Below are 72,089 nucleotides of genomic sequence, written 5' to 3' on the forward strand. Positions count from 1 at the left end.
TCCAAGCATCCTGGCTTGGGGAGAGAGAGATCATACATTGGTGGCTGGTTTCAGAGCATATAGTATACCTTGTAGGAAAGCATCATAGGCTCTCAAACTGTTGTCTGTAAGCTAGCGTCATAACATTCTTTAATAAGACATTTCACTGACTTAAAAGCCACATGCTTCAGGGAGATAGTCTATATGGTAGGTTGCAGATAATAGTTAGAGGCTCACAAACACATTTCCTATCTTCCTGGAGACAAACTTAGATTACATTTCTCAGTATCCTTTGCTCTTAAGTGGAATAATTTGAATGAGTTCCTGTCAATAGAGTATGGGTTAAATTTAATGATAATCACCTCCAAACCTGGGTCATTGACAGCCTACTCCCTCCATGAAATCCTCTGAGAAGCCCTTCGGTAGCTTCATCTCCTCAGCTGAGTGCAGAAAACAAATTGAGGGAGGGAGGCCTGGGATCTCTGAATGACTGTGGACAGAGCCTTTCACTCTGCCCACTATTACACTGTGAAAATGGAAATCGAATTTTTAAAAATTATCTATGTGTTCTGTCATATTAATTATATTAAACCCTTTAATTTGGGGTTGTTATAGTAATTATCCTATCCAGGCTAATACATGGAACAATAACTAAATTCCATATATGTGAAACCATTGCCTTATTTATTTTATTACAAAATGACTTTTGGGGATATGAAGCAATGTTCTGTGGCATAACATGGTATTGGGTAACACATTCAATACATTTACAAATGGATCGTATTGCTGGCAAATTCATTTCAGAGTAAGTGTCATTCTAGTAAGAATGAATTGATCCCTTTCTGTAATGGGAGCGAAGTGGCTGGCTATTCCAAGTCCATATCACAAGGTCAGTCAGCACTGGACTCTGCTGTGGGAAGGTGGGCACTCAGCAGCAGTGCTAGCCAGACCAACCTTGCTGAGAAGTCCATACCATTTGAGCCCATGTAAACCTCTCCCTGGTAAATAATACAAATAATACTTGTGTTACTTTCCTGTGGCTGCTATAACAAATTACCACAAAATTAGTGGCTTAAAACAATAGAAATTTATTCTCTTACAGTTCTGGAGACCAGAAGTCCAAAATGAAGATGTTGGCTGGGCTGTGCTCCCTTTGAAGGGTCTAGAGGAGAAACAACTCCTTGCCTCTTCCAGCTTCTGGTGGCTGCCAGCCTTCCCGACTGCATCACCCCAGTCTCTGCCTGTGCCTTCACATCACCATCTCCTCTTTGCAGGTATAGCATTTCCCTCTTTTTTTTTTTTTTTTTTTTTTTTTTTGAGATGGAGTTTCACTCATGTTGCCCAGACTGGAGTGCAGTGGTGTGATCTCAGCTCACAGCAACCTCCGCCTCCCGGCTTCAAGCGATTCTCCTACCTCAGCCTCTGGAGTAGCTGGGATTACAGGCATGTGCCATCATGCCCAGCTAATTTTGTATTTTTAGTAGAGATGGGATTTCTCCATGTTGGTCAGGCTGGTCTCAAACTCCCAACCTCAGGTAATCCGCTCACCTTGGCCTCCCAAAGTGCTGGGGCATTTCCCTCTTATAAGAACACTTGGAATGGCATTTATGGTCCACCCAGAGAACCCAGAGTTATCTTCTCTTCTTAAGGTCCTTAACTTAATCACATCTATAAAGACTCCGCTTTTCAAATAGGGTGACATTTATAAGTCCCAGAGCCACCATTAAGCACACTACACTGTACTTTGTCCATTTTGTTTATAAACCCAGTGAGCAAACATGGGGTGGCTAGGGAAACTAAGGAAGGAAGCTAATATCCACAGAACAGATTATCCCGTCCCTCTGTTTATTAACAGCCTCTTCTGCAGTAGGTGCCTTTGGTGAGCATTTACATGGAACACACACAAAAAGTCCCACTCAGAACTGTTTATCACCAATCCTCAATTTTATTCCTTCCAAATCCTTGAGCATCTAGCCAAATCATTATCCGTTACCCAAAAAACTGATGTAAATGCACAACCCTGGGAAGTTTTCGTTCTAGGAAAAGGGAGCAATCAGATGTACTGCCCAAAGTTCTTTCATAAGGAGGATTTTCCTCCCACGCACATTTCAGGGCAACTCCTAAGTGCTGTAATGCTACCACAGTCCATTTCCAGCTGGTGTTTTCATACTATGTGGAATAATTTGTAAACCAGGCTCAATTACTTTCTTTTACAGTTTCTCAATAAGGGTCCCATCATAAATTAGACTTTGTCCCAGATGGTTTAAATACAGAGCCTTTAATGAAAGGATTGCGTGTAGAGATATAGGCAGGCATAAAGAAATAAACAAGGGATGGGGAGGTGCAAGAAAACTAGCAAGAGTGTGAGCTGTTATTATTCTCTGGAGGGGCAAGGAAAGAAACAAAGCTCAGTGAGAATTAGACCTATGGAGAAGCTGCTTCCAAGCAGGGGCTGTGGTTGTGGAGGAAGGTATGTAGGGTCAGAGATGCAACACTAAAGTATGAAGAGGGCATGGAAGTGTTCTTCACACTCTGGAAACTTTTGATCTCCCATTGGCACTTGCTGTTGATTGAATCCAACTGGAAGACAGCTGGCAAGGGAGCCAAGATGATGTAATCCATATGGTTCAGCATTTCAGGGCACAAAACAGATCAAAATGGATTGGAGGTGTGCAAACACAACCAGCTAACATTTCATAGGAACTTCCATGTGGTCAAATATGTGGGCTGAGGGAGAAATGGCAATGCAGCAAGAGCAGGTGCGATGGTCACCTGAGGCATTGCTCATGCCTCTTACCTGTGTCTTTATGACTTTCTACTTGATGAAGGAGTGCTGCTGTGCATGTCCTAGTTTATGAAATAACACCCAGACCATGATGGGCAGTTGTTTACATGATCATTTTATATTCTGTGGTCAGATACACAAGTCTCTGCCATGACCCAAAAGCAATCCAAGATCTGTTTCTTAACATTTATTTGGAGACTAGGTCAAGGTTTTGCTCTAAACCCTGAAAGGATTGCACTGTAATTCTAAATCAAGGTTTGACAGGGGTCTCCTACAGGATTGCTTTCTGCCAAACACTCCAAGCACCATTTAATCTGTTGGATCTTAAATCTCAAATAGCAGAGTAGCATGCACAACAGTTCATAGTTACAAATCATTTTCTTACTCTGGATCCCATTCAGAACTAGCAATCTTATGGAATACTTGATAAATAGGTCCAAGTAGCACATTTAAAGGTGTGTACGTTGTTTCAGAAGTCCAGTGAGATGGTAACAATCATTGGGTCTTTTTAATAGTGTGCAATTTTAATAGCGATTTTCTTTCACCCACTATTAAAGAGACACAATGATTGTTACCATCTCACTCGATTTTTTCTTTTTTTCTTTTCTTTTCTTTTTTTTTTTTTTTTTTGAGACGGAGTCTCGCTCTGCCGCCCAGGCTGGAGTGCAGTGGTGCGATCTCGGCTCACTGCAAGCTCCGTCTCCCGGGCTCACGCCATTCTCCTGCCTCAGCCTCCCGAGTAGCTGGGACTACAGGCGCCTGCCAGCACGCCTGGCTTTTTTTTTTTTTTTTTTTTTTTGGTATGTTTTTAGTAGAGACGGGGTTTCACTGTGTTAGCCAGGATGATCTCGAACTCCTGATCTTGTGATCCACCCACCTCGGCCTCCCAAAGTGCTGGGATTACAGGCGTGAGCCACTGCGCCCGGCCTCACTGGATTTTTGAAACAACATATATACAGCTTTGTATATGGAGGAGGAAATATCTCAACTTGCTATAAACTAATGGACTGCCATAAACTTTATTGATGTCATGGCCTTTGAATTTACATGATTTGTTTTTTCCTCCCACCTTCTGGCACACGCGTTCCTTACCAAGGAATCTATGATGGTTGCCACTTCCTACTCACCACAGCCAACCAGCATGATGCTAACCATGTAGTGGAACGAAGTGATGTCCTCTGGCATGATGAGACAGACAAAGTTCCTGTGGACTAGATTATTACAGAAAACTGGATAGCTGAGGTAAGATGGCAAAGACATACAGCTTACCCTACCAGGTGAAATGACTTCTGTCATCTCTTTGTTAGAAGGGAGAAAACCACTTTTAACAGATTCATAGCAACACGTCAGCTCTGAACATTTTATTTGCTTCAGTTAACTACATCTGAAACAGCCATTGAATTTGGAGTTACATGGTTAATAATAATACACTCTCTCCAAGACTCCCCAGTTTCTGCTTGGGTCAAACAGGAGTGTTAAATGGGGGTACGACAAAAAATCATCACCCCTGAATTTTTCAGACCTTGGATGATGACATGGACCTCTGACATTCACCCAGAAATGTGGCAATACTTTTGGTCTACTGTTTCAATAAGAAGGGGACATTTTAGAAGCTTCAACTTGGTCCTTCATACCATAATGGCCTTCATTCCATGGGACAGGGAGCTAATGTGGGAGTTCAGCTGGAGGTTGAATATATCTAATCCAACTATACGTGCAGGAACTGGGAAGGGTATGTTTGAGGACCCACTGAATCACTGTGAGATGAACTCAGATCAAAATTATATTTATCACCTGGCCTCTATAAGCATCCATTTTGACTGGTGAGCACAGTAGCAATTGGGGATGCCCAATGAGCAGCATCTGCTCAGAGTCAGTGTCCCAGTAATCCTCCCAAAGTGTGCTTATTTTCTTTCCCTTTTGGTGAAAGCTAGAAAGAGGACTGATAGTATATCCTGTGACATCACCACAGAATATTTCAAGGGAATCCGATGTTCCCTCCATTTAAAAAACTCTGGGTCTGTGTACTGGAACAAGAATGGGAATTGGTGAGGGGCTGTGTCTCTCATTGTAATGACCCAAGTCGGGCCAGTGTTTATCAGATTAGTCAGTTATACTAGTCAAGAAGGACCTTAGTCTATCTATTTCAGTCCTCAGGACATCAAAATAAATTGGCCACCACCATAGATGCCCACAGGCCAAGCTATTCTAATAATAACTCTGGCTCTTTTGCCCATGACTATAATCATGTCTATTTTGTCTCTGGCATTTAAATACTGCCATTTGGCCTCTGCCAGTCTGATACTGTAATTCCCACTGAAATTGAAATTAAGGGACTCATTTTAGGGACAGCTTCCTCCCTCCGTCATGATCCCAATCTATAGAAAGTAACCACTACAGAATTTTCCAAGGATGCTGGTGGAACTTACCAACAGATATCTCAAACATAGAGAGGGGCTAGTCAAGTGGGTCACACATGGTAGATCTTCTCCAACACTCCTAACTCCATTAAGTCTCTGGAGTCTCCCCTCCACATTATTCCAAAGAGTTTCTAACATATATCTGAGTTTAATATAGGCTGCCACTGAGTCCCTGTTTCAGTTGAACAACTGAAAAACCAGTAAAGCTGCTCCTCACTGTTTAGCTATGTCCTCAAAATAAGAATTTTTGGTAATATATAAGAACTATATCAATAATTTCAGTTCATTCTAAAGAAATGTTTCTCCCTGCCTTAACACCCTGAGAACCTATTCCTACACATTCCTGCAAATGAAAATTAGCCAAATCCTATCATTCTAACTGCCTCCTCCCAGGATAGATTTTGTATTTGTTCTCCTGGGGCATGCTGCGATCTAATTCTCTTTGCAGATCTGATGGCACTGAAAGGGGAGAAGGCAGGCATAAAGGGGATCAGCATCCCCTTGGAAGGTAACTACCTTGGTTGAGGTCATTATAGTATCTCAAGCAACAAAGGACTAATGTCATCTGATAGGGAAGACAGACTGCTTTTATGAACAGGCATATTCAAAGCAATTTAAAGATTCATGTTCTCAGGTTCATCCAAATCTACCCAAATATCCCCATTCTGTTTCTTTAGGTCCCATCCTTTCATGATCAATGCCACAAATTTCACACAGGAAACCACTGAGGCTGTGAAATCAAGTTGTAATTCTGCAATCCAAAGGAGCAAACTTTAAATCTTGTTTTAAGGCATTTTAAGTCTGCAGCTATGATATATAAAAGGGTCTCTTGGGTGGGGGTCAGGGCGGGTCATAGAAGCTGTCTGCAACTTTTTCCTTGCCCTAAGCCAAGAATTTAAAATCAGAGCGAATACTCTTTCTGTAAGCTCTTCAGTGCAATAGGAAGCAATCCTTCCACTCAAGTTTTCTCTGTTTCTTATTTGCACCACAATAGTGCGATGCAGCAGCCAGTCTGCCAAAGGCTTGTCTTCAATAGCTATTCCATCCTATGTGGCCATAGGTGATCATTTAGCTATTTGCTTCACGGAAAACAGTATCCCATTTCCCGGTGGTCATGAAGTTATCACTGCCTATAAACTCAACTAAGTCAGATAACCAATGTCATATTGTATTTAAAAGTCAATTTCTTGATCAAATTTTGGTACTGAATACTGAGCTAGGTAAGGTTCATCACATATAATAGATACCACTCAAGGTATTCAAGCAGAAAATCTTTAATTCAAAAGAGTAGATGTTTATAAAATTATTGGTAACTTGGAGGAATAAAAGTCAGGAGGCTATCCTTAATCTTTAGTTTCAAATTCATACAACCACATCTGTCATAAGTGCCATCACCATTAGCACTGTCTGTATTCATAAAATTGATGCCAAGATAGTGGAACATGTTATCCAACTGTTTCCAACACTTTTGTCTGTAGGAGCCCACTTACATAATTGTGCTACTACGGAAAGGTGACACCCACCTCCTTCAGCCTTTGTAAAATTTCACGAGTGCCTCACATTGACAAAACCTAAATTTACGAGGGGATCACATGGTAATCTGAGAAATGTAATTTTTAGTTCCCCAAACTCTGTAATACTGAAGGAGGGGAGAATGAGAACACATCAAAGGGAAAGGAATGGATTCGTAGTGCCCATAAACAGCTACTACACTAACCTAAAGATGACGCCTGATTTCTGAAGTAGTTAATATTTGGGGTAGACTTCAGGATGTAAGCTCCAAATCTCAACTTTAACGATAAATTAGAAATTTGTTACCCAAATTCATCTGGCTGCTTTTTTTCCTCATGAGTTCCCATATTACTTTTATTTCTGGAGGAAAGATTAGGTACCACTTTACAAGGGCTGGCAGTAATAATTCAAGCATAACAAAAACAAATGTTGAATAAATATAGCTTTGAAAAGCAGCTTTTCTTTTGTGATTATGTCTTTATGACATTTTTACTGAGATCTGAAATCACAATATATTGGAAACCTAACTGTATCATGTACAACTGACAAACCCTAACTATATAATATGCTTATAAAAATTGTAAATGTATTTGATCCCCAGATTTATTAATTAGAACACAAGCCACACTCTCAGGTGAGGTGTGACTGTTGCTAACATAATGCTATCTATCGTACAAGACTCATAATCTACCCACCCTCTAATTACCAAATAGCAAGCTAATCATTATTCTTGCAAGACTGGTTCCTAGGACAGCTTCCTCACAGGGAGGAGAAACTCAGTTGAAATATAATGCATCATGAATGACAAAGAAGGGATTTCAACTGGATGCTTTCTTTTTTCTCCATGGCAAATTCAATGAAAATAAAATTTAACTGAGAAAAGGAGCAATCTGACAGGCTTCTCTAAAATTGTAGAAAAGGGATTCAGGAATACCTAAAGACTGACAGAGTACATGGAATATGTACATGGACTGGTGAAATATTCTTTATAACAATCTTGTATTTAAATTGAGAAATAATAATTTCAAGATCCTATGTTTTTAGAAATAGCCATATTATTTAAACCTTTCAAGATTTTTTTGTATTTAGGATGGCTTTTAATTTGGACATATTCTGTATAGATGTTCAAAAGCAATATGACCTTCTGATAGCTGCATTATAATTAGATATTAAGTGATGTGTTTCAGCGTGCACTTTTTCTCTCTCAAAGGAGATACTACTTTATTAACACATTCCCTGGGATAACCTCATGTATGAGAATGGAAAAAAAAAAAATCAAAATCTAAATTGAGTTTCTATTTAAGACCAGATGGGTCTCCAAGGAAGAAATGAACAAAAATTTGCTCATGTGTATTGATGTGTAAACATGCTTTGTGTGGTAAATTGAAAAAGACAAGAAAAAAAAGGAAAAGGAAAAAAACAACACCCTAATTAAAAGAAAAAGATAGAAGAACGTTTAATTTCTCAAAGGAAACAGCAAAACCGACATTTCTAAGTCTGAAAGAACACCAAGGGGTGACTGATTCATAGCATTCCCATTAATCATCTAAAGACAGCTCTGGATCCCCTTCTGGCTAAGTCACAAGGCTCTTCCAGTGATACATTCTAAAATCTTACAATCTTCATGTGGCAGTGGTTCTATATATCAATTATTTTAAATTTAGGTTTTTAAATCTCCTCCAGGATTCACAGCCTCCTATGAAAACAAATTGAAAAGGATCTTTGCCTTTCAATTCACAGCTGTGCCTTCCCCTCTGTAATTTATAGGAAAACTAACTTCTAACACTTAAATGATTTGTAGTATTTTGAAACAAAAATATTAGGTTGGTGCAAAAATACAACAAAAAAGGAATCCATTTCTACTTCTCTTCCTTTTCACAAATATTCTTGTCATTCAGAAGTTATCTGCCTAAAATACAAAAGACTAAGCATGGATTCTAAATTACACCACTAATAAGGACTTGCTTTCTAAGGTCACTTGCCAAAATTACTTGCACGCTGCGTGGCAGGTGACCAATTTCCTTCAGCAGGTTTTATGATTACTGCTCAGATGTTGTGTGTTGTGTGCCTGTGTACACAGCTTAGTATCAGTCTCTCACCTCTGCTGCCCTATTTACCATCCGGCAGGATGCTGAAATCTGCCACCCAGGTCCATGCTGAGCAGGCCAGCCAGCACACATCCTGGTTAGCTGTAGCTGTTTTTTTCTTAGTAAGCACGGTGTTATGAGTACAGCTGGCTGAGATTATGGCTATAACAAGGAAAGAACTGGGAGAGTGTGAACTCTTCAGTGTGGTGTCTCATTCTGAAGGTGAGAGAGATTCAAAAGTTCTGCTCCAATAGTCAATATATAGTATCTGACTTGTATTGTCAAATAGATAATACAACAAAAATCACTTATACCTCTATGTTCTCTTTCCCATTTACAGGGTAGCTGAGTTGCATATATGAAACAAGCCTGTATATTAAAATATTCCTAATAAACTAAAAGCACTGCTAGATTCCATGTTCTAAAGTACAAACATAATAATCCATGTTAAAATATTTTTGAATACCTTGAGAGCATGCACAACAAGAGAAAGAGAATGAATTAATAATGTTAAAACTAAAACTAGTCATTTGTTAGTTTCCATCAGCAAAACAGTCAAAAGTAACAGACTTGGGAGGCCAAGGCAGGAGGATTGCTTAAGGTGAGGAGTTCAAGACCAGCCTGGGCAACATAATGAAATCTCATTTCTACCAAAAAATGAAGAAGTAACAAAGGAAAGAGAAAGACGTATGGCCATCTATTATAGAGGAAAACTCACATGTCTCAGGTATTTCTAGTTATTGTAAGTATTTAACAAATTCCTTGTCTTCTATGTAAGAAAATGTTACTTCAGTTAGTGACAAAGTTTTACCAAGTAGGAGACACAATCTTTATTCATCAGTTTCTAGATATAAGGCATGCAACATATCTGTGATAATAGAGAAATTATGAAAGCTACTGGAAAAGGCTGTATTTATGACATCTTATAATCATCTTCTATAAAGAAACTTATAGTAAGGACTGAATGATTTAAATGAAAGAATACAAGAACTTCCCCATTTATGTTAAGAATAATTTAGAAGAAAATGGTATGTTTTATGTCTGAATGAAAAGCTCTTCCAAAAGCAACTAATTTTTAAAGTAAAAATATGCTACTATAGAAAATAAGCTTTTTACCAGAAATGGTAGATACCCAAGTTCTAGTCTGATTTTTTCTATATAAGAAATTAGCAGCAGAAAACAATTTAGAATTAACTAAATCAAATAAACATCTAGCAGACAGTTTACATTATAATAAACTGATTAACAAAAAAAAATCATTTTTTCCCACAGCAGAAGTATATTTATTGTGCTGAAATCAGGTAGCAGGGAATGAATAGCTCTTGGGAACCAGTACAGAATGTTCACAAAGATTTACAAATCTCAGTCATTACACACTGAGCAACAAAACAAAGGTGTTGAATCCTCTTAGATCAAACTACTTTATATGTTGCAAATTTTCTGTAATTCTCATGACTGCATGCCTTTGGGGAAAAAGTATTTCATTTTAATGCACAATAAATATGTTATAGCTTACAAAATATTCTGAAATAGTTTGTACAAACAGCATACATCCTACACATGCAGCTTTGACATGTTGTTGAGATACTTAAGAAATATTCATGCTTTTTTTGGGTCACATTTTGTCTTTCTCTAGTAATCCCTTTGCAACATCCCTTAAAAAATTAACCTATGTAGTAAAACATGATACAAGTTCTTTCCTACTTTATTTCCAGTTGTTCACTTATATTACATGAAATACTTCATTTGTAAATAGCAAATTGAATGTTATAGTTCTGACTACTCTCACTTTTATTCATTTTGTGTTTTAACAACACCTTGTAACATCAAGCATTGAATTTAACAATCTTTAGCACCAAGGAGTCAAGAATATTGCACCAAAATGGGTTTATACTTCATACCTAGTTAATAAATAAGATCTTGCAACTTAGTCACAAGGAAAACGTTACTCCAAAATTAAACACATTGAAAGAGAAGGATAGTTTCACAGAAATGTTTGGTGTATGCTATTTGTCATAAAAGCAAAAAAAAAATACTAGTGGATTTGAAAGTTAACACTAAAATTTACATTAGAAGACTCCTTGATTTTTTAATTAAAATTTATTTAATTTTAAATGTTCTTTCCAACGGAAGAGGTAGGTATATTTCCACATATGAAAAATCAGGAACAGCCATAAATCAAAACAAGGAAAGCCTGATAAAAATCAACATATTCTAACAGCACATAAATGTAACTATCTTATGATGTTACTAATAAAGACATGAGTTGTTTCATGTTTCAATCAGACAATAATCTTAATTTTCATAATATATTTCTGCTACTAACAGGAGTATTCAAATGCTGCCTTTTCATCACAAAAAATTGTTTCCCCACAGTGATTTGTGCCTCGAGTCATGGTGATCTCTGGGTCACCAGACAAGACTTTACTGCAATTCTTTCTTATTTTCACCAACACCATCATCATCAAGCCTCTAAGATTCTACAGAGATCAGTAGATTTTAAAAATTTAATTAAAACCAAAATTATACTCTGACTAGAGGTGGAGAGATTTGACCATTCCGGTCAGCAAATGAATTCAAATGTGCAAGTTTAAGTGTATACACATTTTCAGCTTTGGACAAGAAAATGTAACACCACTGATTTCAGTCAGTAGATAAGATAATTAGTAATTTATCAAAATAATTCATAAAGACCGTTTCTGTGATCGTCTAAAATTCAGACCGAAGAATGAGTGACTATAAGATACATGAAAAATCTCATCCTTTAGACAACTGGATGTGAACAGGGGGAGAATCCCCAAAGTCACTTAATGATTGCTTTGGTCTGGAAAATATCAAGGCTAATTTTTTAAAAAAATGTTTAAAATAAAAACTTCATAAATAAAACATCTGGGTATGGTATTAACACTTTACCCAGTCTAAGAGTTACTAGGACATAGAGCACATTTGTCTCTTCTCCCCACCCCCAAGCTCTCCTTTGCTTCTGTTTTCCCTGAAATTTTATATGATATGGGAGTTTTTCCTCACTGTCAACAACAGTTAAGGTCCAGTTCAATTTAATCTCCTTTTGCTTTTCCATTTTTCTGCTTTTTTCCATTTTCTATCACGAGTTGTTTTTCTGATTTGCTCACACCATTTGCTGAAATACCATTCATGGCTGTTTTTCCAGCTTTTGGTTTCTTAGGCTCTTTGTATGTCCGAATGTAGAAGTTAAGAAAGAGAAATATGAAGCTGATTGCATAGGCAATTAGAGCCCAGTGCATCCATTTGGGGAAGGGGCAGTCAGTGTAAAGAGACAGTGCCGTGTGCCCAATGGTCACATGGAATTGAATCTGAAAAACAGAAATGACAGCACAAAATATTTAATCTGAATAGTAAACAACTTTTAACAACATCAGCATCTTCTACATAGCTATCACAGGCCCAAATTTTGCCACACTGTGCAAAATTTATTGTTTTCTGGCTCCCATGGCTAGCTCCTCATTCACAGCTCAAATGCCATCTCCTCAGTAAGGACTCTCTGACAAGACTTCAATTTCAATTGGCCCTCCCAATCCCATTAACCAAAGAGCTTTTTGCATTTTTTTAAGGAGAATTATAACTATTTGAAATTGTCTTCTGTATTTGTTATTTCTTTATTGCCTATCTTTCCACTAGAAAATGACTCCAGAAGGCAGGGCTTTGTCTTGCCCATCGGTGATTCTTGAGTCCTCAGCACAGCGTCAGGATCAATGAATATGTGTTGAATAATGTTATCTGATGAAAGGGAATCAATGGCCTAGGAGAGTAAAGTAATAGTATTGTAGGCTCTTCAATTTTGTTTTCCTCCCACATTTTAGATTGGTTTCTTTCTATCAAATTGTCAGCAAGCAGATACACATACTTAAAATGAGCTTATCAAAATGGCTCATTTATTTCTTACAGATAGTCGGCAGGTAAATTTTTATTTGAATGAACACTATCCTTTAAAAACTAATATTTTGATGGCCAGGTGCGATGGCTCATGCCTGCAATCCCAGCACTTTGGGAGGCCGAGGCGGGTGGATCAACTGAGGTCAGGAGTTCAAGACCAGCCTGGCCAACATGGTAAAACTCCATTTCTACTAAAAATATAAAAAATTAGCCAGGCGTGGTAGTCCATGCCTGTAATCCCAGCTACTCAGGAGGCTGAAGCAGGAGAATAGCTTGAACCCAGGAGGCGGAAGTTACAGTGAGCCCAGACTGCACCATTGCACTCCAACTTGGGCAACAAGAGCAAAACTCCGTCCCAAAAAAAGAAAAAAATAATATTTGGATAAAATTTAGTAGATATTTCAGAATAAATACAAGAAGAATCACTTTCAACTTTAAGAATTTTTAAAAGGAAAAAAGCCCAAAGTGAGATGATTAAAATGAAATAGATTCTGATGTATCAATAAAAGAATGGGTCAAGACATAATGTTAACAAGGGTTAACTTTTTATACAATTAACTTATATGACTAACTGTTGTGGGAACTTCTGGCTTGGAAATACAAACTCAACATCCTGTTTGAAATGGACAATTGTGGTTTCTCTTTTAAGGATAGCATTGTTCTTAAAATATTAATTATTGATTAAAATAATCAGTATTACTTATTTTAAATATTAAAATAATGTATGCCATGTAAGCTAAAAATTTATACTATATTAAAGTTTTATAATTTTCCTTGGCAAATATTTTAATTTGAAGAACTTGTGGTTTCACAATGGTTTTTAGAAGCTGCATCACCAAAAAGGGTGTGTATAAGGGTGTGATTGGGTATGGCATCACTCAAGGAGAGCCAGGTGTAGGCTCCAACAAACCAGATAGGACTAATTCACATGATTTTGATCACCTCTTCATTTTCTTAGGTCCATTTACTACTTACTGAGAGAAATGAATTACACAAACTGTGTTAACAGCTTCTACACAAAAACTGGAGGAAGCTTCCTATACCACTCTGGTTACAAATGAATCCTTCGCACCCAGCATTTCCCAAAAGTTGTGCTTCCTGTTTGGTTAGCCAGCTGTTTAGCAACTTAAAGCAAAGATGAATAATATTTCCAAATGTGATTCCACTGATAAAACTGTGCACATGCTATGATTAAAGCAAATTATAATAAATTCTAAAGCTTGAAAAATAGTTACCAGGTTGGCTTTGAATTTCCAGTTTGATTACAGGCTAGTGCCTAGCATCTGAAAGGTACACTAATGCACACACTCAGATTGCCACAAACAGTCTTACTAGCAGGATGTGCTGAAAACTGTCTGGACTAAAGACCACCATTTGAAAATATCTGTCTCTGCTCTCTTAAGGACAGTGTTTTAGAGAATTACAAGGAGTTCTCTTGCCCTTATTCCCTTCCTTTGCCCCACCCCTTCCTTGGCTATGTGCTTTCTTTTCAGCTGTTTAGTCTAAATATATGAGATATGTTAAAGACTGAAAAATGAAATAAAAAACAAAATTTTTAAGCAAGGACAAGATGAAGAGAGGTAATAAAATTTTAAGTTAAGAAAATCACCTGAAGGGAAAAAATACATATTATTTTTCTATTCATACATAAATCTACGTACTTTGTAGCGTGCTTAGATCTTTAATCATCCTTTCCACAAACATGTTTAGAGAATGTTTTCCTTAGAGGAGTAAGGGCTATGTCTAGTCTTTTAAGCATATTATAAAAACAAAGATTTGCTGGGACCAATAAGTCTATGAATAGGTCATCTAGAGTCAAGTGGGCATAACTGTGATATAGCTAGAGGATAAAGTTAATTTCATAATAGAAAATTGTCTAAAATGACTTTGCACTTTAAAATTAATCAAATTTAAACAATTTCAGTATTTTACCAGAAGAAACTTTGGAAGCATTTAACTCACCAGTTGCAACATAGTCAGGTATCGTTTCCACCAAAGATATTTCTGAATCCATGGGCCAAATGCAGTTAACCCATAGTATGAGTACATAATCACATGGATAAAGGAATTCAACTGGGCTCCAAAAAATGCTTTAGAAAAACAACAGGTAATTACAAGATACAGAAAATTTTATTAGGCAGTAAGCCACTGAGATGTACAATAAATGAATACACATTGTTTTTTAATATTTAATCTTGAGTACAGATTAGAAATGAAAAATATAAAGTAGTACTAATGAAAAAGTTTTCCCTTCAGATTAAGCTAGATATTTTTAAAGTTTAGATTTGAGGTTTTACCATATAAATAAAAATGTATGTTCAAATGCAAAGGACTTTCAAAGTCGTAGGTTTTCAAATGGAGTACTCCAGTGAGCTTAAATAGGCCCATAGAACTGTTGCCTATGTTACTTTTAATTCTACTATTCTTGCCTTTAGATGTGCCAATATACATATCTGCAACAAAACAGTACTTATTTCTTAGGTTTCTAAATAGTTTAAAATATGACAGCACTATACACATTGAATAATTCATTAAATATAGATAAATCTACAGAGATATTCCAGTCAGTCAAACTCAATGACATTCTTTCTTTTCAGAATATTAATTAAATCAAGGTATAGATGTAATAATAATTAATTTTTGTCATAAAGTGATCTAAGTGTTCAGTTCAGATTTACTAATTTTCTTTTAAAATTACAGAGGTTGCCTTTAACTGTATTGTTTTAAACTGGGCCCCCAATAATATATGTATGAATTCCTAAGCTGCCAATTATCATAATATGACAATGGAAAGCAGCAAGGTGAACTATACTATAATGACTTGTACCCTGGATCCTCCTCAGAGGAATAATCTGCATCAAGCTCAACATGTGAATCATCCTTAATCTACAGGCATCTGAAAAGACAGGAGGCAGATCTTGGCCAAACTATGAATTTAGATCCTCTTTAACATTAACAAGGCTATATAACATTTCCTTTGAATAAGAACCAACAAGACCTATAAAGGCTGAGTATTCCTTATCCAAAATGCTCAGGAACAGATGTGTTTCTGATTTCAGATTTTTTTAAACTTTGGAATATTTGCATAGACATAATGATGTGTCTTGGGGATAGGACTCAGGTCTAAATCCAAAACTTCATATACACCTTATACATGTATCCTGAAGGTAATTTTATAAAATTTTAAAATAATTTTACGCATTAAACAAAGTTTGTGTACTCTGAACATCAGAACGCAAAGATGTCACCCGTGTGGACATTATCTGTGGTTGTTTGGCATCAACATTATGCTGTACATGGAAAAGGGCTAAGAGGGTCTTTTTTCCCTTAGGTACACTGAATAAAGTGTGTTCTGCACTTGTGTTTTGACTGTGACCCATCACATGAGGTCAGGTGTGTAATTTTCCACCTGTGGTGTCATGCTGGTGCTCAAAAAGTTTTGAATTTTGGAGCATTTGGATTTCAGATGTTTAGATTAGGGATGTTCAATCTGTATTAGAGCAGGAGTGAGCTATGGGCTAAGATGGAAATCTTCAGATTTGAGGGGCTGTGTCTTGGTATTCTTTGGATCAGAACTACTAGACCCGTTCCCCATCAAAATATTGTTTTCTACCTTTAGTCTTGGTTTATGCTCATCTCTGGGGCAAATCTTTAGGTATTAAAGTAGTCACAGATAAAAAGCAAAAGTTATACTTGCCTCAAATTTTTTTAAAAATGAAATGATGGCTGGGTGTGGTGGCTCATGCCTGTAATCCCAACACTTTGGGAGGCCGAGGCGGGCGGATCACAAGGTCAAGAGATCGAGACCATCCTGGCCAACATGGTGAAACCCTGTCTCTACTAAAAATACAAAAAATTAGCTAGGCGTGGTGGTGTGTGCCTGTAGTCCCAGCTACTCAGGAGGCTGAGGCAGGAGAATCGCTGGAACTCGGGAGGCGGAGGTTGCAGTGAGCCGAGATGGCGCCACTGCACTCCAGCCTGGTGACAGAGCGAGACTCCATCTCAAAAAAAAAAAAAAAAAAAAAAAAAGAAATGAACATGGAAATATGGAAATGATTAACCATGAAAGCAAGTTAAATGGTAGATCAAGTCAAAGTCCTAGGTTCTCATTGCTTTCCACTGAACACATATATGCCATTAAACGCAAGCAGTATATTCCTGAAAATGCTCACCTTGTCCTCCTGCAACCCACTTAATTCCAATCCACCACAAGGTAAACATCGTACAGTGATGATACACATGAAGGAAAGAAACTTGGTTGTTTTTCTTTCTCAGAATAAAAAACACTGTGTCCAAATACTCAACTCCTTTAGATACAAAGTACCACCACAGAGCAGCAGCTATCTGTAAAAAGGGAAAGCATGTTATAAACACCAAAATGACACTATTGTATGGGTTTATACTCATTGTAAGTAAGTCCAAAATAAACATTTGTATATTGCACAAAATGTACAAGGCATGGAATCATTAATGGCTAAGTAGGTTTGAAAAACCTAAGCATCTCTCCATGGGGAAAAATAGAAAAGAAAGAGTCCAAAGCTCTATCTATACAGTGCCGATAAGTTAGAGAACATTTTCTGTCTATTCCATAGGTAGATGTTACATAGTGTCAAACTGCTGAATACAGAGCTGGAAGCACATTCAGACTGCTGTGCTTTTCAACTTGGTAGAGGAACTAAGATGTTTACTTTGTAAAATGATTTTAGTTGTTCATGCTTAGCCTACATTATACCTCAGAAAAACTTGCAAGTAAGTTCATGTAGCAATTGGTCTCTACAAGTGTCTGCCTGTCTGCCCACCCTCTCCCCTCACCTCCCCCTCTCCCTCACCTCTCCGACTGCACCAATATGTGCAACAACATAAATATCCAATCACAGCAGTTTGTATTAGGTATTAAATCTTTAAAATAAAAAATTGGAATGAACAAACAAATATTTCCCAGGTCATAAATATAATCCTGCTTACATGAATAAGTCTTTTCTTTTCCTGGGCTCTAATTAAGGCACCAGATGGTACAGAAAGATTACATTACATACTGAGATTAAGGATCCAGTGAGAGGTGACCTCTGTATGTTTTAAAATGTTTTACAAGAATCCTACTGTAACAGTAAACCAAACTTAATTTTTTATGCCAAGTATTTTCTATGATAAGCATCCTATGTGCAAATAACAATTAAGGCAGTACATAACTAAAATCTATTTATAAGCTTTCATGTGTTAGGGCTGTGTCAGATTCATTCACAGACAGGCTTAGGTGTTTTAGAGTTGAAGGATCCCTTTGCATTTTATACCTGCACCTGGTATATGTCATGAGATTTTTGTTTGTTTTGGCTTTTGCATTTGAAAAACAAAATTATAATTTTAAAGTATGGGGAAAGAAGAAACAGAAAGCATATAAGAAACAAAGTATTTACAAACTGAGAATTATTTACTGAATTTACTTGAAAAATATCATTAAAAATGATATGAATTGGTTAAAAATAAGCTTGAAATAGTTAACTACTCCCAGAAACACTATAGTTAATATTCACTATTATATTAGTTCTTTAAAATAAAGTAACTGTCACCATTTTGGCATCGTAACCTTTAACTAGAAGGAAAGATACAATCTCTTATTTCTCCTCTATCTGGACCTCTACATTTGCCACAATTCACATAAAATAACAACAAATAAGTCTGCTTAGTTTGCAAACTGCACTAGATATCTTTAAATAAACTACACCAAAAAGTGATACTTCTTGGCTACGTAACAATGAATACAGAAATGAGTCTCTGCGTAAAATATTCACTCTATTGCATCCCATATTAGAGAGGAGAAGAGAGCACGAGGAAGATTTCAAATGAAATCTGTTGCAAATCTCAGGTTCTTTATCCTCCTAGATTACAGTTCTCATAATAGCTCATTTTTTAAAGACTTGAAAATTTACATCTGTAAGTGAGAGTGGTATTTTTAAACCTTTATCCTAAAAATAGTAATATGTTGCCCCATCCAAGGGTTTTTCTATGCATACTCCCAGAAGTCAGTCAGTCAAACACTTATCCCTGTTCCCTTCCCTACGGCAAGCAAGAAGTCAGCCCTCCAACTGAAGAGATTCTTTGGCAATAGTTATCAGAAGAAAATTTTTCATAGCCAATACATCTGAGTAGTCTCTCTCATTTTCTCTCAGTCACATTCTAGGTTTTATTTCCTCCTTAGTCATTTGTTTACATGGCTGCTGTCTGCCTTCTCACCCTCACTAAAATGCCAGCCCCACAAAGGCAGGGCTTTTCACCCCTGTCCCCAGTACCAACATATAGTAGATGCTCAATACATATTTAATGAATAAATAAAACCAACATGACAACCAAGACAGGTGATTTTTCATCAGTCCATAAGTCTTCTAATAGGGAAATGAAGATACATACATAAAATTGTTAAGTAAAAGCAATTTTGTCTCCAGTCTTGATGAATACTGATATTTATATATTGTCCACTCCCCATGCCAGGAAACTATTTTTCTCAAGGGAAGCCACTAGATATTATTACTACATATACTATAGGTAACATAAAACATGTTATGTTTTATATGTAATTTCTAGTATGAACCACAGTATATAAGAAGAGTTCAATAAATACTTAATAGAATAAGGTAATCTGTTGTTTCTTTTGCTTAAATTAATGTTAATTTTACTCATGTAAGTGAATGGAAAATAAAATATAACATCTTGTTACTAGTGGTTTATTTTTCTGCAAATATAAAAAGACTGAGTTTATGCCAATACAAATTGTTCTATGCCTAATTTCCTAAACATTCCACACTTCACAAAACATTTACTTTTCCTCACTTTCTTAACACATAACTTGGACTCTAAGAGTTTCTACTCTTGAGCAAAAACAAACAAAAATCTAAAATAATATCTTTAAAATAAACATGAGACTTCTTTGCTTTAACAAGTACTGCATTCTAGTAATTCAATGCATATTCACTCATGCTGCAAAATAAAAAACATTTTTGAGATACAAAAACAAATTTTAAATTAAGTACTTTTTAAAAAAAGCATAGTTTTACTGACTGATAACAATCTAGTATAATTTCACTATCATATTAAAGTACATTTTGCCAGGTGTGGTGGCTCACACCTGTAATCTCAGCACTTTGGGAGGCTGAGGCAAGAGGATCCCTTGCGGCTGGGAGTTCAAGACCAGACTGGGCAACATAGCAAGACCCTGTCTCTACAAAAAGTAAAAAAATATCTAGGCATGGTGGGGCACACCCGTAGTCCCAGCTACTTGGGAGGCTGAGGCAGAAGGATCAATTGAGCCCAGGAGTTTGAGGCTGCAGTGAGCTATGATCATACCACTGCACTTCAGTCTGGGGGACAGAGCAAGAAACTGTCTCTAAATGAATGTTAAAGAACCTGTCTCTTAAAAAAAAGTACATTCTATATTTTCACAGACTGGGGCCTATAAAAATCAAACCACTTTTACTGATTAAGAGTAATTTTAATGTACTTACCCTGACTTCATGAACATTATTAGAATAATCCACACTCTGGCAAATATAGCTATATCCCGCATTATATGATCCCATGAATAACTGGAAAAAGAGTAATAATATTTGCAGTAAAGTTTTAGTAAACACAGCATTAAAAACACAATTATATACAAAATGTAGCCTTTCAAATTATTTTAAACGCAATATTTTCTTTAAAAATTTCAAATGCATTAAAAATTTCATGCATTCCGATTGCTAGAAGTTACTGTGCATTAATTTGTTCTATAATTAAAATCTAAATTAAAAATCACATGTAAATTTTATACTGAACATTGACTCTATCTATTAAATACTTCACAGTATTAAGAGAAATTTTTATTGCTAGGACTCAGATTTCAGAGTTGTCCTACCTTAACTGGTTTCTATGTTTGATCCAGAGTGGTTTGCATCTAACAAATTAGGTACAGGTATCCAAATAAATTAAAGTGTTCATGAAGTTGAGACTCGAGGCTAAGTTTCCAATTAAAGAAATATTTCTTTTTCTAAGAAGAGTTATTGTTTATTTTCCCAGCATTACTAGTCAGTTCTCTGCGTTCATACAGAATTTTAATGAGTCTCTTAGGAAACAAATTCTTTATACGTATGCAATTTAAAAAATGGCTGTGTCAATCTAGCCTTTAGGATTTCCTTTGAAAATGTTGTGGAGAATTTGCTAGTGCCCAGAAAAGTATATAATGATTAGTAACAACAGCTATACGGTAGTTAATTCATTTTAATTCCAGCCCAAAATACAACATTACGTAATAGGATTTACTTGAAATTGGCATATTTTGATCAGTTACCAAACCAGAAACTACTGAATAAGAATTATAAATAAATAGCTGCTACTGTTTACCGAGTGCTTAATACGTGCCAAACACTATGCAAAAATTATCTTACTTAACTCCGATAATAACCTGAGATGGTAGGTATTTAAGTGGGGAAAACGAGGCTAAGAAAAGTTAAATAACTTTCAATGCCAGAACAGCTAGTAAGGGTTATTTTAGAATCCAGTTGGTCTTATTCAAAATTCCATTTTAAACAACTTTCCTATACCTCATGTTTAATATTTTTGTTATTCAAAAGTGAAAAATGTCAAAAATGTACTTTTAGAGTAGCTAACAGTTATGTCTGGGTAAAATATTACAATGATGGTTTTACACATTCTCATTTTTAAATTTCCAATAACCTTGGAAAATTATTAAAGTGATCTTAAAAACATACCTCTCTGAAGATAAAAAGGTTAAGCAAAACCATCCCAAAATTATAGATAATGAGCACTAGACGCATCTGAAAAGGTTCTCGGTCCTTCATCCATTTTGGACCCAGCCACACAAACAGGAGATAAAGAGTGCTTATACTTAGTGTAGGCCAAGGAGACTGCATCAGAGGCCAATTTTCCACACGCTTATCTATAGAGAGAACAAAATACCATAAAATTCATTAATCAGTAAATGTTTTATAAAATACACTTTTTAGGAATCAAGATGTTTCAACTTAATTTCCTAATTTGACTAAATACAGATCACTGTCCTTTGAGTGCCAACAAAAAATACATGGCATAAAAACCAAAGAAACAATACTGACTCCTGCAAGTGGCTTTTGAAAATTATGCTTCATTACTTATGTCACACATTATGTTTTACAGAGACCCTACAGAACAAAAACAAGAAATAAAGCGCACTAAAAACAGAGGTGGTTATCTTGGGATGAAAAGTTAATGAAAAACTTCATACACAGAAAATAAATATGTTAAGGAAACATTTGTCTTCCATATTATACACGTGAAATTTATCAGGGCAACTTGGAGGCTGCTCTGTGTGTCCACTCCTAAAGCAGGCAAGAATGTAACTGGAGAGGTACGTACGGGGCAATGGTAGCCATTTGCTGAAATATCTCGAGACACTGAAGACAAGAGTACAGGGGCACTGAGAGATTAAGTTAGGGTTAATTACAATTCTATAATGTATTTAAACAGTCACCATATTCAAGACATTTTTCTAACTTTTTCATTGAGAACATGCACCTATTTTATTCCCATGAATAACTAACTTGAATGTTTTTCTCTAGAGCTGTAAATCGCATAACTTACATATGTGTAACTATATATATAAAATGCAACACATTATTTTACTTAAAATGAATTGATTGTCCAGCATATTCAAATACGCAACTATAAATCAATTTTATAATGGAATGTTGCCAAAAGTAAAACATTTCTGAAACAAGCATGATAATGAAATATGGATGGGATTAACAAAAATTCATCTTTTAACACATTATAAAAATAATATTAATTTTTATATTTCTAAAAGCTAAACAACAGTTGAAGGTTGCAAATCTAATTTCTAGTTTATTCTTGGCAATGCAAAACGTTTTATGTCGTATTTTGAAGAAATAATGTATTTTTAAAGTAGTAAAAGAAAATTCAACTTCTTAGAACCAACCTAAATGAATTTAACTTAATTGTTGATTATAATAACTCCCTATTTAAACTGTCATTTTTACTAAAGGCTGTATATGCAAAATGCTTCTGGATTAGTGAACTAGGTATTAAAATATCTTACTTAAAAATTAATCTGTGTCTATATACTGTCAATAGACAGTAAGATACAAGATACAAAACACAATATTTAATCAAACAATTTGCAAAGTCAGGAAATGACACAACTATGGTTTTAATGAAATCAGAGTTGTTATGAAGGTGAGCTATTGCTTGATGACTCGTGATATGGGAAAAAAAGGTGATAATGACTTGAAAGAAAAACACATATGGGAACCAGGAAAACAGAAAAACTGATTTTATTTCATAGTTTTAAAAGGAGGTCTACTATTCATAGAGATTATGGCTATATCACTCAAATCAAACACATTTCAGAGTTAAAAATAAACCAATATATTTGAACCACAGGAGAGATGGTAAACTTCTCACAAGGAGGAAATGACTTAAAAGATAGCACGGCTGACTTTTGTTAAAAAGGCGTTGTGCCACGAAGGTCTTATCAGTGACTGTTCACTTTTCTTAATGGCATTTTATCATTTTATGTTCATTATCATTCTATGATCATATCTTTCTATGCTAAAGGCCCCCTATAAAACATGAGGTGTGCATCTACTTAGGTATTTCTTTTTCTATATTATAAAAAAAAAGATTTAGACAAACCCCCTATATTAGAGAAGAAACATTTAGACAAACTCTCTGTTCTAGGTCACAGAGAAGGAGTTGCTGTGGTATCCTGTTCTTTTCCACAAACTTTAAGGCAGGTGCTGTTTTTCCCATGAGACTTATACAAAGAGCAAAAGTACTCTGATTAATGCCATACTCCATGTAACAAAGAAAGGAAGATAAATGTATCTGTGAGGAGATTTTAATTTCTAACATCATAGATTATCTCTCACCCTTACCACACACAGAATTCCTACTGACTTCAAAGAAAGTTCTGAGTAGCGGGTAGAAAAAAAAATTAAAGAAATAGGTCCAAACCTCTGCCAGAAATTAAAAGTAAGTAAAAGTGCTCATTCTTTTTGATGTACAGTGTGGTATGCTGTTCGTTTTCATTCAACAGAGAAATTTAAAGAGAGGACTACCACAGGAGAGAGGGAAAGAGACACTAGTGAGAAGCTGAAGATCTTACAATATGAAACACTAATAGAGGCCAATAGAAGAGTAAAAAAGTAAAGAGAAATAGGAAATAACAGAGGCATCAGAGAAAGCACACAAGACCCTACCAGTAAGTAGACTGGTGACTGGGTTTTTTTGTTTTTTTTTTTTTTTTTTTAAGAAATGGAGTCTCATTCTATTGTCCAGACTAGAGGGCAGTGGTGCACACATGGCTCACTGCAGCCTCCACCTCCAGGGCTCAAGTGATCCACCTGCCTCAGCCTCCTGAGTTGCTGATGCCACAAATTATAAGTAAATAAAAATGCTCATTCTTTTTTATATATAGTGTGGTGCACTGTTGTTGTCTCATTCAACAGAGAATTTCCAAAAGAGAGAAGGAAAGAGGCACTAGTAAGAAGCCACCATGACCAGCTGACTGGCTGAGTTCTAACACTGGCTCTGCTACTGTGCATAGGACCTTAGGAGCACAATCTATCTTCATTTCCTCCATCTATAAAACTGGATGGGAAGTAGGTGAACCAGATTAGTGCTTCTCCAGTTTCAATGAGAAAACGAATCACCAGGTTGGGGAGGGGGGCGGGTGGGCATGGTAAAAATGCAGATTTTGAGACAGTGGGTCAGATATGCAGCCCATTTCTTTTCTTTTCTTTTTTCTTTTTTGAGACAGAGTCTCGTTCTGTCACCTAGGCTGGAGTAAAGTAGCACGATCTCCGTCCACTGCAAGCTCAGCCTCTTGAGCTCAAGCCATCCTCCCACCTCAGACTCCCAAGTAGCTGGTCCTACAGGCACACACCAACACACCCTATTAATTTTTGTATTTTTTGTAGAGACAGGATTTTGTCATGCTGCCTAGGCTGGTCTCAAACTCCTAAACTCAAGCAATCCATCCACCTTGGCCTCCCAAAGTGTTAGGATTACAGGCGTGAGCCACCATGCCCAGCCCATGCAGCCCATTTCTAAGAAGACCACATTTTCCAGGAAGCTCTAACTGATGCTATGCCATTATTCCATGGACCATCCCCTTTTGAGCAGTAACAAACTACATGATCATTTAGGTTTATTTTAACTTCTGAAAATTGTTACTTTTAAAAATAATTATTAGGAAGAAGAATAGACTAACGGTGAGGAAAACTGGATCAAGAAAATTTTAACTGGTCAGGGGACGCATTTTGCATGACCAGAGCACCTGCACATGTTACTATTCCATTACAGCACTCATTACACTGTCCAGTGACCTTCTTTTAAACTGTTTTCTCCCTGAAAAGAGGGGCTGGGTGTTTCATTCTTGTATTGCAAGGCCTATCAAAGTACCTAAAAATATATTTGATGAATAAATAAAGAGTAGATAATTTTTTCACACTATTCCTCTATTCTCTATCCTTTCTGCCAAATCCAAAAGTGCATTTGTTGATATTCAAGGTTTCCTCAGTGTCCAAGAACCCTTCTTAGAGCTTTTCCCAGATCCTCCTCTATGTTGGCATAATAACTTTATCCTCAAGTCAACAACTCATCAACCTAGTATTTAGTGAATATATGTGCTCTATAAAGCTCAATGACCTTTTACTTCATTCCTTACTCCAGGGGAAAAAAGCAATGCCCTCACTTCTTTGCCCAACAATGCAAGGCATGCATTCATTCAACAACCACTTAACAAATCCCTGTTTTCAGCCTATAAAAGGCCACATTTTACACCATACTGTTCTCAGATTAGCCCTTCTAGTTCAACAGGGTCAGAGAGCTTTCAAAAATTCAGCCTCCCAGGATTATCATGGAAGCTACAGTAACTGTCAACCCCTAATCCACAGCATAACAATTCCCAACCTTTTAATAATATTTGGATGAAATTCCTCCATGTCTTTACATGTTATAATACTATACAAGTTATGTTTGTTTTTCTGCATGTATTTGCATTAATATTTCCTTTAGTGCTTCTGATGAGATGCAAATATTCTATATTTCTTTCATATGTTTCCTTTTCCACTAAAAAGGGCTGTGTCACAATAGTGCCATACAATGATATGAAAATTCATCATTACTACCAGTTCCACCTGAGTTTTAAACCAAAAAAAGGTTGGGGGGCTAAAACAGTAAAGGAAAATCATGAATACTAATGCTTCATGTATTTTATGTAAACTTTAAATATATTAAATTATCCATATTTTCATTAACTCGAACGTTTAAAAATATATATTAATATTTTACAGCTAAATTAAATCCTCTCATTTGGGCTATGTATTGAATCCAAATGTAGATTATACATATTAGCGTGACAGGAGATACATTTCTATTATGTTGTCAACATCCTAATCCTACACAGTTATCAGTGGGATTCCATGTCATTAATTCATTAAGAAAAAAGACTGAAAAACTTCGACTAAAATCCTACCTCTCCTACCACCACTGAAGTCAAACCCTGCCGCCAAATAGTACAAAGATCCAAATATGTTTTATGTAGCATTCTTGGGAATTTCTCTTTAGAAAGTTTTGGTGGGGTGGAGGGGGAAAAAAATGACACAAATATAAATGGACTCGTCAAATTTATCAAATTATCAAATTTGTTTATCAAATTATTTTTATATTTTATACTATTAATATGCTTATTAACATGTTTGTACCTTCATGTGTTAATAAATTTGCTCTTATTTTGAGCCTATTAACCATTTTAAGCCTTTCACGTTATCATGTAAACCTTTACCTAAACTAGAATCATAAAATTTTAGATTTAGAAATGATCCCTTTATCTTAAAAATGAGATTCAGAGAGGTCAAGAGACTTGCCACTGCAGGTAAAGCAAGAGCCTCGTGTAACCTAGCAGCTGTTGTAGGCACTACTCAATCACCATGTACTTTAATCTTAAGGGAGAGAATTTCCCATCGATTTTTTTCTGAATTATAGATACAAATGCTATATTTTAAGACTGTTCTTTCAAGGGAAAGAAAATAAGACAGACTTTTAAAAGTTCCCTCAATAGAAAGAATGACAAGAGTTACTCAAAGGAGCCAAGTCTTACACTTCATTAGGTGCAGCATCTGGCAGACTTGGGCCAGGATCATGAATGCTTCAAAGCCATGACACAGAATAAGGGAAAAAGACTAAAGACTAAAGCCTGGAAAAGAGAAAGAGGCCTCAGCAAATACTAAGAGAACTTATGAGAAATCAGATTTAATCTCCATTTTCAGAGAGCGGAATTAGAACCAACATAAGTTATAGGAAAGTAAATTTCACCTGAATTCAGGAAATTTCTAACCAGTGGGTCTTTCCCTTTTGTACACAGAAGGAGTTGTCTCCTTTGGTAATGGGTTTCCCATCATAGTTTTGAACGAAATTTAAGCAAATATAAAGCCAAATATCATAGCAAATTGAGCTCAGGAGCAAAAGCCTTTATTTTAATTATGAGAATTACTAAGGCACATTACACCTTAACCCTTGTGGACCCTTAAAGAGTTAATAAATAGTTTGTAATGAAAATATTTTGATACTGATTTTTAAAGCTTATGCCAAGAGGGACTGATTTAATGTGTTCAGCAATCATACAATTTTATCTTTATTAAAAGGTTACGTAATAATTATGTAACTATGTGTTTGTCAAAACTCAAAAACTGTTCACTAAAAGGAGTCAATTTTACTATTTGCGTATTATTCCTTTATAAAAAATGAGGGGGCCGGGTGCAGTGGCTCACGCCTGTAATCCCAGCACTTTGGGAGGCCGAGGCAGGCGAATCACTTGAGGTCACGAGTTCAAGACCAGCCTGGCCAACATGGTGAAACCCTGTCTCTACTAAAAATACAAAAAAAATGTAGCCGGGCGTGGTGGTGTGCGCCTGTAATCCCAGCTACTCGGGAGGCTGAGGCAGGAGAATTGCTTGAACCCGGGAGGTGGAGGTTGGAGTGAACTGGAATCACGCACTGCACTCCAGCCTGGGTGACAGAGAGAGAGAGACTCCTTCTCAAAAAAAAAAAAGAGTCCACCTGAAATGGGGTTTCCCTTGAATATCTTCCACCAATAAGTTTTTATTCTTAAATCTGATTTTTATCTTAAGATCACATAGCATGGTGGAATAGATGGTAAGTCATATACTCCAAAGTCATATACTACTCCTTTGCAGCAAAGTGATTTTGGCCAGATCACTTGGTCCCTGACCTCTCAATGCTCCACTAGCAGAGGAAGAGACAGACATGAGAATTCAACTGCTATGCAGTGTGATGAGTGTTATGTCAGAGGAGTGTCTTATGAACAGTGGTAGGACAGAAAAGGGGAGAAGGCAGGGTATAAACACAGACATTTGAACTTTTTTTCAAAGAAGAGGAATTTGACAAGCAGACAGGGAGAAAAGTCTTTTTTCAGGGGGCAGAATTAGAAAGACCTACAAAAGTTCCCTTAGTACAATGACAAGATATATGCAAATGAGAATATCTGAATACCCTGAGAGAAGTAAATGTATAAACAGCCCAGAAGCAAGAAATAAAACAATCTGGAAACTAAGCAGACATGATGGAGAGGATATATACAAAGGAAGAGGGCAGGAAATGACTGTGATTATCCCCTAGGAGGTCTTACAAACTACACTGAGGATGCTGGAATTTATCATGTAGATAATGAAGAGATATTTGATTGTTTTTGTTTGTTTGTTTGTTTGTTTGTTTTGAGACTGGGTCTGGCTCTGTTGCCCAGACTAGAATGCAGTGGCATGATCTCAGCTCACTGCAGCCTCCACCTCCAGGGCTTAAGCGATTTTCGTGCCTCAGCCACCCAAGTAGCTTGGACTACAGGTGCATGCCACAACACCCAGCTAATTTTTGTGTTTTTTGTAGAGACGAAGATTCGCCATGTTGCTCAGGCTGGCCCTGAACCCCTGAGCTCAAGCAACCCACCTACCTCAGCCTCCCAAAGTGCTGGGATTACAGTCATGAGCCACCACACCCAGCCAGTTTTGGCTTTCAAAAGATCATGGTAGAGGCAGTGGGGTGTGGACTGAGGGGAAGGGGATATGTCAAGAGGCAGGAAAACCAACTGCATCAGTGGTTCTCAATACTTGTCTACCACTAGACTACCCATGTAAGAATCATGTGCTTGCTAAAATTATAGATTCCCAGGTCCTACTGAATCGAAATCTCTGAGGGTGGGACTGGACACTATGATCTGAGCTCCCCCAGGTGATTCTGACAGGCAGGCAGACTTGGAGACCACTAGGACATAAGAAATGATGGAAACCTGGGTCAGGGAGCTGCGCTGGCAATGAACAGGATAGGTAGATACGAAGGTTTCGTGGGTAAAATCTACAGACTCCATGACTGTTGTGGATGTGAGAGAAGAGAGTCAAAGAAAAGTTCAGGATTACTCCCAGATTTCTGGTCTATCTGGCAACACAGACAGTGAAGTCATGATCCAGAACAGAGTAAAGGAAGAGGAGCAGATCTGGGAGAAACTGATCAGGTGAATGTTAAACATCTCGCATCTGAGCTACTTTTGGGACAGCTAGGTGGAGGCGTCCAGTAGCCTCTGGAGCTGCAGAGGAACTGCCAGGGCTGTGGACACACAGAGGGGTCACTGACAATGACAATCACACCAGAGTTTGAGGTCACAAGGGAAGGAGCATGTGCAGTGAGAGAATAACATGAAAAAGGAATGACTCTGAGGACAGTTGAAGATGAGTGGGTGAAATGGCAGCAAATAAGCCAGAGAGGCAGGAAAAGGGAAAACCATGTCACAAAGATCGAGAAATTTCCAAAAGGAAAGGGTGCAGAACAGAATCTATAGCTGGAAAACCAACTGTTCTTCCTTTTTCTTTTTTTAATGAGGAAATAGTTACTTCATAGGGTTAAGATGTGATAACTAAATGAACCAAAGTATGCGAAGGTTCCTAGCACACATGGATACCACGACATCATGCATTCCCTTCTGCTGCAGCCTATTCTCTCCCAAATTTACATCTTCACAAAGTATGTCTCATGTCAGAGATAATCCGAGCCCCTCCCCTTAAAAGTCAAGCCCCTCAATGTCTTCCAGGATTTTTCTTCTCAACCTAGAGAGTTCTATATTCTGAATATGGACTCTCAAATCAGACTTACCAGCATTAGACTCCTCACTTACCAGCTGAATAAACCCAAGAAGTTACTTAATGCCCCTGGCCTTATAGATGATAGTAGGGCTGTTGTGAGGAATAGAACAACATGTATACAGCATCTGACACAGTGTCAGAGTTCAATAATTTTTGGCATTTCATTATTATTGACACTGATCAACCACTAAATTCTCGTCTATCTTCAAAGAGAAAAGTTAAACCAAATTAAATAAAAATTACCATGAATAATTAAACTTAGAAGAGTTTACACTGAGAATAAAAAAACATTTTATGACATAGACTGAGAAGACATTTTATAATTCTGTATTTATTTATTCAGGAGATAAAATACATACAAATTCTCACTCTGATTTTTAAAATTATTTAGAGAGGCTATTTTTAAAAACTCCTTTTCATGACAATATAAACCAGATTTTAATAAATAATAAAATGCCTGTAATCTAATAGTTTTCAACTAACCCAGGTAACTTCTACTTAATATACAAACAACTATAATTAATACTTACAACAAATTATCAGTATGTTTATTAAAGCAACTTCCTTAAAAACCTCTAATAGACCAATTTTTTTCTGATTTCTTTTAAAGCTTTTTGCAAATCAGGATCTCCACCAGTCAGAATGAACTATCTTCCCCAAGTAAGCTAAGGTAATAAAGTTTTACTATAATCTCCCAAAAGAAAAAACAGTAATTAAAAAAATTTTAGAACACCCAAACCCCTAGAAGAACTAAAGAAAAGGTATACAAGAATACAGTAGGAAATCATCTTAGATGATGGCAAGGGGAGTCACATGGAGCAGAGGCAGCTTGATACAGGCAGAGGGACAAGACTTGAATTAAAAACCTAAATTCTAGCTCTGTCATTTATTTTCTAGCCCCATGATGATGAACCTGAAACTCACAGCCACTATTTTCGCATGTGTAAAGTGAAGGTGATAATAAGATTAACCAAATCATTGGCCCTTTTGATTCAGGTAAAATGAGCAACAGTTACTGATCAATATAATACGGTTCTAGAAGACACACAAAATTCCTGTTAGGATAAAAAACAATTAAATCTAAATACATCTAGCATTTGATTTTTACATTAATAACTTAAGCACGTTTAAAACTTCTTCTTTTTCCGTAACAGTACACAGCAGTAGATTGCAAAACAAATTAGGAATACTCCATTCCCTTGTTATTCAAAGTAGAGTCCCTGCACCAGCAGAAAAGCATCACCTGGAACCTTACAAGAAATGCAGAATCTCAGGCCTCACCCCAGAACTGCTAAATCAGAATCTGCATTTTAATAAGATTCCACAGTGACTTTACACATTAAAGTCTAAGGAGCACTGCTCTGGTCTACTCAGAAATGTGAGCCTACTTTAACATGTAATTAAGTCACAAAATAAAGTTGACTTGATTTCTTCCTAGATTCTATCTGAATAAATCAGCCACTTCCTCATCTTCTAAAACCATCTATATTTGTTTAATCTACCATAAACAAAAGAAGAACACAAGTCTAACAATCGCTAAATATTGAGCAGCTTCAGGAGTATATTCAAGACACCAAGAAGTCTGTACTATACTATTCCCTAAAACTATCCATCCTTTAATTTGTTAAAACCAACAGTTGCAAATTAATTCCTTTTTTTTAAACATCTGGCTACTGATCACCACTAATATACTAAGTGATATTAAAAATCCATTTGCCTTTACTGATTACACAAAAAGGTTACCTATTAGTATGTCACACTGTACACTGCAAGTACCCCAAAGGGTAACTGCAGTCTTTTTCTTAAGGAAATAGTCAATGTCTTCCTCCATTTCTTATAAATGTCACGAGGGCCAATGCTACAGCCCTTGTTCCTTGCTGTATCTCTGTTAACAATGTCAGGTATGTAAGAGTCTTCAAAACATTTGTTAAAAGAAATTTTCAATGAAAACTGTAGACAACGGTTGTCAAGAAGAGTCTGGGAAAGAGCTTATTTCTAACAAACAGAGTAAACTCTATACATCTTAAAGGCCTCTCCTAGGTTCAAATCTAAAATACGATGCGTAATATATTCCTCAAGCCATGTCTATCAGTGAGGTGAAAAAGGCAGAACTAGAAGAGAAGGGCCCTTCAAATACAACTGGACAAATGAGGCAGGTAATGAACAATCTGAGACACACTCTAGAAACAAACAGATCCTGAAGGTGGTGAGTGAAGAATAGTATGATCAGTTTCCTGTATAGTCAGCATGATTAGCAGGGAAAATTTCTGTTCTAACCCCTATGTACTCAAAAAAGAGGATGGAAGGTTTGAGTTTGGAAGAGCACCTGGATGAATGGGAGGAAAGGGCAGCTTTTGCAGAATGCAGAGGTAGACAAGACAGAGGCTGGGCTAAAAAATGGCAAAGAAGTCAGAATGTGATGGGCAGACAGGAGGGAACAGAGACCTTCACCAGTGAAAGAGGGGAAAGCTGCAATGTCTCAAGGTATGAGGGAGCAGGTGCCCTGAGAGTCGTTCAGCACAGGGTTAAAACAAGATGTTTCCTCTAACTCAGTTCTATAACAGTTACCCAAGAGCCTGAAAGAATGGAGGACAGAGTTAAAAAGCAGAGGGAAAAAGAATTTTCGTTGCAAGTTTGCCTGAATAGAGATCATAATAATGGAAGAAAGTGAGAGAAATTATAAAATTTCCTAGAGCAAGCAAAAAATAAGAACACATTCAGAAGCTGTAAAGGAGAAAAGACAGTTAACACAGATGAGAGAATCAATGTGTGATTCAAGCTGAAGGCTGGTTACCCTGGGATTTAATTTGACAGGGTTAGTATTAGATGAATCAGGTTCAGGGAAAGTCAGTTTACTCAACTGGAAAATGGGGATAATAACGGTACCGAGCCCAATGGAATAAAAATGAAAACAGAAAAGCTTGTTCCTTGGAATTCTGCAGTTCAAAATCACAAATGCTTTTATGTGATTATACCTGACAGTGAGTAACTGATTTCCTCAGTGGACTAATGCATTTGTCTTTCAAATTCCAAAAATTTTACTCTAATACAATATAATCATAAATAAAACATCATACTAAGGTATTTGTTTACAAATGGTAATATTTCATGAAGAAAAATATATGGCAAAAGATTTTAAAAATTTGTATTTTGATTAGTTAAGGAACATACTTATATCAAAACCATTTAGTTTCTTTTGTTTTCTCTTCTGTAAGACCTACATATTTTTATCAATTTTACAAAAATCTTAAGCCATACTTCCAAACTTAAGTAAACAATGCTCATATATAAAGTGTTTATAATAGAAAATCATTTGTAATGATGTATGTTAAAATTTCACATTTTCTATTGGAAAAATATGAAGACTGAGTTTAGACTGATATCTAGGCTGCTGTTTTAGGAGATGTTATAAGGATTCAATAAACTAAGCCTTAAAGGTTATGTAGTTCAACCCTCTCACAGCGCAGGTAGAAATAAGAGACCCAAAGAGTCATGAATAACTTGCCTAAAACGACATAATATGCCATCCTCAAAAGCTGAGTATCACAAAATAAATGTAATATATAATTGAGATAATTTTATTCTTTAATATTATTGCTACTGTTTTCGATAAAATAGTTGGCTCTTGGTTATTCAAGGAATCCAGATAATTAAACAGGTATAGTGTTACAGCAACAAAAGCAATGTTATTTCAAAACAGACGCTTAAATATCTCTATACTTTTGTTGCTCTATTCCTCTACCTATTTCTTATAAAGCAAATTTTAAAAAGTAAAAAGGACTAAATAAGAATCTGTTATTTGTACTATTTAGGCAGTGTTGATAACAGTTTTGCTGGAAAAAAATTTTATTTACTACAAAGAATGAGGTTTCTGAATCCCTGATAAATGTACATTTATTTGAAATTGCTTTACCTATTCCAAGAATAAAGAAAGTGATATCTATATCTAGACTTTTAGAGTCAGGTAGGACCTTACAGATTACCTAATTTAACCCTCTTAATTTACAGAAGAACAATGCTGAGAATTGGGAAGGCAAAGGAACTTGTCCAAACTCTCAGAGCAAATCAGCAGCAGACCAGGACTAAAACCTAGGTCATCTAAATCCCAGTCCAGAATTCTTCCCATTCACTATACCACACTGCCCTCCTCACTTCCACACAAGGCAATGCTTCTGCACAGACAATGAAGAGAACAATCATATCTGATTTTATATGTCTTGGAATCTTCATTTTTTATCTGTTTTGTGCTTCTAAATGACTTAATGGCCTGATTTACTCATTAAATTTAGTGAACAGCAACTGAATTAATGACCAACTCATAAAAAATATCATTCTTTTAAAAAACTCTCTGGCCGGGCACAGTTGTGCCTGTAATCCCAGCACTTTGTGGGGCCGAGGTGGGCAGATCACATGACACCAGGAGTTTAAGAGCAGCCAGGGCAACATGGTGAAATCCCCACTCTATGAAAAACAAAAACAAAAACCTTCTGTAATTTAGTGTGGTCTAAAGCCTTATTCATGTTTAGCAACCACAATATATCATGATTCAAAATTATGCTAGATTAAGAGGGTCATCTCCTGATACATATCATATCAACAAATATATGTGATAATCTCTGATGTTGGAGAGAAAGATACAAAGGAGTGAAGTGGTAAATAATAACGAAAATTTAAACAGTTTGACACTAGGGTCATAGAAGGAATGGCACAGGAAATACGTGAGTAATTCCTAAAGACAATGAGCTCCTGTGAGACAACAACTTGCTCCAGGGTACCATAAACAAGAAAGGCTTTGCAAAGGAGGACTATTGTACTGGGTTCTGGTAAAAGGTATCTGGAGAGGTAAACAGGGAAAAGGTGGGTAAAGGCAAGGGGAATGGTGGGATGAGAAACATAAAGGTGGACATGTACACATTTTACTTAAGGGTCAGTGAGTTATGCCAGTTGGCTAGAGCTGCAGGTCTTTGGGCAGGGGAATACTGAAGGATCAAGCGAGAAAGTTAATGTGGACCTTGGCTTTAAAAGGCCATGTGTTTCCTCCCATCTTCTTTCTGAAATCCAAACCCACGTGATTTTAAAATATATATTCTAATGGAAAATAAAACAATAGTACCTTCGTTTGTTAACAGGCAAAATGTCCTGATAATGAAGACGAAAAAAAACATCTAAAGTGAAAAAAGATAGACTGTTACACTACTCATTTCGGTGTGCTAATATATGCCTAATTCAGAATAATAAGTGGCTTAATAAATGAAAATACTTACGTTAATAATGTTAAATCATTTACAGGTGACATTATCCACAGGACTTGAGCAAAAAAAATAAGAAAACAAATTGAATTTTTAAAGGATGACCAAGTGCTCTGTGGCTCTTAAGTTTACAAAAGTGCCATCTGATATAATTATCTGCATAATTCTTAAAACTTTGTCTTCCTAAGCCAAAGAATCTAAGTTAAAATAGTTAAAACTGTGTCCTGACACCCGTTTTAGAATCTGCATTGTTCACCCTCCTGGAATTCCATCTGCAATAGGATGTTTTACTTTATGCTATCATTGGGGAATGGATAAGAGCATTAGCTATTAAACTCTAGCAGTCTGCCACCAAAAATCAAACTGGTGAAGGAAAAGACAATAAAAACCAAACCAAAACAAAAAACCATAAAATGGCATGGACATCCCAGAGGCTTCAGGGAGCTTATGAGTAAAGGATAATTAGGACGTCACTGAAAACAGTGACCAAGGGAGATCCCATGTTAGGAGCTGGTGATGTTTCTTTCTTTCTTTTTTTTTTTTTTTAATTAGCTGCCTACAACTTGGACTCAGAATGTCTTTTCTCAAAGAAACATTCAAAGAAAACTGCGTTACCAGGCTAAGCCAAACAAATAAACCTATTTTAGATAATAACATAGATGAAAAACTAAACATTAACTGTGACGAATAATAAAATTAATGTAAGCATACTGTACAATATTTAAAATACATGCTCCTCTGGGACCTAGCAATCCCTAAGACAAACCTGCTTTTACTTCAGCTTATTTGAGCTGAGTTAAACATCCCCTCCCACTAGCCCCCAGCTTCATCAAACCTGGATGACTCACTGGCCTGACCCTTAAGCACCTTCCCAGTTTCCATGGTTTTCAGTCAAGCTGTTCCCCTTGCCTTTGACACCTTTTGCCCTAGTATGCCTCTCCAAATACTCTGACAGTACTCACATCAACTCCTCATTCAAGGGTAGAGGGAAGTAAACTGTGGTGAAACAGCTAAAATATTCTAAAAACAACTGTATATTCTTTTCACTTAGGAGAAGTAGAGATGAAAAGAGCAGGGAAGGACTTTTCTGATCTTCCCTAGGCCCCAGCTAGTCCTGAGTCTGACAGATCACACTGCCTCCAGACCATGATATCAAGGAAAGGGGAATGACAGTGACCCCCTAGACTTTGCAAGCTGCATGAGGGCAGTGACCAAGTGTCCTCCTTTCCTTTCCAGAGCCTAGAACTGTGCCTGTACATGGCAAGTAAATACGGAAAGAAATGGTATCATAAGCCTGGCTTCCACATTTCGTCATCCTACAGCTCTCCTCCCTCTTCCTGTACCACTCATCCCTTCTTTCTGACCCCTCCAAAGTTAATTCAAGGACCCAGCAAGTTATGTTCTAACTGCAACTACCAAGTAGACAATTTTTTTCACCAAAATGCGGGGTACTGTATCTGCGAAAAGAGGGCCAATGCCAATCATTACCACCCCCAACCAACAGACAGCACCCATACCCTGTGAACAACAGCTATTTAGAAACAAATGGTCAAAAGATACATGGCCTCACAGGAGACACCTGGCTTTACCGTAAGCATCCTACTAACTCTCTAGGGTGTTTACACGCTAAATGTCAGGTATGCAAAAAAGCTATTAAACATTTATTAAAAACATGAATAAATGAATAATGTAGATAAGTTGGGTATTCATAGATTGGGGAATATTTAGATTCATCAGTTTAAAAAATGTATATACAACTTTTATTAGATGTATACGTTGAGCCTAGGACTCCAATCCTAATAATTTAAATGTACTCATGAAGTGAAAGAATAGAAGAAAAAAACTAACATGATGACATGGAATACCTACTCTAATACTAACAACTAGTATAAAGTCCTACACCAGCCTATACTTTAACATAAACCAACGCTAATTTCCTCGTTCAAAATGTCTACAAATATAGAGAAATAAAAATTATTTTTGTTGTTTTTCTAAAAGTATAGCTCTTTCAAACTTTCAATTCCAATGTACAAAGTGTTAATACTATAGTAAAAGTAACATTTTTGTTGTTAACGTTATTATGGACCATATTTTGTATTTGCTATATATGTGCCTCTGAAAAGCCCAGTTTTCAGACATTGCTTTGGATATGTTTGGATATTTAAAGCACCATTTGATATAATAGCACAAAATGGCATTTAATGAATTAATAAAAGAATGAAAGAAGCATGTAACTACAGCACTAGGAATGAGAGCAGCCAAGGACAAGGAGCCTACCTCATTTCTTGCTCTCCCTCAATAATTTGCATCCTTTCACCACACTCATCACTATTTCTCAAGACCATCTTTCTATCCCGCCCATTTCTGTTTCCCCTTCTTTCCAAACATTTGACTCACCAACTTTTGTTTAACCTCATCTTATAAGCTACTTTTCTACTTTGATATCCCCCACCCAGATTTTCATCAAATTATGCTGAGAGGTGGAATCAGAGCAGAGTGAATGAGTCCAAAAAAAAAAAAAGAAAAAAAGGAACACGAGGAGCATAGAATGAGGGAGAGTAAACGTAAATGGGACACCACAGACTTCAGGTCTATTCGGCCTGGACCTGAAAAATACTCCTCCTCACAGAGCAGTACAGCAGAACAGACTATATCCACTAAGCCTCTCTGTTGGTTAAGAAATACCATCTGCCTACATAAGGTAGCTCATTACAGAAAGCAAGGAAGCAGTCTCAGGTTTCGTAAGTGGATAGTCAAAGCATAGGCAAATACCTTCCTTCGGCCTGCTAGTGAGAGGTCACTTGTGTTCTAGGGCTACTCTCACTTCTCAGGCTTGGCCCACAATATTATATTATTTTATATGCCCTTCGAAGCCTAGTAGCAAGCTTTCACATGCGGCAACTGCACAAAATTTCCTGTTTCATTTGTGTGTGTGTGTGTTTTTTTTACACAAACATCATCAGGAAGGAATTCACCATCACAGAAAGGTGTATTCTAACTTTGCCCTCAATTTTTCCTTCTGAGACTCAAGAGATAGGAAAGCTCCAGGATAGGATAGGAATGACAGGACTGAGAACTCCTGGGTGTGGCTCTGGCTATATGGAGACTGGAGTATCTCAACAGTGTCTGACTCCTAGGTGTGCGAAGTGCAATTACCTGCTAAAGAACTTGTCTGATGTTCAGCTCTATACAATTGTGTAATGGGAAGCCCGGATGCAACGTTTAAAGAACCGAAATCACAGACGTGAGGGGAAGGGCACATCTTTCCCAGTTTTTGCAGGTACAGTGTAACATCAGTGTAATAGCACATAGAAACAAACAAAAAAAAACCTGAAGAAACACTCCATTGAAAACTGCCTTTTAACCATTTTCAGCTGTAATGGCTTATTAAATAGCTTATTTCCCAGTGTCAAAGTTGAGATCTTCTGAAAAAGAACATACTTTTCTAAAGAAGTGAATGCAGTATTAATGCCAAATAATCATTTTGTCTCTCACAAAAATAATTCCAGCATACGTTTTTCCCACAACATAAGCCCTATGTATCGGACTACATTCATGCTGTGACCACTGTCTAATCTGTCTAATTTACTCTAACAACAATAAACACAAAAACTACAGGAGTACATTTTCATTTCGAAGTAGGGAAGGCAGAGTCATAAGATGGAACGTTAATATCCTTCACTGATAGGATGCAGTGTGATATTGCAAAAGGACCAGAAAAATTGACCTCGTAAAATCATTTCTGAAATCCTTCAAACCTTATTTTAGATTTCAAAGACTTTTAAATGCTTTAAAATGAAAAGCAGCGAAGCAAATGAAGAAATAAACAGTACAATGTAAAAATATAATATCACAGTTGGACGCTAGGAAAGCTGCATAAATCAAACAATTGACAGCCCTGCCAAATTAACTGCAACAGCTAAAGAAAAGTTTGCTGATTTAAGAACTGTATATATGTAGGCATCTGGGACAACCTCTAGGTGTTGCTGTAGAGACCCCCTTCCTAAAGACTGATTTCTTCCCCGGTGTTTTGGCCTCCCCCTCCCCCTAACTGCACTGCAGTGCGCAAAGCCATTATAGACAATCACTTCAAACATATTTGCTGTTGAAAATGCCTCGGAAACTAACATTCTTCAAGGTTCAAGGAGCCAAACAATATTATTTTACTTTTCAGTCCAAATTATACTATAGATGAAGGAGCTAGATAGAAGAAAAGATTAGCAGGGTTCTGTCAAAGCGACCAGGAGGCTGAAGAAACCTCCTGTACCTTCAGCTGCCCCTGAAGCCCTCCTTCCTCCCCAGCCCGCTCTCCATACAAAATAGGACTAAATGTTAAAAGGAATCCTGTGCACGGGGAAGAGTGAGGCGAGCTCGGGAGATGTGGGAGCACAGGGTGGGGCGGCTCCTGCGAGGAGCTCCTGGCTGCACAGGCTCCATCTGATATGTCAGCTCCCGCATCCGAGAGCTGATGAGAGATGGAGGGAGCTCAGAGGAAAACCCTGCGAGTGTCGGGGGAGGGGAGGCCTTAACATTCGGATCAGATTAACCAGTGCTCAACCGCAGTGCCCGCGCCGGCCCCTCCGCTGATCCGCAGCATCCGAAAGCCGCAGGGCGCGGGGGCCTGTGGGGCCGGGCCCGGGCGCTGCGAGACCAGGGGCCGGTGACCCCCCGCGGGGGACCGAGCGAGGATGGGGAAGTCAGCGGCTTTACCTGCGATGGACCAGGTCCAGCGGTAGAACTCTACCGTGTCGTTGAGTGCCGTGGACACTACGTTTAGGACACTACCCGGCTCCGAGTCCAGGAGCCCCATCGCGGCGATGAGCGGGCGCTGGCGGCAGGAGAAAGCGGAGACCCAGAGAGAGGGCTGACCCCGGAGGCGGTGGCGGCCGACGGGGCGAGCGGCGGCCGGGAACCCCTCTAACGGCGGCGGCCCGGCCGCGTCTTCTCCTGCTCCTCAAGGCGCCGCGGCGGCGGGGATGCGGCAGAAGGCAGGGCCAAGCGGAAGGCGTCGTCAAGGTTCCCGGGAGAAAGACGAGGAGGTGGAGGAGGCCCAGCCGCCAGCACAGTGCGCTGCACCAGTCTGCAGCCTCGCGCAGCCGCCCCTCCAATCTCCTCAGCCGGCGTCACGTGGCCGCGCGCGGGGGCGGGGGGCCGGCCGCCCCTCCTCCCTCCCTCCCTAGTATTGGGACTCGCGGGCGTAGGGATGCTGCGCTCAAGGGTGCGACGCGAACTGGGCTCGCGCAGGCGCGCGCGTTCGAGCGGGAGCGGGACACCTGGGCCCCTCCTTGGCCCCTCCCCGCACAAGTCGCCTCATTAGCCTTCCCCGCCCCTGTCCCGGGCATCGGCCCCTGCGGAGGAGTTCACCGCCTCCCCACGGGTGACTTCTTATCCGCCCCGGATACGTCCTGGGAAACAGGACACGGGAAGAATGGGTGTTCTGTGGGCAAAGATGAGGTAGGCGTGGTGCTTTGGTCCTTACCTGACACTCACCTCGATTTCACTTGTGTTCCTGTTTCTTTGACCTCCACCAGCACATGCCTGTCACCATGACAAGAGAAGTGCATGTGTTATGCCTCTGAAGAAGTGAAGGGTATTTGTCTTCCATGCTTCAGCGATGGAGAATAGACTTTGGGGCCGACCCATGAACAAATCAACATATAATTGCATGAATGCTTGCATGTGTTTTGTAGACTCTTTTACTATACATGGAATGAACAAAGCAATATAATTGTGCTAAATTAGGCCATTAGTAGTTCAGAGAAGAGGGAGAACCGAGAGGGGCTTACAAGTGAAGTCCGCTTGAACCTGAAGAAGTTGAGGTGAATCTGAAAAAGATAATCGCTCAAGAGGCAAAGGGCAATTTAGTGTAGAGAGGAAAACAAAGTAATTGTGGCTATTTTGAAAAATTGTTTAGATAAGGTATAGGAGAGCCTACCCTTGAAAAGTAAAAAAAATACAGTACTTGGAATTCATAATTTGATGGTTTCTCACATAAAACAAGATTTTTGAGAATAGTCCAATAACCTTTTCATCTACTTGTTTTTTAAATGTGTCACCTACTTGTTTAACCTTTTCTCCACTTGCTCATTTTGGATGCTACATTTTAAAGACCAGTGAGTCAAGTGTCTTATTGTTCCTGCCTTTTCACACTGTTAATGTGAATACTATCTTTTATCATACTGAAATGATCTATTTCCCAATTGACCTGGTTATATATTGTCTATATTTTATATTGGAAGCATCCTAGATGGTAAGAATTATTTTTGGTTGCTTAATGAGTACCTAACCCAGTGCTATAAACAGTAATTAATAAATATTTATGATGACAAAAATATAACATGTCTTTCAGAGAATAATAAGGATTATTGTGACTGGCAGGAACTTTATTGCCGAACTAAAGCAAACACAGACTTCTTTAAATGCCCTATTCTTGAAATTAACCAAATAAAATGTTAATTTATTAATTTGTCAAATATATTTGCAAATCTAAAGTTTTCTGGATTGGAATGACAATTTCTCAAGTCTCAATCCTAAATTATGTGTAACAGATTCTAGTAGCTATATAAAAAAAAGAAATCCAGTCAAGTCTCTTCATTTAGGGAGTGGATAAATACCCATTCATTTACAGTGATGATCTAACAAAGTTCGGATTAGTTCGAGCTTCACCTAAAAATTTGATACTATTTCTATATTGTGGAATCCTGGACTTTTTAGGGAGAACAGATCTCTACCCATACTTCCATTCACACACGCAAAACTGCAGCATAATACTTAATACAAGGAGAAATTGTTAAAACAGCTTCAGGTATTTCCCTGATATTTCTTCTACCGTGGAGGTCAACTTAAGTCCCTAATTCACTAGGGGGCGCCAGTCACGTATAAGAAAATCATAGATGAGATAACCTTCAGCTGGGAATGGCGGTCACACGGATATCACCGTGTCCACACTCCACCTGTAAGAGTAGAATGTTTATTTACATTTATAAGCTGTCTAAACATATACCAAGAACCAGAACATAAGACTTACCCAATCTGGAACCCTATTACCTGGCATGAATAAGTGGTTTGTAAATACCAGTGACGGCCCAGAACCAAAGCCTACCTTGTTTAGTTGTGCAAAGGGAGGGAAACCCGCATGTCTGCCACCTAGAATAACAGCCATCTAACCAAAATCTTGGTAGCATCATAACAGAGTAAAAGCAAATACAAGCAACAACAGCATCTGCAAACTTTGAGAACAGAGTTCTTTCATGTGGATCAAATGCAAATAGGATACAGTTACCTACAAAACCTAAAGGAGAGGACATTTTATCATAAATTTTTTTGTATAAAATAGCAATATTTTTTTCTTTTTAGAAACAGGGTCTCACTCTATCAGCTAGGCTGGATTGCAGTGGTGCAATCATAGGTTAGTGCAACATCGAATTCCTGGGCTCGAGCTATCCTCCTGCCTCATCCTCCTGCCTCAGCCTCCTAAATAGCTGATAGAGAAGGAGGACTGGCTGTGTTGCCCAGGCTGGTCTCAAATTCCTGCCTGCAAACAATCCTCCTGCCTTGGCCTTCAAAACCACTGGGATTACAGGAGTGAGCCACCACACCCAGTACAAAATATTTTTAAATGTCCTACAGTCCATACAAGGTTAGCAACATAAATCAAGCTATCCATCTTTTTTTTCCTAGTCCACCTTTCCATGTTGGTAATATTGTCAGCAACCTCTGCTTTCAAAGAAAAGTGAAACTGGAAGCCTGTTGAGTCAGGAGTAAAAAGAAATAACCTAATTAAAGAGTTGTAGAGAAAGACTTTGAATCTTCTAGAAGTAAATTTTGCTACATGGATGCTACTTAGAGAAAATGGAGAAAATTGTTGATAACACTAACTACTATTAGTTCCAGTCTTTTGTTTTATTCTGCTCATTACTCCTCCCCCACGTTATAGCCATCATATAACACAGGTGCTTGACTAACTTGGAATTACAATGTTTTCCACGAGATATGTTTCATTCAAACTTTTAAAGATGTTTACCTTTTTGTTAGCTTGTATGAATTATTTTTATTTTATTTAAATGGACATAGATTATCCTGATAATACATTAGCACAGATAAAATAACAAAAAAAGAAACAAAATGAAAATCCCCCCCATAATTTTGTCTCCCATTCTAAATAAATTTTACATGCCTATATAAGCCTTTTTTTCTTAACACAGATGGTTTTTTTAAATAATGCTACTCTATAATCTGCTTTTTAAAAAACTTAATACATCAGGAATACTTTTCAACATAATACCAAGTACTTAATATTCCATTATATGGATATACACTCATTTATGTAGCCATTTACCCTATAGATTAGCATTTAGATTGTTTCAAATTTGAACTACTGTATCAATTGGGCTATTAGTATCCACAATATGCAATTTTGTGCACTTGTTTAATAACTCTTAGCATAAATATTTACAAGGGAAATTTCTGGGTCAAAGGTTTGGGACTTTTTTTAGGGGTGGAGAGGTGGTTGTTTTTGTTTTGAGACGGCATCCCACTGTCTCGCCCAGGATGGAGTGCAGTGGCCCAGTCTCGGCTCACTGCAACCTCTGCCTCCCGGGTTCAAGGGATTCTCATGCCCCAGCCTCCCGAGTAGGTGGGATTACAGGTGTGTGCCATCACACCCAGCTAATTTTTGTATTTTTATTAGAGATGGGGTTTCACCATGTTAGGTAGGCTAGTCTCAAACTCCTGGTGTCATGTGATCTGCCTGCCTTGGCCTCCCAAAGTGCTGGGAGTACAGGTGTGAGCCACTGTACCTGGTCAAAGGGTTTTAAGTTTACAAATTTTGACACATCATGCCCACTTAACCTCCAGAAATGTACCAATTCACAATTCCACCAAAATTTATGAAAAGGTGCTCATTTCCCCACCCCATTCTCTTTACTGAATTTATGCTTTGTAATCATTACCAGTCTGAGAGGTAAAGATTGATATTTCATTGTTGCTTGACAGATTATGTTTCTTGCAATTTTAGCCTTCTTTCAGGAATTGCCTGTTTGAATTCTTTAGACATTTTCCATTAGTTGTGTCTACTTTTTCTTATTGATTTATAAGACATCTTCATATAATAAAGTTATTAACAGTTTGTCTGCATATGTTGCAAATATATTTTCCCAGTTTGCTATTTGTCTCTTACTAAATTTATTATAATGATTTTCAACTAGGCATATTGAATGCTGGGAATAAGTTAGGTTCACCCGCCACCACCTCCACCAGAATCATATATCAGAATGCCTTCTCAGCTTTGCAACCCTTGATGCATATTTCTAAGGTACATATGCTACTCCTTTCCTAAGAATGACAACTACAAATTACTTACATTGGATATTCATTGTTTTGGTGTCACCCAATATGTACACCCAATCTGTATTATTTACTGGTCAAAGCCATTAGCCCAGTCTCTCTTCACATAGCCATGTTTCAAGGCCATATCCCACACTTTTAGTCATACATTCAAGCATATAGTGATAAGAGGGCCAAACCATGGTGGTTCTGCCCGTTTTTCCTGGCTTGGCTATACCAAGAAAAGTTTTGTCACTCTTAATTGAGTATTGTCTGAGTTGTGATTTCCTTCACTTACTACTCTAACATCTCCGTCTTCATGGATATCAACAAACTTTGGTCCAAGAAATCTGGTAATAAATTCCAAGTGTTAATGGGGAATGCCTTTTCACCCCGCTCTCATATTCCTATTACTGAAGAGCAATCTGGTTTCAGGGTCGGAGAAGATAAAAAGAGCCCGAGAGGAAATAAACTCACCATGATAGAGGAAAGAAACCGGCTGTATTTCAAGGACTTACTTTTAAAAACCCAAGACATCAGAAAAATACTTGGTTCTAGGCAAGCATTTAGTTGATTCCAGAAGCTATCTCCTACCAGCCATCCCGATGATCCAGGAATGCTTCTTAAGGAAAATGGTTATATGTGAATAAATGCTTAAAAACTTTCCAGTAAATGAACCATTATTTTATGGACTCAGCAACTTTGCAGTAGGACTCACCTGCCTGTGAACCACACAAAGATGAATGACCTCCCTCTGATCTTGGAGAAACTGTCTTGAACCTGAAGAATCCATACACACTATACACAAAAGCAAATGTGAATAACAACTGAGGGAAAACATTGACTTCTGTAACATCATTTATATATCTGTTCCCTCTTTCTCATCCTTGTTGGTTTCTCCTCTTTTTGTGGCCTGTGAATGTTAAAATTCAATTATTTCTGGCTGCTTTACAAGTTTTTTTTTACTTATGTTATCCTTTCTGCCTAACTATTATGATTGTTATTATTTTTGGCTGAGCACAGGGGACTTTATTGATGGTACACGACAACATGGGGCTCCCTGGGCCCCTCCCTCTTCAAGGGGTGTGCATGGAATGTGTGAGGAGGGAAGATTCCGTGTGGTGGGGAATGAGTGTGCCAGGGACTCCCCAACAGTGAGGGCCTCTTTCTTCCTCCTGTGCTCTCGCTGGGGCTGGTGGTCCAGGGGTCTTACTCCTTGGAGGCCATGTGGGCCATGAGGTCCACCACCCTGTTGTTGTAGCCAAATTCATTGTCATACCAGGAAATGAGCTTGACAAAGTGGTCGTTGAGGGCAGTGCCAGCCCCAGCATTGAAGGTGGAAGAGTGGGTGTCACTGTTGAAGTCGGAGGAGACCACCTGGTGCTCAGTGTAGCCCAGGATGCCTTTGAGGGGGCCCTCTGATGCCTGCTTCACCACCTTCTTGATGTCATCATATTTGGCAGGTTTTTCCAGGTGGTAGGTGAGGTCCACCACTGACACGTTGGCAGTGGGGACACGGAAGGCCATGCCAGTGAGCTTCCCATTCAGCTCAGGGATGACCTTCCTCACAGCCTTGGCAGCCCAGTAGTGGCAGGGATGATGTTCTGGAGAGCCCTGTGGCTGTCACGCCACAGTTTCCTGGAGGGGCCATTCACAGTCTTCTGGGTGGCAGTGATGGTGTGGACTGTGGTCATGAGTCCTTCCATGATACCAAAGTTGTCAGGGATGACTTTGACCAGGGGCGCTAGGCAGTTGGTGGTTCAGGTGGCATTGCTGATGATCTTGAGGCTGTTGTCATACTTCTCATGGTTCACACCCATCATGAACATGGGGGGATCAGCAGAGGGGGCAGAGATGATGACCCTTTTGGCTCCCCACTGCAAGTGAGCCCCAGCATTCTCCATGGTGGTGAAGATGCCAGTGGACTCCATGACATACTCAGCGCCAGCATCACCCCACTTGATTTTGGAGGGATCTGGCTCCTGGAAGATAGTGATGGGATTTCCATTGATGACAAGCTTCCCGTTCTCAGCCTTGACGGTGCCATGGAATTTACCATGGGTGGGATCATACTGGAACATGTAGACCATGTAGTTGAGGTCAATGAATGGGTCATTGATGGCGATAATATCTACTTTACCAGAATTACAAGCAGCCCTGATGACCAGGCGCCCAATACAACCAAATCCATTGACTCCAACCTTCACTTTCCCCATGGTGTCTCAGGGATGTGGTTGGCAATGCAAGAGACGATGCAGCTGTCTGTCAAACAGGAGGAGCAGAGAGCCCTGCCTAAATTATTTCATGCACTCTCATAGCATTGGTTACCATCTGCATTCATAACTCTCAGATATATGTGTTCAACCTAGATCTTCTTTCCAGCTCATGTATCTCATAGCTTGTGTGGTACTTTCTCTTTAATGTAACTCAGGCATCTTGAAAATCAACATGTTAAAAACCTATCTTCCCCTCCCCTCAATCTGTTCTTCTTTCATATTTCCCTATTTCCACACATGCCAAAAGTGATCAATGACATTTTATAATATTCTCCCTTCCAACACACATCCAATTCATGACCACCTCCTATTAATTCTGTTTGCAAAATATATCTTGATTTTTTCCACTTCCCTCAGCTCTACTGCATATAGTTTAACCGAAAGTTCCATCATTTCTCTCCCACCTTAAACACTTCAAACTTCAATCACCTCTTTTTTTTTTTTGAGACAGTCTTGCTCTGTCACCCAAACTGGAGTGCAGTGGCATGATCTTGGCTCACTGCGACCTCCGCCTCCCAGGTTCAAGTGATTCTCCTGTCTCAGCCTCTTGAGTAGCTGGGATTACAGGCACTCACCACCATGCCCGGCTAATTTTTGTATTTTTAGTAGAGATGGGGTTTCACCATGTTGGTCAGGCTGGTCTCGAACTCTTGACTTCGTAATTCGCCTGCCTTGGCCTCCCAAAGTGCTGGGATTATAGGCGTGAGTAACCGTGCCTGGCCTCAATCACCCCTTAACTGATCTCTCTGCATCCATTTATTTCCTCCTACAATTTATTCTCACACAGCACTTTGAGTATCTTTTAAAATTGCATGTCAGATGATGGCATTTCTCATCTTAAAATCTCTTAATATTTCTAGTACTCTCAGGAAGCTCCAAAGCCTCCACATCTAGAAGCTTAGAACATTGTAAATCTTTCTTCTTGCCTAATGAAAGTGTGATCTAGAATGCCTATCATTCCTTTACCACTTCTGCTTTTAGTATACAGGGAAGCTAATCAGGACCTCCTTCTGTTTCTCCAAAGAGCCAAGCTTCCCTTGACTCAGGGCTTTTGCACATAACTTTCTCCCTCTTGGAATACTCTTTCACAACCTCTGACTAGAGCTAATACCCACTTTCCCTTAAATGTATGACTTAGGAAAACTCTGACTCCCATAACAAGGTTAGATCCCCATTACACACATGTTCACGGTGTCTTGTACTTTTTTGTCATAGTATTTGTATCATTTAGCATTAGATCTGATTACATATTACAGAAAAACCCAAAAGAAAGTGCCTAAAGCAAAATAGAAGCTTTTTATTTTTCACTTCCTTAAAGGATGTCAGGATGTGGACAGACCAAAGTTAGTAGAGATAAAAGAGCCAGTAAAAGGTAAGCACATAATAACAGACCTTTAAGATACATAAAGCAATATTTGACAGACTAAGAAAAAAATGAGACAAATTCAAGATTATTGTTATAGAATTTAATACCCCTATTATATAATTAATATAATAAATAGGCAAAGATAAATTATAATATAGAAGAGATGTATTACACTGTAAATCATTTGACCTGGTGGAGGCCAAATTAATGCACATGAAACAATCACAAAGATCTATAATTTTATGGGCTGTTAAGTAACTCTTAATAAATTTCAAATAGGAAATAATATAGAACTTGACCACAAGGGGATTAAATGGGAAATCAATAACAATGAAATATCTATAAAAAATTTTAAGGCCAGACACAGTTGTTCACACCTGTAATCCCAACGTTTTGGGAGGCAGAGGCAGGAGGATCAATTGAGGCTGGAAGTTTGAGATCAGCCTGGGCACCTAGTGAGGCCCTGTCTCAACAACAGCAACAGAAAGTATCCAAACTAATTTATTGAGAGTTTTTAGCATGAAGGGCTGTTGAATTTTGTCAAAGGCCTTTTCTGCATCTATTGAGATAATCATGTGGTTTTTGTCTTTGGTTCTGTTTATATATTGGATTACGTTTATTGACATGCGTATGTTGAACCAGCCTTGCATCCCAGGGATGAAGCCTACTTGATCATGGTGCATAAGCTTTTTGATGTGCTGCTGGATTCGGTTTGCCAGTATTTTATTGAGGATTTTTGCATCGATATTCATCAGGGATATTGGTCTAAAATTCTCTTTTTTTGTTGTGTCTCTGCCAGGCTTTGGTATCAGGATGATGCTGGCCTCATAAAATGAGTTACGAAGGATTCCCTCTTTTTCTATTGATTGGAATAGTTTCAGAAGGAATGGTACCAGTTCCTCCTTGTACCTCTGGTAGAATTTGGCTGTGAATCCATCTGGTCCTGGACTTTTTTTGGTTGGTAAGCTATAAATTATTGCCTCAATTTCAGAGCCTGTTATTGGTCTATTCAGAGATTCAACTTCTTCCTGGTTTAGCCTTGGGAGAGTGTATGTGTCGAGGAATTTATCCATTTCTTCTAGATTTTCTAGTTTATTTGCATAGAGGTGTTTATAGTATTCTCTGATGGTAGTTTGTATTTCTGTGGGATCGGTGGTGATATCCCCTTTATCATTTTTTATTGCATCTATTTGATTCTTCTCTCATTTCTTCTTTATTAGTCTTGCTAGCAGTCTATCAATTTTGTTGATCTTTTCAAAAAACCAGCTCCTGGATTCATTGATTTTTTGAAGGGTTTTTGTGTCTCTATCTCCTTCAGTTCTGCTCTGATCTTAGTTATTTCTTGCCTTCTGCTAGCTTTTGAATATGTTTGCTCTTGCTTCTCTAGTTCTTTTAATTGTGATGTTAGGGTGTTAATTTTAGATCTTTCCTGCTTTCCCTTGTGGGCATTTAGTGCTATAAATTTCCCTCTACACACTGCTTTAAATGTGTCCCAGAGATTCTGGTATGTTGTGTCTTTGTTCTCGTTGGTTTCAAAGAACATCTTTATTTCTGCCTTCATTTCGTTATGTACCCAGTAGTCATTCAGGAGCAGGTTGTTCAGTTTCCATGTAGTTGAGTGGTTTTGAGTGAGTTTCTTAATGCTGAGTTCTAGTTTGATTGCAGTGTGGTCTGAGAGACAGTTTGTTATAATTTCTATTCTTTTACATTTGCTGAGGAGGGCTTTACTTCCAACTATGTGGTCAGTTTTGGAATAAGTGCGATGTGGTGCTGAGAAGAATGTATATTCTGTTGATTTGGGGTGGAGAGTTCCATAGATGTCTATTAGGTCCACTTGGTGCAGAGCTGAGTTCAATTCCTGGATATCCTTGTTAACTTTCTGTCTCATTGATCTGTCTAATGTTGACAGTGGGGTGTTAAAATCTCCCATTATTATTGTGTGGGAGTCTAAGTCTCTTTCTAGGTCTCTAAGGACTTGCTTTATGAATCTGGGTGCTCCTGTATCGGGTACATATATATTTAGGATAGTTAGCTCTTCTTTTTGAATTGATCCCTTTACCATTATGTAATGGCCTTCTTTGTCTCTTTTGATCTTTGTTGGTTTAAAGTCTGTTTTATCGGAGACTAGGATTGCGACCCCTGCCTTTTTTGTTTTCCATTTGCTTGGTAGATCTTCCTCCATCTCTTTATTTTGAGCCTATGTGTGTCTCTGCACGTGAGATGGGTTTCCTGAATACAGCACACTGATGGGTCTTGACTCTTTATCCAATTTGCCAGTCTGTGTCTTTTAAGTGGAGTATTTAGCCCATTTACATTTAAGGTTAATATTGTTATGTGTGAATTTGATACTGTCATTATGATGTTAGCTGGTTATTTTGCTTGTTAGTTGATGCAGTTTCTTCCTAGCCTTGATGGTCTTTACAACTTGGCATGTTTTTGCAGTGGCTGGTACCAGTTGTTCTTTTCTATGTTTAGTGTTTCCTTCTGGAGCTCTTTTAGGGCAGGCCTGGTGGTGACAAAATCTCTCAGCATTTGTTTGTCTGTAAAGGATTTTATTTCTCCTTCACTTATGAAGCTTAGTTTGGCTGGATATGAAATTCTGGGTTGAAAATTATTTTCTTTAAAAATGTTGATGGGACGTATCTCAAAATAATAAGAGCTATTTATGACAAACCCACAGCCAATGTCATACTGAATGGACAAAAATTGGATGCATTCTCTTTGAAAACTGCCACAAGACAGGGATGTCCTCTCTCACCACTCCTATTCAACATAGTGTTGGAAGTTATGGCCAGGGCAATCAGGCAGGAGAAAGAAATAAAGGTTATTCAATTAGGAAAAGAGGAAGTCAAAGTGTACCTGTTTGCAGATGACATGATTGTATATCTAGAAAACCCCATTGTCTCAGCCCAAAATCTCCTTAAACTGATAAGCAACTTCAGCAAAGTCTCAGGATACAAAATCAACGTGCAAAAATCACAAGCATTCTTATACACCAATAACAGACAAACAGAGAGCCAAATCATGAGTGAACTCCCATTCACAATTGCTTCAAAGAGAATAAAATACCTAGGAATCCAACTTACAAGGGATGTGACGGACCTCTTCAAGGAGAACTACAAACCACTGCTCAATGAAATAAAAGAGTACACAAACAAATGGAAGAACATTCCATGCTCATGGATAGGAACAATCAATATCATGAAAATGGCCATACTGCCCAAGGTAATTTATAGATTCAATGCCATCCCCATCAAGCTACCAATGACTTTCTTCACAGAATTGGAAAAAACTACTTTAAAATTTCATATGGAACCAAAAAAGAGCCTGCATTGCCAAGTCAATCCTAAGCCAAAAGAAATCACACTACCTGACTTCAAACTATACTACAAGGCTACAGTAACCAAAACAGCATGGTACTGCTACCAAAACAGAGATATAGACCAATGGAACAGAACAGAGCCCTCAGAAATAATACCACACATCTACAACTATCTGATCTTCGACAAACCTGAGAAAAACAAGCAATGGGGAAAGGATTCCCTATTTAACAAATGGTGCTGGGAAAACTGGCTAGCCATATGGAGAAAGCTGAAACTGGTTCCCTTCCTTACAACTTATGCAAAAATCAATTCAAGGTGGATTAAAGACTTAAATGTTAGACCTAAAACCATAAAAACCCTAGAAGAAAACCTAGGCAATACCATTCAGGACATAGGCATGGGCAAGGACTTCATGTCTGAAACACCAAAAGCAATGGCAATAAAAAGCCAAAATTGACAAATGGGATCTAATTCAACTAAAGAGTTTCTGCACAGCAAAAGAAACTACCATCAGAGTGAACAGGCAACCTACAGAATGGGAGAAAATTTTTGCTATCTACTCATCTGACAAAGGGCTCATATCCAGAATCTACAAAGAACTCAAACAAATTTATAAGAAAAAAACAAACAACCCCATCAACAAGTGGTCGAAGGCTATGAACAGACACTTCTCAAAAGAAGACATTTATGCAGCCAACAGACACATGAAAAAATGCCCATCATCACTGGCCATCAGAGAAATGCAAATCAAAACCACAATGAGATACCATCTCACACCAGTTAGAATGGCGATCATTAAAAAGTCAGGAAACAACAGGTGCTGGAGAGGATGTGGAGAAAGAGGAACACTTTTACACTGTTGGTGGGACTGTAAACTAGTTCAACCATTGTGGAAGTCAGTGTGGCGATTCCTCAGGGATCTAGAACTGGAAATACCATTTGACCCAGCCATCCCATTACTGGGTATATACCCAAAGGATTATAAATCATGCTGCTGTAAAGACACATGCACATGTATGTTTATTGTGGCACTATTCACAATAGCAAAGACTTGGAACCAACCCAAATGTCCAACAATGATAGACCAGATTACGAAAATGTGGCACATATGCACCATGGAATCCTATGCAGCCCTAAAAAATGATGAGTTCATGTCCTTTGTAGGGACATGGATGAAGCTGGAAACCATCATTCTCCGCAAACTATCGTTAGGGCAAAAAACCAAACACCACATGTTCTCACTCATAGGTGGGAATTGAAAAATGAGAACACTTGGACACAGGAAGGGGAACATCACACACCAGGGCCTGTTGTGGGGTGGGTGGGGGGAGGGATAGCATTAGGAGATATACCTAATGTAAATGACGAGTTAATGGGTACAGCACCCCAACATGGAACATGTATACATATGTAACAAACCTGCACGTTGTGCACATGTACCCTAGAACTTAAAGTATAATAATAATAATAAAAGTTTCCAAACTAAATAATAGTTAAAACACAACATACTAAGATGTATGGGATGCAATTAAAGCAAGCTTTACAGGAAAATAAATACTTTAATTAGAAGAAGAAATTGCAATCAATGTTCTAAGCTCCTAATTTAAAGAGCTGGAAGAAAACAGTAAATTAGAATAAAAGTAAACAGAAGAAATAAAATAATGCAGATAAGAGCAGAAATAAAGGAAAATAGAAAACTGACAGTTGAGCAATTCAGCAAAGCCGTCATTTGGTTCTTTGAAAATAGTAAGAAAATTTATAAATCCTGACATATTCTAATAAAGAAAAAAATAGAGAATAAAAGGATATTATTACAGAATCTATAGGCATTAAAAGGATAATAAGGAAGTATTATAAACAGTTTTATGCTAGAAGATTTGATGAATTAGGTGTAATAGACCAATTCCTTAGAAAATACAACTTATCAAAACTGAAACAAGAAGAAATGTAAAATTTGAATAGCCTTGAAAGAAATTAAGTTTATAATTTCTTAATCTTCTAACAAATAGCTCTATGCTTAGACAGCTTCATTGCCAAATCCTATGAAATATTTAAGGAAGAAATATTACCAGTGTTACACTCAAACTCTTTCAGAATAAAGAGAAGGTAACTCTTCTCAATTCATTTTATGATGTCACCATAAATCTGATACCAAAACCTACCGAGGACTTTTCAAGAAAAGTAAATTATAGTCTAATATTCCTCATTAACATACATGCACAAATCCTTTAGAAATGTATCAAATAAAATTCAACAAGATATAAAGAGGATAATACATCTTTCTTGTGCATGTACCCAATACCAGTGTCAAAATATGTGAGGCAAAACCTGATAGAGTTGTGAAGAAAAATAAACAACTTCGGTATTAGAGACTTCAATACTAATTTCAGTAATTGATAGGTCAAGCATTCAGAAAATCAGTAAGAGTGTAGTTGATCTAAAGAACACTCTCAGTTACCTTGATCTGACGGACATAAAATATTTCAACCAACAACAGCTGAATACACTGCTTTCTCAAGCTCATGTGGAACATTCACCAAGATAGACCACATTCTGGACTATAAACATACCTTAACAAATCTAAAAGAATAGAAATCATACAAAGTATGTCCTCAGACCACAATACAATTAAATTAGAAATCAACAATGGAAAGATAATTGGGAAAACCAGAAACGTTTGGAGATTAAACAACATATTTCTAAACAACATGTGGGTCAAAGAGAAGTCTCAAGAGAAATTTTAAAATATTTTGAACTAAAAATAAAAATGCAACTTATCAAAGTTTGTGGGATGCAGCAAAAGCAGTGAGGTTTCCATAGTATTAAAAGTAACATGTTAGAAAAGAAAAAAAGGTGGAAAATTATTAAGCTTCACCTTAGGAAACTGGAGAAAGAAGAGCAGTGTAAATCCAAAGGAAGCAGAAGAAAAGAAATAATAAAAATCAGAGCAGAAATCAGTGAAACTGAAAACTGGAAAACAACAGAGAAAGTCAATATAACCAAAAGCTGCTTCTTTGAAAACATCAATAAAATTGAAATCTCTATCTAGGCTAAGAAAAAAAGAAAGAAGATGCAAATTACTAACATCAGAAATGAAAGAATGGCCATCACTACTGCTCCCATGAATGTTAAAAGAATAATATATGAATGCTCTGAACAAATTTATGCCCACCAATATAATAAAGTAGGTAAAATGGGCTAATTTCCTAAAATATACTTATTACCAAAATTCATACAAGGAAGATTAGAAAATATGAATAGAATTATATCTATTAAAGAAACTGAATCCATAATTCATTAACTTCTAAAATGTAATGCACCTCGTCCAGATGGTTTCATTTGTGAATTCTACCAATATTTAAGGAAGAAAGGATACAAATTCTCACAATCTCTTCCAGAAAATAGAAGTACAGAGAACACTTTCTCATTTCATGAGGCCACTATTACTCCAATACCAAAATCAGATAAAGATATTATAAGAAAGGAAAACTACACACTAAAATCTCTCATAAAATAAATGTTAAAATCCTCAATAAAATATACCAAATTGAATTCAATAATGTATAAAAATAATTAAACATCAAGACCAAGTGGGATTTATTCTAGTTATCCAAGGCTGGTTCAAAAATCATTCCAAATAATTCAAAAATCAACATTTAAAAGTCAGTCAGTATAATCCATCACATCAACAGGCTAAAGAAGAAAAATATGATCTTATCAACTGATGCAGAAAAATCATTTGCCAAAAATGTAACACCCATTCATAATACAAACTCTCAGCACACAAAGGATAAAGGGAACTTTTGTAACTTGATAAAGAATATCTAAAATTGGCCTACAGCAGACATCAGTCTTAAGATGACTAACTGAACATTTTCTCTTTAAAATTATAAATAAGGCAAAGTTACCCTGCCCCACCACTCCTAGTTAGCATCATACTGGAATTCCTAACAAGTGCAATAAGATAAGAAAAGGAAATAAGTGTATTTAGACTGGAAAGGAAAAAATATAACTGTCTTTATTCACAGATAACATGATTATCTATGTGGAAAATCCCAAAGGGTTATCAACAACAAAACTCCTAGAACTAATAAGAGACCGTAGGAAGTTTACAGGATACAAGGATAATATCCAAAAGTTAATTGCTTTATCAATAATGAACAACTTGAAATGGAAATTTAAAAAGCAATACTATTTACAATAGCACCAAAGAAAATGAAATACTTAGGTATAAATCTAGCAAATTATGCACAGAATCCATATGTGAAAATCTGTAAAACTCTAATGAAATAAATCAAAGGAGATATAAATAAATGGAGAGATATGATATTCTATGTGCACTGATTAGAAGACTAAATATTGTTAACATGCCAATTCTTCCCAATTTGGTGTACACATTCAATGCAATCTCAATAAAATTCCAGCAAGCTATTTTGTAAATATCAACTAACTGATTATAAAGTTCATATGAAAATGTAAGAGACTTAGAATAGCTAACACAATACCAAAGAAGAACACAGTTGGAGAATTCACACTACTTGATTTCAAGACTTAATATAAAGCTACAGTAGTTAAGACCTTGTTATACTGGGGAAAGAATAGACACATAGAACGATGGAAAGAATGTAGAGGCCAGAAATTGACCAACACATATGTAGTCAACTTATCTTTGACAAAGAAGCAAAGAAAATTCAATGGAGAAAGAAGAGCCTTTTCAACAAATAGTCTAGAACAATTAGATGTCCATGCAAATACAAAGAAAACAAAACAAAACCTAGAGAGAAAAATTACATCTTTCACAAAAATTAACTCAAATTGCATATGGACCTAAATGTAGGATGCAAAACATAAAACTTCTGTATGAAAATATCAGCAAAAATCTAGGTGACCTTCATTATAGTGATGAGTGTTTAGATACAACATCAAAAGCACAATCTATGAAAGAAAAAAAATTGATGTCATTAAAATTAAAAACTTCTGCTCTGTGAAAGACTATTTATTTGCAGAATTAAAAGACAAACTACAGAATGAAGAAAATATTTGCAAACACATATCTGATAAAGGGCTTGTATCCAAAATATACAAAGAACTCTTAAAACTCAACAATAACAACAACAGTAAAACAACTCGATTGAAAAAATAATCAAAAGATCTGGACACCTCATCAAAGAAGATCTGCAGATGGGAAATAAGGATATGAGATGCTCAACATCATTTGTCATTAAGAACTGCAAATTAAAATAACAATGACATACCACTACACATTTATGAGAATGGCTAAATTTCAAAAGAAAACCTAACAATTCAGAAATCATGCTCCTATTTATTTACCCAACTGATTTGAAAATGTATATCCATACCAAAACCTCCACATGGTTCTTCTCACCATTTTGTAGTCTGTGGAGGCCTACTGGGAAAAGGACTTCTAAAAGATAAATCTGTTTGGAAGGCTGTTTTCCAAGGCCTCTTTTGATGGCTGTAAGTGGGATCTCTGGAACCAAAGGGAGCACATGGCTCTTCTTAAAATTGAAGGTATTTGTGTCCAAGATGAAACTGAATTCTGTTTGGCCAAGAGATGTGCTTCTGTGTACGAAGCAAAGAACACAGTGACTTCTGCCAGCAAACCAAACAAAACCAGAGTAATCTGGAAAAGGTAACTTGTGCCCATGAAAAAAGTGACATTGTTAATAATAAATTCCAAAACAACTTTCCTGCTAAGGCCATTGAACACAAAATCAATGTGATACTTTTAGGTAATTAGATAGATATTAGCAGCTGGGAGGGGGTAAGAAAAGAGAACCAAAAGGCTGTCACTAAGGCAGCCCATGGCCCACCTGAGTTCAGCCCCAGAACTGCCGTAACTCCACCCTAACAGTTGGAGTTTGTGGTAAAGTCTGTGGGCCAACACATCCTGGAGAAGGAGAAAGTAGGGCACAGGTGGAAATTACTTAAAGTGGCACATGCCCAGTAACATAGAGCTGTGTCCTCAAGTTCACCCCATGCTCATTATACCATCATTATAATAAAATTTACATGTGTTTTTACAGCCGCCCACCATGGGCTTTTGTTAACAAAATATGAGTAAGAGCATGCACAATTTAATTTTAGCTACATGTCCATATACTGCCAATCAAATGACATCATCTTGTTACTCAGACAGAGGCCAAACCCTAACTCCTTCCCACAAAAGCTGCATCAAAGCCCTCTGAGTTTTGTAAAAAGGGGCTGATTTCACTTCGCAGAAATCAGCCCACTCTCTCTCTGAGAGTCTATTACTGTTCTTCAGTAAACTCTGCTTTGAGCTTGCATTTTGGTGTTAGTTTGCAATTCTTTGCTCAGTATCACAGGAACCAAGATTACCGGTCCAGAGCTCCAGCTCTGTTGATCTTCTAGGTTAAAGAATCCATTCCAACACAGAATTCCCAGTAACAATACTGTACCCCTCAAGGACTTAAACTAATGAAAAGTAAATAAATAAGTGGATTTGTTCTCTTGTAAAACAAAACAAAATAAAAAATTCTGCACAGAGATGTTTATACCAGCTTTCTTCATAATCACCAAAAATTGGAAGAAACCAAGATGTCCTTTAATAAGTGAATGGATAAAATAATTTTGGCACATCCATACAGTGGGATATTATTCAGCAATAAAAAGAAATGAGCTGTCAAGCCATAAAAAGACATGAATAAAACTTAAATGCATAAATGAATATTGCTAAGTGAAAGAAACTAGTCTAAAAAGGCTACATAATATGTGATTCTAATTATCTAACATTTCTAAAAAGGCAAAGCTCTAGAGACAGTAAAAAGATTGGATACCTTCAGGTACTGGAAAACCTGAGGTTTTGGCACTGGATCAGAACCCCAGCATACTGCAATAGCCCTGTGGAAAAGTGGCCAGAGTCTTTGTTACATGGGTCCCTGATCTCACATTTCCTCAATGGACAGGTTCTCCTGGCCTGGGTCTCCAGCCACCCCACACTGGACTATCGAGCCAGTAGTAGCTCTTCAGCTTCCTGAGACAGAGCTCCCAATGGAAGGGGCAGATTGCCATCTTTGCTGTCTTCCAGCCCTCACCCTTGCTGTGTCCAGGCTCTGGAGCATCCATGAAACCAGGTGTTGGTCCAGACCCCCAGAGGAGCACCTACCTCATGTAAAAGTGTCTTGTCTGTTCTCCATGAAGGTCCTGGTCCTTACTTCTCACTGGGCAGGGCCGCCTGACCTGGGACTCCAGTACAACCACCATGCCGCCACCTGACTACTTCAATCAGGGATAGCCTAGCCATTAAAGGAACACATACAAGCAGAGATGAGAATGAACAAATGCAAGAACTCCAACAACTCAAATGACCAGGGTGTCTTATGTTCTCCAAATGACTACGCTAATTCTCCAACAAGGATTCTTAACTAGACTGAGTTGGCTGAAATGACAGAAATAGAATTCAGAATACAGATAGAAACAAAGATCATAAAGTCTCAGGGGAAAAGCAAAACCCAATTTAAGGAAACTAAGAATTACAAGAAAACAATACAGGAGCTGATAGACAAAATAACAGCTATAAAAAGGAACCTAATTGATCCAATAGAGCTGAAAAATACACTACAAGAATTTCACCATGCAGTTGTAAGTATTAACAGCAGTAGACCAAGCTGAGGAAAGAATCTTGGAACTTGAAGATTGACTCTCTCGAATAAGACAGTCAGACAAAAATAAAGAAAAAAGAATGAAAGGGAATGAACAAACCCTCTGAGAAATATGGGACTAGGTAAAGAGGCCAAATCTACAAATCACTGGCATCACTGAAAGAGACGACGAAAAAGCAAACAACTTGGAAAACATATTTCAGGATATTGTCCATGAAAATTTCCACAACCTCATTAGGCCAACAGCCAAATTCAGGAAATACAGAGAACACCTGCAAGATTCTACACAATAAGATCATCCCAAGACACATAATCATCAGATTTTCCAAAGATAAAATAAAAGAAAGAATGTTAATCAGGAAATACAGCAAACTCCTGCAAGATTCTACACAAGAGGATCATCCCAAGACACATAATCATCAAATTTTCCAAGGATAAAATAAAAGAAAGAATGTTAAAGGCAGCCAGCAAGAAAGGGCATGTCACCTGCAAAGAAAACCCCATCAGGCTAACAGCGGACCTCTCCGCAGAAATCCTATGAGCCAGAAGCGATTGGGGGCCTATATTCAACATTCTTAAAGAAAAATATCTTCAAACAAGAATTTTATATGCAACAAAACTAAGCTTTGTTAGTGAAGGAGAAATATGATCCTTTTCAGGTAAGCAAATACTGAAGGATTTTATTACCATCAGCCCTGTCTTACAAGAGCTCTTTAAAGGAGCTCTGAATATGGAACGGAAAGACTATTATCAGCCAATACAAAAACACACTTAAGACCAGTGATACTATAAAGCAACCACAGACCAGTGCTACTATAAAATAACCACATAAACAAGCCAGCATAATAACCAGCTAACAACACAATGACAGGATCAAGTCCATACATATCAATACCAACTTTGAATTTAAACAGGCTAAATGCCTCATTTAAAAGGCACAGAGTGGCAATTTGGATAAAAAAGCAAGACTCGGTGGTATGCTGTCTTCAAGAGACCACACACAATAACACCCATAGGCTCAAAATAAAGGGATGGAGAAAAAGCTACCAAGCAAATGGAAATCAGAAAAAAAGCAGGAGTTACAATTCTAATTTCAGACAAAACAGACTTTAAACCACCAAAGATCAAAAAGGATGAAGGGTATTATATAATGGTAAAGGGTTCAATTCAACAAGAAGACCTCACTATCCTAAGTGTATACACACCCAACACAGAACACTTACTTTCAAAAAGCAAGTTCTTAGAGGCCTACAAAGAAACTTAGACTTTCACACAATTAATAGTGACAGACTTCAACACTCCATTGACAGTATAAGACAGATCATCAAGGCAGAAAATTAATAAAGATATTCAGGACCTGAACTCAATATTGGACCAAATGGATCTGATAGACTTCTACAGAAGTCTCCAGCCCCAAACAACAGAATAGGCATTCCTCTTTTTGCCACATGGCACATACTCTAAAATCAATCACATAATTGGACATGAGACAATCCTCAGCAAATACAAAACAACTGAAATCATATCAAATGCACTCACAGACCACAGCACAGTAAAAATAAAAATCAAGACAAAAAAATTGCTCAAAACCATGTAATTATATGGAAATTAAACAATCTTCTCTTGAATGACTTCTGGGTAAATAATGAAATTAAGGCAGAGATCTGTAAGTTTTTTGAAACTGATGAGAACAAAGATACAATATGCCAGAATCTCTGAGATGCAGCTAAGGCAGTGTTAAGAAGAAAATTCATAATATGAAATGCCCACATCAAAAAGGGATAACGATCTCCAATTAATAACCTAACATCAAAGAACTGGAGAAGCAAGAGCAAACCAACCCCAAAGCTAGCAGAAGACAAGAAATAACCAAAATCAGAGCTGAATTCAAAGAGATCCAGATACAAAAAAATTCAAAACATCAACGGATCCAGTAATTGGTTTGTTTAAAAAATTGAAAAGATAGATAGGCTGCTAGCTAGACTAATAAAAAAAAAAAGGAGAGAAGATCCAAATAAACACAATCAGAAATGACAAATGGGATGTTACCACTGACTCCGCAGAAATACAAAGAACCATCAGAGACTACTACGAACACCTCCATGCACACAAAGTAGAAAACCTGGAAGAGATGGATAAATTCCTGAACACATACAACCTTCCAAGACTGAACCAGAAAGAAATTGATTTTCTGGACAGACCAATAACAAGCTCTGTAACTGAATCAGTAATAAATAGCCTACCAACAAATAGAAGCCCAGGACCAGACAGATTCACAGGCATATTCTACTAGATGTACAAAGAAGAGGTGGTATCATTCCTATTGAAACTATGCCAAAAAATTGAGGAGAAGGGACTCTTCCCAAACTCATTCTATGAGGTCAGCATTAACCTGATACCAAAACTTGGCAGAGACACAACAAAAAAAGAAAACTTCAGGCCAATATCCTTGAGGAACACTGATGCAAAAATCCTCAACAAAATACTTGCAAACTGAATCCAGCATCACAATTGTACTACAGGGCTACAGTAAACAAAACAGCATGGCACTGGTACAAAAACAGACACATAGACCAATGAAACAGAATAGAGAGCCCATAAATAAGGCCACACACCTACAATCATCTGATCTTTGACAAAGCTGACAAAAACAAGCAATGGAGAAAGGACTCCCTATTCAATAATTAATGCTGGGATAATTGGCTAGCCATATGTAGAAGATTGAAACTGGATCCCTTTCTTATACCACATACAAAAACCAACTCAAGATAGATTAAAGATTTAAATGTAAAACCCGAAACTATAAAAACCCTGTAAGATAACCTAGACAATACCATTCTGGACATAGAAACTGCCAAAGATTACATGACAAAGATGCCAAAAGCAATTGCAACGAATGCAAAAATTGACAAATGGGATGTAATTAAACTTAAGACCTTCTGCACAGCAAAAGAAACTATCAACAGAATAAATGGACAACCTACAGAATGGGAGAAAATATTAACAAACTATGCATCTGACAAAGGTCTAATATCCCACATCTATAAGGCACTTAAACAAATTTACAAGAAAAAACCAAGCCCTTTAAAAATTGGGCAAAGAACATAAACAGACACTTTTCAAAGAAGACATACATGTGGTCAATAAGCATATGAAAAAAATGCAATATCACCAAGCATTAGAGATATGCAAATCAAAACCACAATGACATACCATCTCACACCAGTCAGAATGGCTATTGGTAAAAAGTCAAAAAATAACAGATGCTGGTGAGGTTGCAGAGAAAATGGAATGTTTATACACTGTTAGTTGGAGTGTAAATTAGTTTGACCATTGTGGAAAGCAGTGTGGCAATTCCTCAAAGAGCTAAAAACAGAACTACCATTCAACCCAGCAATCCCAATGCTGAGTATATACCCAAAGGAATGTAAATAATTCTACCATGAAGACACGTGCACACACATGTTCATTACAGCACTATTTATAATAGCAAAGACATGGAATCAACCTAAATGCCCATCAGTGGTAGAATGGGTAAAGAAAATGTGGTACACATATGCTATGGAATACTACACAACCATGAAAAATAACAAGATCATGTTCTTTGCAGGAACATCGATGAAACTGGAGGCCATCATCCTTAACAAACTAACACAGGAACAGAACTGCATGTTCTCACTTATAAGTGGGAGCTAAATGATGAGAAAACGTGGACACAAAGTGGAGAACAACACACTGGGTTCTACTTGAAGTTGAAGGTGGGAGGAGGGAGAGGAACAGAAAAAAGCAACCAATGGGTACGAGGCTTAGTATTTGGGTTATGAAATGGTCTGTACAGCAAATGATGTGAGTTTGCCTATGTGACAGGCCTGCGCATGTACCCCTAAACCTGTAGTAAAAGTTAAAAATAATAAATAAATAATATAAAAATAAGTAAATAAAAATAAAAATTAAAAAGAGCAAGAAAGCCTTGCTAGATTATATGGATGTTTCATTTATATTTCTCTTCCCTTATTCATATGGTCTTCCTATCAGTGGAAACTATGGAGAGTCATCCCTTCCTGCAGCATATGCATAGGACTGCACAAACTAGACTAAAAAACATGATAGTGGGCCTGTGGAGATCAGTTTTACTGTTTCTTCCTGTAAGTCTCATGATAGAATCAATGGAGTAAAGGTACAGCATAATGAGGGCTATAAATCATAAAATAAAGAGGATATATAGAAATTTGAAAAATCTGCAAGCTTTCTCCTTTTATATGTGGATTTTGGTTAATCCTGATTCCTTTCTTTAAAAAGAAAAAAAAAAGATTTGTGGTTGCCAGGGGCTAAAGGGGAGGGGAGAAAATTGAATATGTGAAGTATAGTGGATTTTGTTTGGGTGGTGATAATATTCTGTATGATACTGTAATGGTGGATAAATAACACTATGCTTTTTTTTTTTTTTTGACGGAGTTTTGCTCTGTCACCCAAGCTGGAGTGCTATGGCACAATCTCGGCTCACTGCAACCTCCGCCTCCTGGGTTCAAGCAATTCTCTTCCCTCAGCCTCCTGAGTAGCTGGGACTACAGGCATGCACCACTGCGCCCAGCTTTTGTGTGTGTGTGTTTTTTTTTAGTAGAAACGGGGTTTCACCATGCTGGTCAGGTTGGTCTTGAACTCCTGACCTCAAATGATCCACCCCCCTCTCCGCTTCCCAAAGTGCTGGGATTACAGGCATGAGCCACCGTGCCCTGCCGACACTATGCATTTCTCACAACCCATAGGACTTTACAGCAAAGAGTAAACCTTAATGTATGCAAAATTTCCAAAATTATTTTGGAATTTGGAGGGTTCCAGGATGAAATATAGACTGTGACAATATAATCTAATTGTATTTCAAAATGTATAGAACAACCTCACCGAAAGGTGTTGGGATAAAATTTGCTGACCTAAGTCCATTTGAAAATGAGTAATCTGTAAGACTAAAAGAGAAAGGAGCAGCACATAGGTAATGTACTGTAGTTGATATAGTTATTTCCTACAGTGTTATGAGTCAACAATTCTGATACTGCTGTGTATGTGTACTAGAATTGAACAATTAAGTAAATGAACGGCAAATAGTGGAAGCCAGGTTTCTTACTATTAAAGTGTAAATTTATAGGTAAGCAAAGGGAGGAGGCTAGGATGATCCCTATTGTAGTAGATTAGAGTTGGACACACCAGCATAAACTCCCGTTTGGCTTAATATAGATGCAAAGAGTTTTACATGTAGATATGTTTACAGATGTTCCTGAACTTTGATATTCAGATAATCCCATCATAAATTAAAAATATTGTAAGTCAAAGGTGCATTTTCGACTAAGGTATTTTCAGCTTATAATGGGTTTATCCAGATATAGCCCCACTGTAAGTTGGGGAGCATACTGAATGTGCATGATTTTTTGCACCATGATATAGTTAAAAAATCATCATAAGTCAGGGACTGTCTGTAAATACACAGGTCAGTATACACACATGTATTCCTTTGCCCTGTCAGCTGAGAGGGCTAAGAGTAAATGATACTCTACAGGCAACAAGCACACGTCGCATCCAGATTTTGGTGTTTTTTTTTTTTTTTTTTTTTTTTTTTTGAGACAGAGTCTCGCTCTGTCTCCCAGGCTGGAGTGCAGTAGCGTGATCTCTGCTCACTGCAAGCTCCGCCTCCCGGGTTCACGGCATTCTCCTGCCTCAGCCTCCTAAGTATCTGGGACTACAGGCGCCCGCCACCATACCTGGCTAATTTTTTTTGTATTTTTTAGTAGAGACGGGGTTTCACCGTGTTAGCCAGGATGGTCTCGATCTCCTGACCTCGTGATCCGCCCTCCTCGGCCTCCCAAAGTGCTGGGATTACAGGCGTGAGCCACCGCGCCCGGCCCAGATTTTGGTTTTTAATACCATTTTCCAATCTAAGTAACCAGAAATCCTTGAAAAAATAACTAGCTCTAGGACTGGGGCAGGACATGTGTAAGAAGAGCCTGGTATAACTTTCTGTAGTTATGCCAGAAAGTAAGGAAGTACTCAGAGAAACCCCCCCCCCCCCCCAATTTTATGGACATGGCAAAGGGATACCGGAACCAAAGCCTAAAGCTGAAACATTTTGAGTAACAAATTAAGGTAGTATTGCACTGTAGCCCAAAATGTAAAACAAATAGCCATGAACCAAAAAAGGGAGGGAGGGAGCGAGGTGGGGAGGGGAGAAGAAAGAAAGAAGAGATAAATTTCCCTTGCCAAAGAATTCAAAATAATTTATGTAGATACTCCACCTTCAAGGAGGTGGAACATAACACCCCATTCCTTAAATGTAGGCTGCACGCAGTGACTTCTTCCCAAAAAGTGCAGTATGAAAAGAGGGAAAGAAGAGTATCTTTAAAATGGATACACCTGACAAATACTACCTCAATCACATGATCAAGGTCAACATCAACAGTGATAAAAAATGTTGATAGTATGTACCCTTAATATGATTTGATGAAAATAACAGTTTACCTCTGTGGTCTTTCTTCCCCAAATCCACAACCCCAGTCTAATCATGTGAAAACATCAGACAAGTTCCCAAAACATTCTACAAATGTATAATTAATACTCCTAAAAATGATAAAGGTCATCCAAAACGAAGAAAGTCTGAGAAACTGTCATAGCCAAGAGGAGCCTAAGGAAACATGAAAACTAAAATAATATAGTTAGTATTCTGGAGAGGATCCTGGAAATGAAAGGAACATTAGGTAAAATCTATGGAAATTTGAATAAAGTACAGACTCAATATTCGTTCAATAATTTTGACAAATGTACCATCCTAATGTAAGATGGTAATAATAGGGGAAAATGTGTGTGAGGTATATGAGAACTCTTTTATCTTTGCAATTTCTATTTAAATCCAAAACTGTTCTAAAAATGAAGATTATTTTTAAAATCATAAATAATAAATTAAAAGTGAAAAAATAGTTATAACCTTTTGCAGTAATTTCAATTCTGGGAATTTATCTTGAAGATAAATAACTACTATACATTTTACTGTAAAGTAGGTTTCATATATATCTTATTATAAAGTAGGTTTATTAATAGCACCTACAGCATACACATGTTGTAAGGCCTTAAATGAGGTCAGCCATATAAAGTAGTATGAGTACTCAATAAATATTGGTTGCTAGTGTTTTTGTTATTATTCAAAGCTGACTCCGATTCAGGCACAATCATCAAAGAATTGACAGTATAGTAAAGATAAGTAAAAAGATTAGTATAATAAAGTGTAATAAGTGATGATAAATGTCTCTTTACTTACTGTATGACCTTGGCAAATGAATTAATCTCACTCCCTCTGCCTCCAGAACCCAATACATGTAGCAATAATGATGGTATTGACGATATTAACCTCCACAACAACCTCAATGACAACATGAAGGCAGAGATCTGATGGGGTGCACTGAAAACAGAAGAATCTCTTCATTTTGACTGGAGATGTCTGTGGCTTACTAGAAAAGGTAATGGCTAAAAGGTATGCCATAAATAAATATTAACAAATTCATTTGTTCATTCAACAAACATTCACTGAGTATCTATGTATGTTGAATTTGCTGTGTACTTAAGGTGCTATCCTTGCCTTGAAGTTTCTCATAATCTAGAGGGAAAGACAGATACAGCAATACATACAGTAATTTCAACACTTTCAACGCAATGAAATAAGTGCAGCGAATGGCTAAGAGCCCAGATGTTAGTCCTCAAAATCTAGCCAGTGTGGGGAGGAAGTAATCATGGAAGACTTCCCAAAGAGATTATCTATGTGTGCCAGTTGAGGGTGGAATAACAGTTCCCATAGTGGAGACATTTAAAAACATATCCTGAAGGTGAGAAGTAGCATGATATGTATATGGAATAAGAAGCAGTTGAATGTTGGTCAAGTTTAAGACAGGGAGTACCAGATGATAGAATTCAGGGATAAAAGCCTTGGGACTTCATGTTAAGGAGCTTGGACTTTTCCTATATACAAACAGTTTAAATGATAATAAACCTAACAGTAATCAGATTATATTTGTAGTTTAGATAATTTTGATTTGATGTTTGAAAGATGAATTTGAGGCGGCAACACTCTTTACAGAGAAACCACGAAGTTTTTGCAATAGTGCAAGGAAGAGTTGATGAGGCTGTGAACAGTCCATCAGATGTTGAGAAAGTGAAGAGATAGATTTGAAAAGTAACTTGTGGAATTTGAAAACCTGATGAGCATGAAGGAGCAGAAAAAGGAGGACTCAACAGGCGACTCAAACATGTGTGTCCAAATCAACTATTGATTATTCTCCTTTCCCTCCCTGCCATGGAAGTGCAGGTGATATTCAAATGAGTCTGGGGATAAGGGTGTGGAAGGCCTTATTTGTAGCATTTGCCAATCTTTATGATACATCATAGATACTCCCTCCATGGCTGATTAAGCCAGGTGTCATTTCATCACTGAATGCAGAGTTGGAAGGATATGCTTGCACTCAGCTCACATGAGCTACTGAGAGTCTGTTCCAGCACACCACTGCTACCCACCACATCTAATTAATTATTCAGACCTACCAGTTACACCTCCAACATATATCATGGGTCTGCATTTCTACTACTTTGGAATAAGCCACCATTATCTGCTGCTTGGACTCCTTATGATGAGTCATTCTGCTCCCAGTCTTGTCCCTCTCTACCAGGACTATCAGATCAAGCCAATCAATCCCATCCTTGTATGCTTTAAATGGCTCCCATCATTTTATAATAAATTATTCACCATCACGACCAAGTCTGTGCACATACTGACTCTTGCCTATTCACACCACCTCCCTCCCCAGGCTGTTCTTCAAACACATTGAACTTTTCCTCACTCTAATCCTTTTATTCGTCATTCCCTCTACCTGGAATATTCTGCTCTGAGCTCTTCTAGTCTCAGCTCACGTGTCACCTCCTCAGAGAAGGCTATTTAAATTGAACTCTACTTGTCATCACCCAGTTTATTTCATTAGCTAAAATTATCTTGTTTGATTAACTAATTCATAAAGCTTATTATCTTTCTACTGGAATGAAGGCTCCTTGTCTGTCTTAGCCCCTCTGTATCTCCTGTGCCTAGCATCTGGTCTGAGACATTGCTGCTACTCAACAAATATTTGAAGAATGAAAGCATAAATGATACTTATAAGGTTTAACTTGGATGATGAGTAGATAGAAATGTAATCAACCGAAGCAGAGAATGGAAGAATAGATCTGAAGAAACAACTGAGTTTAGAACTTAGATTTCTTTGAAATATTAAGCTGAAGAGTTTATTACACTAAATTTACATTCATATTAATTTTATATGCTGTATTGTATATATTAACTTTTTACCTCTCAGTAATGAATAATATTTTAATTGATAATTTCATAATTTTTACAAGATAGCCAAATAAAGTTTTGGCCAGGGAGTAAAAGATGAAGCTGATAAGCATTATTACACTTGAATTTTTCTGGGCTTCTTAATTACATTATTGAAATTTAAAAAAGTTTTCAATTATAAAATTAGCAAGTGATACAGTTTCACTTTGTGTCCCCACCCAAATCTCACCTTGAATTGTAATAATCCACACGTGTCATTGGAGGGACCTGGTGGGAGGTAGTTGAGTTGTGGAGGCAGGTTTTTCCCGTGTTATTCTTGTGATAGTGAATAAGTCTCCCAAGAGCTAATGGTTTTTTAAAGGGGAGTTCCCCTGCACATGCTCTCTTGACTGCCATCATGTAAGATGTAACTTTGTTCCTCCTTTGCCTTCCGCCATGATTGTGAGGCCTCACCAGCCATGTGGAACTGTGAGTCAATTAAACCTCTTTCCTTTATGAATTACCCAGTTTTGGGTATGTATTTATTAGCAGTGTGAGAACAGACTAATACAGTAAGTGAATTTAATTTTGAACTGAGAGATTTTATCCTTAATCATTTTGAAACCTGTCTTTCTAGCTACTTGGAAAAACACTCAACCTATTACAACCATTGTAAAAACTTGTGATTATCTGCAAAGAACATTGAGTTTACTTGAAAACTTTAGTAAATGAATTCCAAGAGGTGCTTTTCTATGTATATGTTCTATATATTGCTATCTACATTACTATATCCGAGGAAGTCAAAAGGAAGAAAGCAATTTAAATGTCTTGTAATTTATTTTAGAGACCTAATTGTGCAGTTTTTCGCTCTTAGTACCTCACCACACTCTTTAAGGTTAGATCTTTTTTTTTTTCCTGTATGTATATACATAATATATACATACATTCCTACTTCCTACCTCTCCACCACCCCCACTACCACCTTATTTCCCACTACCCCGTCACTTTTGAGAATTAATCAAGAGTGATTTTCCTACCACATTGCTGCTTTCCACAACTTTTATCTTTTCTTTGAAAACAAATACATCAGTGAATTTCCTATCTGGGGGCAATGGGTATTTTTTGGAGAAAAGTTTTTTGTAAAGTGGAAAGTTTTGTCTGTGGCAGAGCATACATAGGATTAAATTTCAGGGGTTGGCAGTGAAGTAAGATCTAAATGATTATAAAATCTTCCCTAGTTATAAAGCAAAGTAGAAAGTGAAAGAAATATTATTCCCTCATGCTCTCCCGAGAAGACCATTTTACTGAGAAACTAAATCAAGTCTGTAAATAATGAGGTCTATCTGGTAGAGCTAACTTACTGATCAGCAAACTCACAAATTTTTATTGCCAAAGGCTAATTAAATTCAGCAGGATTTTCTATATTATTAGTAAGTTTTTGCCCAGAATCATTCAAAAGATTTCCAAATAAGAGATGACATGTGAATTAATGTTGGGTACAACATCCATAAAATTGTGAAATAATTGGTCTCAGTAAATTTCTGGTTGTGTATATTTATGTATTCCATTTTGATCTAGAATAAATAAGGGTAAGACAAAGGAAAACAACATGTTCTGAGCATTTTACTAGATCCTAGCTAGCAGGTTGGATTTTTTATTATGAGGATTTTCCTTTAGCATTTTGTCTGTACCAGATCATAGATTTTATGAAGAGCAACTAGGAAGGTACTGTGTTATAATGGAACGCATCCTGGACTAGAAATCCAGAGACTTCAACTCTATTTTTATCTCTGGCCCTAATGTGCATGGGCATGTACAAGTCTCTAGTCTCTTTATGGCTCAACTCTATCTGATAAATGAAGATAATGCATTCCCTATCTACATCATATAGTTGTTGTGTGGGTCAAATGAGATAATGAATATTAAAATATGTTTAAAGCATGGCATTTTGTTTTTAACACTGACATAGTTCACTACCAAATTTACCTAAAAATGAGTAAGTTCTCCACTGGAAATTGAAAAACATATTTAAAAGATATATTTCTCTTTTCATTAATAATTGAACTTAGTAATTATATGTAACGTTCTAAAATTTACTTGGTATGTATGAAAGGGAAATAATCATTGATAAGTATTTCTTTCCATGGAGGAAAAATTAAAGTCATCTTATGTATTGTATAGTATATTCTCATGTTGAAAGAATTTCTCCCAATACCAAAATAATATAAAAGAATCATACAGGTTTGACCACCACAAATGTATTTTATCTCTGTCCCCTGAGAGCAAATACTTCTCCCGCTTCTTCCTATATCATGTTTCTTCCCCCTTTTATAGAAGCAGTGTCTCACTTTGTCACCCAGGCTAAAGTACAGTGGCACAATCATAGCTCATGACAGCCTTGAACTCCTGGGGTCAAGTGATCCTCTCACCTCAGCCTCCTGAGTAGATAGGACTACAAGTGCACATCTCCACAACCAGTTATTTTAAATTTTTTTTGTAGAGATAGGGTCTAACTATGTTGCCCAGGCTGGTCTTAAACTACTGGCTGCGAGCTATCCTCCTGTCTCAGCCTCCCAAAGTGCTTGGATTACAGGCACGTTCTACCACAGGCAGTGTATATTATGTTTTCTATTCAGATATTATATAGAAGGTGAGGGAAATATATACTTCCTCTATCAAGTGGTCTTAGAAGGAAAGCCCAAGAGGTTCTGCACAGCAATTTTCAGCCTCCCAGAAAAAGCTGACATGGACAACAGCCCCCAAAGGATCCTTGGTCTGCACCAGCATTGAGGAGGACAACACAAACAGGTGTTCACGTTTTTTGAGGAAATAACTAGGAGAGAAAAGAAAGAAGGCCTTAGCAGAGGATTAAGTCCTATAAAGCAGTAAGAGTTATTTAAGGGTAGGGATTGTATCCTATTCATCCTTGTATCTGTGGTACTAAGAACAGTGTCTGGTAATGAATAGCTGTTCAGTATAGATGACAAATATTAAACTGATGAATGAATGAATGAATAGATGGATGGATAAGTAGATACCATAGATGTATGCAGAATAATAATGATCACTAGAAACATTTGCATCTTGTATCTAGATATTTGGCCACTTTGGAAAAACTAGAAGATTGGCAATAATTGATGGAGTATGTGCGTTCCAGGTCATTGCAGTTTGCCAACCTTACCCCATGTACTCCTGCTCTCTCAGACCTGACCTTGCCACTCCTCTCATTCTTGGAACACTGCTATTACTACATGAAGATTCACATTCCAGCCCATCTTCCCTCATCTAGCACAGTCCTGAGAGACCTGGCCCGTCTTGATCCCTTCCTTTTCTAATGCGCTCCTGGGAAACCAGGTTAGTTCTGGGACTGCCCTGATCCAGTATCTTCCTCATACCTAAGCAAGTGCAGCCTCTTCCTTCAGCCCTAATTTTCATAAATGCACCAACAAATGAATTAATGAACAAATGGTATTTCTGTTACTCGTTGTCTGATGCTCCACACTGCACAATGTAGCATGTAATCCCTAAAGATCCACTCTTATGCCTAACCCTCCTTTGGGACCCAAGGAAATGCTGCTTCCAACCTCTTGTCTTGTGTCCTTTGGAACAAAAGGCAGTTGCATCCATGATGGTTTGTGGATTGCACCACCACCGGAGATGGACACTGCTTCCGAGGATTAGAGT

The 72,089-nt window shown here is 37.5% G+C and overlaps 1 protein-coding gene and 1 pseudogene across 3 annotated transcripts; both read right to left on the reverse strand.

Annotated features, from left to right (window-relative positions):
• Window positions 1–8,127: 8,127 nt before the first annotated feature.
• ELOVL4 (ELOVL fatty acid elongase 4) lies at window positions 8,128–40,382 on the reverse strand. 3 transcript variants are annotated; one of them, XM_063813219.1, is made up of 7 exons: window positions 39,407–39,803; window positions 35,155–35,197; window positions 21,434–21,621; window positions 20,192–20,272; window positions 16,868–17,039; window positions 14,658–14,785; window positions 8,128–12,115 (listed from the first exon to the last, which is right to left on the reverse strand). In XM_063813219.1, the coding sequence occupies exons 3-7, from the start codon at window positions 21,593–21,595 to the stop codon at window positions 11,840–11,842; spliced, it is 819 nt and encodes a 272-aa protein (XP_063669289.1). In that variant the 5' UTR covers window positions 21,596–21,621; window positions 35,155–35,197; window positions 39,407–39,803; the 3' UTR covers window positions 8,128–11,839. The 3 variants fall into 3 exon arrangements, with proteins under 3 accessions (XP_063669289.1, XP_518601.2, XP_063669288.1); XM_518601.7 differs by lacking the exons at window positions 35,155–35,197; window positions 39,407–39,803 and adding an exon at window positions 39,850–40,382; XM_063813218.1 differs by having other exon boundaries at window positions 35,155–39,803.
• Window positions 40,383–45,611: 5,229 nt separating this feature from the next.
• Window positions 45,612–46,694, reverse strand: LOC739854 (glyceraldehyde-3-phosphate dehydrogenase-like; annotated as a pseudogene).
• Window positions 46,695–72,089: the final 25,395 nt, after the last annotated feature.

This window comes from Pan troglodytes, chromosome 5, assembly GCF_028858775.2.
Source record: "Pan troglodytes isolate AG18354 chromosome 5, NHGRI_mPanTro3-v2.0_pri, whole genome shotgun sequence".
Lineage (NCBI taxonomy): Eukaryota > Metazoa > Chordata > Mammalia > Primates > Hominidae > Pan > Pan troglodytes.

Excerpts from the sequence above, each read along its gene's own strand:
- ELOVL4 (XM_518601.7), bottom strand. The coding sequence starts at position 39,949 with ATGGGGCTCCTGGACTCGGAGCCGGGTAGTGTCCTAAACGTAGTGTCC. Across the intron at positions 17,040-20,191 it reads ATAATGTTCATGAAGTCAGG|ATAGCTGCTGCTCTGTGGTG; the intron begins GTAAGTACATTA and ends CCCTTTTTACAG. Across the intron at positions 12,116-14,657 it reads ACCTGACTATGTTGCAACTG|ATTCAATTCCATGTGACCAT; the intron begins GTGAGTTAAATG and ends TCTGTTTTTCAG.